This window comes from Dendrobates tinctorius, unplaced genomic scaffold, assembly GCF_039654945.1.
Source record: "Dendrobates tinctorius isolate UK_male_01 unplaced genomic scaffold, ASM3965494v1 ptg000007l, whole genome shotgun sequence".
Taxonomy (NCBI): Eukaryota; Metazoa; Chordata; class Amphibia; order Anura; family Dendrobatidae; genus Dendrobates; species Dendrobates tinctorius.
The window spans coordinates 27,583,724-27,645,837 of NW_027361675.1; the positions used below are offsets into that span (position 1 = coordinate 27,583,724).

General features: G+C 45.0%; 1 protein-coding gene across 1 annotated transcript; it reads left to right on the forward strand.

The window, feature by feature from the left end:
* The first annotated feature begins 16,152 nt into the window (after positions 1-16,152).
* Positions 16,153-60,404, forward strand: TRIT1 (tRNA isopentenyltransferase 1). The gene is made up of 11 exons (XM_073572945.1): positions 16,153-16,388; positions 34,636-34,775; positions 34,853-34,949; positions 35,044-35,210; positions 38,855-38,997; positions 39,122-39,233; positions 40,134-40,243; positions 51,005-51,082; positions 54,380-54,489; positions 59,670-59,787; positions 59,868-60,404. Exons 1-11 carry the CDS (start codon positions 16,254-16,256, stop codon positions 60,116-60,118), a joined length of 1,461 nt encoding a protein of 486 aa, XP_073429046.1. The 5' UTR covers positions 16,153-16,253; the 3' UTR covers positions 60,119-60,404.
* The last annotated feature ends 1,710 nt before the right edge of the window (positions 60,405-62,114 follow it).

Here is a 62,114-nt window from a genome sequence, read left to right on the forward strand (position 1 = left end):
TTGCCGGGGCCCAAGAGGCCATGGACCCATATTTCAATGGATTTTATCTCTGATATGCCTGTCTCTCAGAGAATGACCGTTATTTGGGTGATTTGTGATAGATTCTCTAAGTTGCCATCTTCCTCTGAGTTGGTGCCCTTGGTTTTGCAACAGGTAGTTCGCTTGCACGGGATTCCTGAGAACATTGTGTCTGACAGAGGAGTTCAGTTTGTGTCTAGATTTTGGAGGACTTTCTGTTCCAAGCTGGGAATTCAGTTGACCTTCTCCTCTGCGTTTCACCCTCAGACCAACGGGCAGACGGAGAGAACAAACCAGACTTTGGAGTCGTATTTGAGATGTTTTATTTCGGCTGATCAGGATGATTGGGTTTCATTTTTGCCCTTGGCCGAATTTGCTTTAAATAATAGAGCTAGTTCTGCCACTTTGATGTCACCTTTTTTTTGTAACTGGGTTTCATCCTCGATTTTCTTCAGGGCAGGTGGAGCCTTCTGCCTGTCCAGGTGTTGACACTGTGGTGGAGAGAATGCACCAGATCTGGGACCAAGTGGTGGATAAGTTGTCTCTCTTAAAGGAAAAGGCCCAGCGGTTTTCCAACCGACATAGGACCATTGGTCCCCAGTTTAAGGAGGGTGATATGGTTTGGTTGTCATCAAAAAATATCGCTATGAAGGTGGCTTCTCCTAAGTTTAAGCCTAGATTTATTGGACCTTACAAGATTTTGGAGATTATTAATCCGGTCTCTTTTCGGTTGGCTCTTCCTGTCACGTTTAAGATTCATAATGTGTTCCATAAGTCCTTGTTGAAGAGGTTTGTTGAACCAGTAGTTCCTGGGGTGGCACCTCCTGACCCTGTATTGGTTGAAGGTAACATGGAGTATGAGGTAGAGAAGATACTGGATTCCCGTCTGGCTAGACGGAGACTCCAGTATTTGGTTAAGTGGAAGGGTTATGGTCAGGAGGATAATTCCTGGGTTTCTGCCTCTGATATTCATGCTGAAAGATTGGTGCGTGCCTTTCATCGGGCTCACCCTGATCGCCCTGGTGGCATGGATGAGGGTTTGGTGACCCCTCCTCAAGGGGGAGGTATTGTTGTGAGTTCATTTTTCCCTTCACCAGTGAGGTCTGATGAACTCCCTCTTCTGGCGAAGGAAGGTAGTGAGGCTGATTACCAAACAGCTGAGCAGGTAGATGATGACTGGGTCACAGGAACTGATGACTGGATATAAGACAGCCGACGCCCTGCTGCCTTGCCGGTGATTTTCCTGCTGGATTCTTGGAGACCAGTCTGATTTCTGCTTCTCAAAGCTAAGTTTTGCTCTGCCTTTTGTACACTTTAGTTCTGGTTTTGTTTGCCTTGTTTTTTGGAGTTCAGCCATCCCCGGCCGGGGGTGAGCTGAATTCCATTTTGTCTCTGATCTTTTGATCTCTGGCTCTGTCTTCAGAATATACCTGAGTGCTGATATAGTCTTTTTGAAGCCTAGCGACTTCAGGGCCTGTTTTTCCTATCAGTCTGTTGGTTCATTTTTGGATAGGGTTTTTGCGGATTGCAGACAGCAGCTTTTCTATCCTGTCCTATTTAGTTAGCTTGGGCCCCATCATTTGCTCAACCTATCTTTCTATCCGTGTTAGTGTTTTTTCATCTTGCTTCACAGTCATTATATGTTGGGGGCTGCCTATTGCTTTGGGGTCTGCTCTGGGGCAGTTTAGATTTCCCCTTTCTGTCTTTAGGCTAATTTAGTTCTCCGGCTGTGATCGAGGGGTCTAGGGCACCGTAGGAACCCCCCACGGCTACTGCTAGTTGTTGTGGATAGGTTCAGGGGTCTGCAATCTGATAGCTTCCAACTTCTCTGGTTTTCTGGACTTAGCTATTATTTTGTTTTTTCCTCCTTCGGTGACTCATCCATAACAGTCCAGGTTGAAAACTATCCTCAGACATGGATTACAGCTTGGGACAAAATGATGGAGAGGTGAGGGATATCCATTGCCCCTTACCAGCCTGAGAGTACCAGCCCCCAGCTGTCTGCTTTAGCTTGGCTGATTGTCAAAAATGGGGATTGGTCCGGCGTGGGGTCCTTTCTATTCTATTCTTTCTATTCTTGATAACCGGCCTTGCTAAAGCTGACAGCTGAGGGTTGCAGCCCACAGCTGTCAATTTTGCCTGGCTGGTTATTAAAAATACAGGGGAACTCCACGTCATTTAAAAAAATATATACATGTATACATATATATTTTATACATATATACACTCACTGGCCACTTTATTAGGTACACCATGCTAGTAAGGGGTTGGACCCCCTTTTGCCTTCAGAACTGCCTCAATTCTTCGTGGCAGAGATTCAACAAGGTGCTGGAAGCATTCCTCAGAGATTTTGGACCATATTGACATGATGGCATCACACAGTTGGCGCAGATTTGTCGGCTGCACATCCCTGATGCGAATCTCCCGTTCCACCACATCCCAAAGATGCTCTATTGGATTGAGATCTGGTGACTGAGGAGGCCATTTGAGTACAGTAAACTCATTGTCATGTTCAAGAAACCAATCTGAGATGATTCGAGCTTTATGACATGGCGCATTATCCTGCTGAAAGTAGCCATCAGATGTTGGGTACATTGTGGTCATAAAGGGATGGACATGGTCAGCAACAATACTCAGGTAGGCTGTGGCGTTGCAACGATGCTCAATTGGTACCAAGGGGCCCAAAGAGTGCCCAGAAAAAATTCCCCACACCATGACACCACCACCACCAGCCTGAACCGTTGATACAAGGCAGGATGGATCCATGCTTTCATGTTGTTTACGCCAAATTCTGACCCTACCATCCGAATGTCGCAGCAGAAATCGAGACTCATCAGACCAGGCAACGTTTTTCCAATCTTCTACTGTCCAATTTCGATGAGCTTGTGCAAATTGTAGCCTCAGTTTCCTGTTCTTAGCTGAGAGGAGTGGTACCCAGTGTGGTCTTCTGCTGCTGTAGCCCATCTGCCTCAAAGTTCGACGCACTGTGCGTTCAGAGATGCTCTTCTGCCTACCTTGGTTGTAACGGGTGGCAATTTGAGTCACTGTTGCCTTTCTATCAGCTCGAACCAGTCTGCCCATTCTCCTCTGACCTCTGGCATCAACATGGCATTTCCGGCCACAGAACTGCCGCTCACTGGATTTTTTTTCTTTTTCGGACCATTCTCTGTAAACCCTAGAGATGGTTGTGCGTGAAAATCCCAGTAGATCAGCAGTTTCTGAAATTCTCAGACCAGCCCTTCTGGCACCAACAATCATGCCACGTTCAAAGGCACTCAAATCACCTTTCTTCCCCATACTGATGCTCGGTTTGAACTGCAGGAGATTGTCTTGACCATGTCTACATGCCTAAATGCACTGAGTTGCCGCCATGTGATTGGCTGATTAGAAATTAAGTCTTAACACACAGTTGGACAGGTGTACCTAATAAAGTGGCCAGTGAGTGTACATGTATACATTTATAGCGCTCTCACTGTTATCAGCGGAATACAATTCTCAATATTCTCCTCTGTAGGGGAGAATGATGAAAGCTGTCTTCAGCAGTATAGCTGATTCCCAGGTGCTGGTATGTGTCACACTGATAACACAGTCATTCGTGTGTCATCTGTCACGGTCATGCGTGGCTGGACACAGCGCCTCCAGCAGGGCGGATTTAGATGACACGCGTGACCCTGGATACACCGCCTCCAGTGGGGCGAATTTAAATAATAAAACGTGCAGCTGGATACGCCGCCTCTAACAGGCGAATTTAGGTAATACACGTTAGTCTGGAAACCCTGCCTCCAGTAAGGCGAATTTAAATAATAAGGGAAACCTGGGTAACAATAACAATGGAGGGCCCTGCGATAGGGAATGGGGACGTGGAGACCTCCTGCACTCCCCTGAGCCAGTGTCCCTGCACTCCTAACATTCCCTATGCCGGTTTCGCACTGGGCGACGCACAGGAACCTTAAAACCCTGACTCGCCCTGCACCTAAACCCTCACTAGGGAATGGGTAGGTGCGGAAACTTATCCCACCACTGCACTAAACACACATAAGGGAAAATGACAAAACAGGGGAACATCACTTAGCTTTGCTCTGTTGCTTACGCTCCCAGCAACAGAGCCCACCACCTGCGTGCATCTTCTCCAACCGGATCCATCACCATAACCGGATCCATCATCATAGTGCAGTATTGGAGCAGAGTCCACCACCAGTTGCAGCTGTCCAGTAAACAGAGTCCCAAAGATGAGTCCAGCTTCTGCCAAAAAGTCGAGCATGCTCGAGTCCAACTTTTCTGCCAATAAGTCAAGCATGCTTGAGTCCAGCTTTCAGCAACCAAGTCCAGCATGCTGAGTGCAACTCTCACCATAGTCGCCACTCCACCAAGGCATGCAAGCACTTCCTGCTGACACCATAAACTACGACTCCACCACGCCATGCCAGCCCTTCTTGCAGACCCCATCGTTGGACTCCACCAATCCATGCCAGCACTCCTTGCAAACTCCATAGCTGCCACTCGTCCCCTCTGGCTGGGCTGCCCAGGACTCTTGTTCAGCTCCATCTTTCACCCAGGCTTACTTGTGAATGACTAACTGAAGACCTATCACCAAAGTGATTGATACACCTGACACTCTTTTATAGAGCATTCACACCTGCATTATAATTACGTGCACAAACTAAGGTACTAGAGTGCAATACCGCTCACCACCACCGGGGCAACTTAGAACAAACGACACCACCGTGCAATAATCCTAATGGCCACCGGGGGCAAACACCACACTTTGGCACACAGCAAAAGGAAAAAAAAAGTTCACTTGTGCATTTAAAACTGTCAGATCAAACCTGGATCATGACATCATCAGATTGTACGTGTGTAATAACCTGCAGGTACTGAGGATGCCGCCACGGAACAGAGACAGACCAAGAGTTAAAGGATTTATTTACAGGGGATAAATTCTCCAAGCAGGGAGGAGCAGTAAAGGGATTAAATGAGTAAGAGTAACACTATAAACAGCAAAATAGACTAAGAAAACTACTAAACAGTTATGCAGAGTTGAGACGGTTCGGCTGGCATTAATATGACTTATCAGTCCGGGGAAGGCTTGATTGCAGGGTCTCTTTCTCCCATGTTGGCGCCATCAACAGCAGCGCTCTCAGTCTCTGTACATTAGTCTCCTCTGGATGTAGCTGGAACCTCAGGGGTTAAGTCTCTGCAGTCTCTTCCCAGGGTGAGGCTGGGACCTCAGGGGTTAAAGCAGGAAGCAGGGAGACAATGCGAACCTGAGTCTCCCCTGCTCTAAGTCTCTGTATGGTAAGCTGACAGTCTCTCTGCAGTAACGATGCTACGCACTCGGCCACACTCAGGGGTCCTGGTTTGTCACTGCGGTCCCCAAGTACTGCGTGCTCTGGTCACTGTCTTTGCACCGTCAGGGGGAAGGTCTCCTCTGGTCACGGAGGCTACCGAATCCAGTCCCAGAACTCTGACAGGGAGTTCTCTCTCTCTGGGAGCTTGGTGCTGCAGCCTGCTTTCTCTCTGGCGCGCTCTCCCCTGTCTCTGGCGCGCTCTGCTCCATGCCTGGCGCGCTCTGCTTTCGCGCCCTATGCCTGCACACCTTCCGGTCCACCGCCCCTTCCTCTTCCTCTCTACCCCTTGCAGTCACATGGTCCAGTCCGTGCAGGGCAGAAAGTTTTCCCCCTGGCAACCCTGCTGTCTGGCTAAGTGGTTTCAGATAAGGAGCAGGGAAGGTAACCTCGTTTGGGTTCTTCTTCCTCTTAACCCCTTACACATGTGCAAGACGTTTGGCAGACCTTGCTGCTATTAAAAAAATTAAAATGTCAGCGTGTTTGGCCCACAGACACGATCCGTAGAAACACACTGACACGTGCACAGACCCATTCACTTGAATGGGCCTGTCTAAGTGTCTCCGGTACGTGTGAAAACTGTCACCATACGTACTGGATACACTGATGTGGGAAAGAACCCCAACCAGAACTTTCCAGGAGGCTTCGGCATATTTGCCGATTGTTCCAAAAGTCAGAGAGGTCTCCTTTTTCTTAGACCTCTTTCATACTAGCGTATAATCGGTCACATAGCCACATTATAGCCAATGTTCATGGCCAAATTTCCATGAGGACCTATAGGGGTGGAAAAATTTCCAGCATTCAACATCTTGGTCTATTTCACGGACCAGACTAAGGCTGCTTTCACACTAGCGTTTTTTAGTGCTGCGCTTTGTGCGCGTCCATGCGCATGTGGGTCGCCCCTCACACCCAGGGCAGCGGGGTTCTCGGTACCGGGCCGGTGTCAGGGGGAATGTGTCACAGCAGCGGTGACCCGGTCTGTGGCCCTGGGCGCCCAATATCAATGGCGGTGATGTTAATGGTGTTAAAGTTTATTGGAATAGTTCGTGACGCCACCTGTGGTGCTCGGCAAGTGTGATGTCAGGCCGACGCTGCGGGCAGATCCTCTGGGACTGATGGTATGCGCAGCTTAGATGGTAAAGCTCCCCACAGGCGGAGCTGTAGTCCCAGGGCAGTGTAGATGAAGTAATGGCGGGGAGGTGCAGTTGGTGTAGGTGCAGGTACCCAGGTGTAGCGGTGCTGGAATAACTGGACGCTAGAGTATGCGGTTCCAAAGCTTTACTCACTGTTTGCAGTTCACACAACTGCCTGCCTCCGCACTGTGTTCTTCAGGTCAGGGCCCCAGTCAACCTCCAGGCAGGATAGGATTCTCCCCTCCACATTCCGCCAATATGTACCTCACTCAACGACTCCTCCAATGCGCCTTTAGGTGCGAAGCACTCCAGTACTTGGTTACCCTGCAATGCCTCTCTCTAGGTGTTCCTAGTCTCTACTTGTATGACAGACAGCTGTAGCCTGCTTCAGGGACTCCTCTCTGCGTCCCGGCTCACTATCCAGTTGCTGTTGTGTCCCAAGTCTATGATGGGAGTAAGGCGTTAGTGGCTCACTACTCCTCCGGTGTCTGTTGTCGGACATAAAGATCCAATCAACCTCGGGGACCGGGCCCCGGCCTTTGCGCTCTGGACTGGAAGGGTTCTCTCTCTTTCTCAACCTGCTTCCCACCGTCCTTCTATTCTCCTTCGTTCCGATCTGTTCTATCTCTCTTATGGAATCTGTAGTCTCCCGTCTGTGTCTCTTTCTCCTCTTCCTTCCCGTGCCAGCTGGCTCAGATCACTGAGGCAGCTGCAGCACTCTTTCTAAACTGAACTCAAACTGAACTCAAAACTAACTTCAGAACTGAACTCCTCTTGCCTGACCTCCCGTCAGACTGACCTTCTGTCAGCCTGCCCTCCTGTCAGACTGACCTGAAATCCTACACCTTCCCTCTCTTTTATAGCTAACTCCACCCGCCTCCCCAGCACCTCTCGTGTTACGAATCCAGGGACCACAAAAGGCACCCTATGACCTTTCCACCATAAAGCATGGATGGGTCCCTGCTGAACTATCCTGTGTGTGGGGTGCAGGTGTTGGAATGTGAAAGGGAGTTCCCACCCTACCTGGATGGTGGGGCACCACACCTTAGGAGAAGGTGCAGTACCTCTGAGGCGACTGAAGCCTCAGGGGCGTCACATACCCCCCCATTAAACACAGCACGTTCGCAGGCTGCAAGACAACAAAAGTACAATACAGGAACACACACAAATTTTAAATGCTGTTTAACAATACTTATCTAATCTTCCTAATGTAGGAGGCACATTTCCTAAATGTTACAAACAGGCTAACTTCCTTAGTATCAAAAATTTTCTTTAAGTGCAATTCCTAGTTCAAAGTGCAATTATTCTTTCTCTCTCTTTCCACTGGATGCAAGACACTGACCATCTGTACCTGGCCTGTCACCTGTCACTTTCAATTCTTTATTCAATTCTCACATTCTATCTCAAAACTTTTCTAATTTTCTGCATCAAACATGCTATAAAAGACATTTACTTTTCATAAGACACAACATTATCAAATACGTCATCATAAAACATTCAAAGATTCTTGCAAAGTGCTGAACACAGCCGGGATTTCTTGCAGTGTTCCTTGAGGTAGACATCATTCTTCGAAAAGTGTCCATTCAAAAATATCATCTTCGCAAAGTGTCTTTGTGTAACCATTATCTTCACAAAAGGGTCATATATGTAAAACCAAGAAAGGGAACCTAAAGAGGTGCAACTATTTACAATAAAAGTTTTTGGATCACTCCAAGTTCATGATCGCTAGTTCAAATTGTGAAAAACGCTGCCATTGCAAAAACTAGGCAACAAAAGTGCTACCAGAAAAACAAAACATGATAGCAAAAAAAAACAGAAAAAGGCACAACTGGTGCAAACAAACCCTTCTGGGTAGCGAGATTTATGAATCTTTACTTGTGTTCCCCTCCTGGGGTTCTGGAAGCTGAACTGGAACTGTCCTCATCCTGATTCTTGTTGCTTGACAGCTCTGGTGCTGCGGCGCCACCTTCAGGGGTTCCAGTGTTTCCCCCCCAGGGACTGATATCCCGGTCCCTGACCAGATCTAGCACGACCTGTCCAGCCGCTGCGACTGCGGTACACCCCAGGGCCTTCCCAGTTGTCGGGACATCAGACGTACCTGGGGCCTCCTGGCGGTGTGGTCTCTGCTCCGGTGCAGCGGCGGCAGATACCGGTGGCAAGGGTACCAAGTTCAGGGGCGCCGGTGGTGTAGGCCCCTCCGGGGCGTGCGGCCTGCTCAGTCTCCATAAGACCTCCTGCCTCAGTTGCAGGCGGCACGTCAGCTGGGCGATTCCGTCCTCCAGCTGCTGGCGGTTCATCGCAGAGACGGGGTCGGAGTCATCAGCCATGGCGCCGGGGATTTCCGACTCAACCTCCGCGCACTCTCCAGGCCTCCTCCCTTCACTCTCCAAAATGGCGTTCTGGCGTTCTTCTTCCTGCTCCGCCCTTCTGTTCGCCACTGGCTTCCTCTGCCCCTCCTTCCGGGGGCTGCGTCTTCTTCCAGCGACTCCATACCAAGCCAGTATACGAACCCCTCGGGGGGTGGGCCATGCATCTGTCACATAGTAATTCAGACAGGGAAGGCCCAATACTCTTTGCGGTCTTTTCTTAGGACCTCCCATCTCTTCACGCCCTTCTTCTCCGCGCAAGCGGCCATTTCTAATGTCCATTTTACAGTCTATTAAATCAGGTCTTCTGCACATCTTCAAAAGCACAAAGTCTCACAAATTTCAGGCGCACAGAACCCGGGTCTCGTTATCCTGTTTGTGACGCCAAAATTGGGTCGCCCCTCACACCCAGGGCAGCGGGGTACTCGGTACCGGGCCGGTGTCAGGGGGAATGTGTCACAGCAGCGGTGACCCGGTCCGTGGCCCTGGGCGCCCAATATCAATGGCGGTGATGTTAATGGTGTTAAAGTTTATTGGAATAGTTTGTGACGCCACCTGTGGTGCTCGGTAAGTGTGATGTCAGGCTGACGCTGCGGGCAGATCCTCTGGGACTGGTGGTATGCGCAGCTTAGATGGTAAAGCTCCCCACAGGCGGAGCTGTAGTCCCAGGGCAGTGTAGATGAAGTAATGGCGGGGAGGCGCAGTTGGTGTAGGTGAAGGTACCCAGGTGTAGCGGTGCTGGAATAACTGGTGGACGCTAGAGTATGTGGTTAATAATAATAATAATAATCTTTATTTTTATATAGCGCTAACATATTCCGCAGCCAAAGCTTTACTCACTGTTTGCAGTTCACACAACTGCCTGCCTCCGCACTGTGTTCTTCAGGTCAGGGCCCCAGTCAACCTCCAGGAAGGATAGGATTCTCCCCTCCACACTCTGCCAATATGTACCTCACTCAACGACTCCTCCAATGCGCCTTTAGGTGCGAAGCACTCCAGTACTTAGTTACCCTGGAATGCCTCTCTCTAGGTGTTCCTAGTCTCTACTTGTATGACAGACAGCTGTAGCCTGCTTCGGGGACTCCTCTCTGCATCCCGGCTCACTATCCAGTTGCTGTTGTGTCCCAAGTCTATGATGGGAGTAAGGCGTTAGTGGCTCACTACTCCTCCGGTGTCTGTTGCCGGACATAAAGATCCAATCAACCTCGGGGTCCGGGCCCCGGCCTTTGCGCTCTGGACTGGAAGGGTTCTCTCTCTTTCTCAACCTGCTTCCCACCGTCCTTCTATTCTCCTTCGTTCCGATCTGTTCTATCTCTCTTATGGAATCTGTAGTCTCCCGTCTGTGTCTCTTTCTCCTTCTCTTCCTTCCTGTGCCAGCTGGCTCAGATCACTGAGGCAGCTGCAGCACTCTTTCTAAACTGAACTCAAAAGGCACCCTATGACCTATCCAGCATAAAGCATGGATGGGTCCCTGCTGAACTATTCTGTGTGTGGGGTGCAGATGTTGGAATGTGAAAGGGAGTTCCCACCCTACCTGGATGGTGGGGCACCACACCTTAGGAGAAGGTGCAGTACCTCTGTGGCGACTGAAGCCTCAGGGGCGCCACATATGCGTCCTGCTCCCCTATCTTTAACATGGGGGCGCATGGTCTAGCGTATGCATGCGTTCGTATGCGTTTTCATGTGCATGTGTTTTTTGTAGTGTGCGCCTAGGCGCGCCGGACGCAACCTGTTGCATTTTTGGTCCGTCCGACCTGTCTCAAAAAAACGCATGTGCACGCTTGCGCAAAGAAAAAAATCACATTACAGTCTATGGGAACGCAGGCATGCGCATGTCCATGCGCACGCCTGCATATAAAGTCGCATGCGTTTTAAGAGTTAACATGACTAGAAACTGGTTAAAACGCATGCGCCTAAAAAAAGCAAACGCATACAAAATGCATGATGCATTTTTTGCATGCGATTCTATTGCGCACGAAGCGCAGCGCTTAGAAACGCTAGTGTGAAACTAGCCTAATGCATGCAATGAAAGGCAGGCTTTGCACTCGCCTGCAATGGAAAAAATGCACATACAGGTGCATCTCACAAAATTAGAATATCATCAAAAAAGTTAATTTATTTCAGTTCTTCACACCGCATTGATGTAGGAATTAATGCCAAAGGAGCCCCAACCAAGTATTGAGTGCATTTACTCAACATACATTTCAGTAGGCCAACATTTTGGATTTTAAAATCTTTTTCAAGCTGGTGTTATAAAGTATTCTAATTTACTGAGATAATGACTTTTGGGTTTTCATTGGCTGTAAGCCATAATCATTAACAGAAATAAACACTTAAAATAGATCACTCTGTTTGTAATGACTATATAATATGAGTTTCACTTTTTGCATTGAAGAACTGAAATAAATTAACTTTTTGATGATATTCTAATTTTGTGAGATGCACCTGTAGACCTGCACACAAAGCCACATCTACAATTAGCGGACATAACAAGCACATTTTCTAATACGGCCATCTGAACCCGGCCTTAAAGGGGTATTCCCATCTCGAATATCCTACCCCAATATGTAGTAGGTGTAATAATGCTAATAATATTAGCAAATACCTCCAATTAGAAATGTAGTATAGTTTTTCAGATTTGTTGTCTCTTTCCTCATGTGTTTGTGTTTTTTCTTTGTATTTTTGCATTCTGTGCAAGCTGACGTGTGGCCTCCCTCTCCTGAGCTGGAAATTGTATTTAAAGGCTTCTCCTGACTGGTGTCCAATGGTTGGGACCCGGTCCTTGTCTGCCCTTATTCACAAAGACGTCAACTTTGACACCTGATAAGGTTATTAATACTAGACAGTGTAGGACCGCCCCGACCACAGAGTCACCTTGTCGATGGTGGGACGGCTTTTATGCTATGTTTGATCAAATACAGTATTACTAAGAATTCTGTATGATTTAAATGCACTTTTGCTTTTTACTTATTTAATTATAGCAGGGTTTTTTTCATTTTGTCTTTTGTAGGTTTTGTATGCTTTTTGGCCATGTGAACATGCATTTATATGCTGCATGTGTACCAACTCAAACCAAGCTCAATTTTTGTGTTTTTTCTTTCCTCATGTGCAGCCATTGCAGGACCTTAGGTATCCATGGTTGTGACCACTGATATAGTGACCGTTAGTTACTAGTGGTTGCAACCATGGATACCTGAGGTCCTGCAATGCCTGCCCATAAGGACAGAGACATAGCGAATCAGAAAACTACTACATTTCTAATTGGAGGTATTTGCTTAATATTATTATTACACCTACCATATATTGGGATAGGACCATGGAGATGGGAATACCCCTTTACAGAGGTTGTCCACTACTTTTTACATTTATGGTCTATCCTTAGTATAGGTCATCAATGTCTGATCGGTTGGGACCACGCTGATTAGGCCTGTTTCACACAACAGTTTTTTTGGTCAGTCAAAATCCGCTAAAATGGCGGATAACGGATCCGTTCCTGTACTGACCACAACGTTTGGCACCGGACCGTTATTTTAACGGATCCGTCAAAGGAAGAATTTTAAAGGAACTGCTGCCTGGGGAAAGAGAGAGAGAGAATATGAATTTTTCAGCCGCCAAAACAGAGTTTAGGGTTAAATTTGCGGCTGAGTGAAATCTTTCGGGCATGCGCAGTGAGAAATGCGGATCCGGCCGCCCGAAAAAACGTTGCATGGTCCGTTCGGGCATGTCGGCGGACGTCAAAATTTTGGCGGATCCGCAAAAAAACGGATCCAACGGATGGCCATCCGTCAAGATTCGCTGTTAATGCAACTCAATGGGAAAAGAAACGGATCCGCCAAGAAAAATAGTGGATCCGCTTTTTTTGCAAAACGGCGGATTTTGACTGATGGACACAAACGGATGTGTGAAACAGGCCTTAGCTGATATCTGTAGGAGGTGGATGTGCAGTGCCAAGCTCCGACCACTACAGGTAGACGGCCAGCTCTGCAAGTACTTCTGGCCGGCAGACACCAATAACAGCTGATCGGCGTGATCCCAACTGATAAGACATTGATGACCTATCCTAAGGATAGGCCATAAATGTAATTGTGGACACTCTCTTTAAGGAGCCTCCGGGGTGAGTTCGGAGAATCGGCAGGACCAGTTGTCGGCTGTGATGGCTGTGATACCATTGTCACGCTGGTGTAAGGGGAGGCCAGGAAGATAGTCTTGACCAGAGACATTGAAGCATCTGTGTCCCGACCTTCCCTCACAGAAAATTGTGTTCCTCTTCTCACCGTATCTGCATCTCCACATTCAGGTCCCCCTGGGCACTTCCCAGGCGGCGACGGTCCCTCTTCCAGGCGATCCCCAGTAATGGAGACACAGTCCAGGATAACTTGAACATTCTCCTTACTTAATACTTCACATGTTACATCCACAGTTGGCACATCATGAAATTCACTTGTCTCATGTCTCCCTGCTTTGCTGTCGCTTCTGTGCGGCACATGTCAGGACCGGACTATCCTAGACTGCTCCCCAGTTCCTTCCTGGCCTAACCTCGCCATGATGACAGTTCCTTCTGCCTGTTTCACCCCAGACTCGAAATCATCAATCACCAGGTTTGGTTGCCTCTGGTAAAGCATCCGGCCCGTCTGTACCGTTCTCGTCGAAGCTCCATCTTCCTTCAACTCCTCACTGTCACGTCGCCGTCAGACTTGGGGCCTGCTGTTCCGGTCGCGGCAACTAGGAGACGCCGGACCGCCACTTCGCCGTCAAGACTCAGGGATGGCTGTTCCTGCCTCGGCCACTGGGAGGCGCCGTGGTTCTGTTACGTCGCCATCAGACTCAGGGCCTATTGTCCCGGCTTTTGCCACTAGGAGGCGACGGTCTGTCACGTCGCCGTTAGATTCGGGGCCTGCTGTTCCGGTCGCGGCCACTAGGAGGCGCCGGACTGCCACTTCACCGTCAGACTCGGGGACGGCTGTTCCTGCCTCAGCCACTGAGGTGCCGTGGTTCGCTCATGAGTTATGGTGGTGACAGAGAAGGGGCTCCTGCGCAGGCATCTGGTGGGTGCAGGCTCCGCCCCTCTGTCAGTCGTCAGGGGGTTACTGCATCACCATCTGGCCTGGTCCTGGGGGCGGTCCTAAATACATAATCAGTCCAGGAACCTGTGAGGGATGACCTGACCCCTCACATACCTTGGGACTGGTCTTGCAAGCCGCCGGATATATTCTTGGTTCCCCTGCGTGCTACTGTGTGAATTGCTATAGTTAACTTTGACCTCAGCCTGGATTTCTGACCATTCTATTGCCTGCCGTTTTTGTACTTCTGCCGCCCTCCTGGTTTATATCTCTGACCTTGGCCTGGATTTCTGACTCTGCTTCTGCCTAACGATTTTGTACCTCTGCCGCCCTCCTGGTTGATGACTCTGACCTTGGCCCGAATCTGACTCTGCTACTGTCTGCTGTTTTTGTACCGTTGCTGCACGACTGGTTTAGACTCGGATCCCACTACGTTTTTGGTCCCGTATTGGAACACCTCTCTGGCGACCACCCTGCTCTGGTTCACTGCTCTTATTCAGACAGCTACCTCCTGGGCTCTGCTATAAATGCAGATCCCTGTATAGGGGTAAAGGGTATCAGGGTTGCTTGGGGTGTTGTCTTTCTGCAGCCCAGACTCGCAGATGGACGTCACACTCACTCCACTGACTCCTGCCCTAAAGGCGTCCGCCCAAGGCGATAAGTCACCACATATTTCCTCTCCTGTACTGGCCCACTGCTATGATGCACAATGGCCGTGGATAAAGTGGCCTGCAGCTATTTAACTTTGCGTGGCTGCCGAGCTGTCCGGGCCTATAGCCCATGTGGACACCTCGGGCACCCTGGCCCCGTCTGAACTAACTTCCTAAAAACTCCTGTCTTACCACCCGGCAGCCCCTCCTACACTTAGCCCCCTATAACCATACTATAAACTATACCTACAGTGCACACTAGTATGCCCCTATCTAGTGGTTCCCACAAGTACTACAGTTACCCTTAGGCTACTTTTACACTTACCGCTTGTTTTGCAGCCTGTTATTGCGGGCCGTATCGTCGCAAAAAAGGCGGTCTGCCGCAATAACGGTCCGCAAAAAAACTTGTGGATCGCCGTTTTTCATTTTTCCAATACTATGGAAATAGTCCGCAAAAACGGAAGTCACGGTGCACCGCAAAAACTTCCGTTTGTTTTTGCGGCCCCATTGATTTACAATGGGGGCCGTGTCCGTACGCTGTGAAAAAGATTGACCTTTTATCATGGCCGCAAATATGGCTGTACGGCGCACCATGGAATTTTTGCGGGCCGATTTTGCGGCCCCATGGCAATGTATTGGGGGCCGCAAAATCGGCCCGCAAAAACACGGTAAGTGTAAAAGCAGCCTTAGTAATAAAGAATTGCAAACACCATAATGCCCCCCCTCTATTGTCCGAAGGGTACACCACTTTCCCTAAACCGTACATGAGCATTAGTAAACATTATTACATTATATTATATACAGTATTACACTATAGGAACACAACATCATATAGTTCTACAAAGAATGGTAACACATGTATGAATGTGGCAGAACCATAAAAGTGAGCGGTAATACATATCGCTATGTAGCAGTACCGCAAATATTAATCATAGACATTACCAACATTAGCACATGTAAACATCAACACGCTGAGAGCGATGAGGGGATTTGTGCACACGTCGCGGATTAGTCTGTGGAATTTTCTGCAGAGAATCTGCATCTCTTGGCAGAATCCGCAGGTTAAAACGCTCGCTTTCTCTCTTGTGATGAGAGAGAGTTTTTTTTATGTGCCAGAATGGAAACCGCAGCTGCGGATCCGCGCGGAATTTTCAGCAGCATGTGCACAGCGTTTTTGCATCCATTAACATTGTGTGTACGCTGCACTGCGGATTTCCGGCAATTCTGCTCGTCCAAAAACGCCTCAAAATCCGCAACATGTGCACATACTCTTAGAGGAAGGGAAGCAAGGAGGTAATCCTATCTCACCCCCTTACACTGGCTCTGGATGGAGCCCCCAGGACAAATGTCACTGCAGCCTTGTGCCCCCACCACAGCTTTGCCTCAGTCCCACCATGTTTCTGTAGCCTGATGCTCTCTTCCATCTACCGCCCTGTGCTGCTGAAAATGATCACTGGTTGTTGCCACTTTCAGGATCCAGTTTTGCCACCACAGAGCTAGGCACAGTATTTCTCTCTCTTAAAATCGTGTTTCCTGGGGACATCACAAGAGACATCGCCCCTGGATTGTCAGGACGGCTCATCTGGGCGCGAGCGCCTTTGTTAGGCTGCGTCGCTAGGGGACAGCTCGTTGTTAGGGGCGGGGTTTACTCTTGGCTGTGGGCTGGTGTGACGGCGGGAAGATGGCGGCGCACAGTGTGAGACGTTCACTGCCCCTCGTAGTAATTCTAGGGGCCACTGGAACCGGGAAGTCCAAGCTGGCTCTTCAGCTGGGCCGGAGCCTCGGAGGGGAGGTGATCAGCGCGGACTCCATGCAGGTGACAGGAGCCATGAGGCTGTGCACTGCCATGCATCTGTCTGTAGCCTCAGACTGTGTGCCGGCCATGCTGTGACACTGATGTAGGCAGCTGTAATGTCGGGGCAGGGTCACATGTTGCAGTAGTTGGCTCTGGCCTTCTCTTCACACACAGGTTTCATGTTTTCTAAGGCTTCCTGTTGGTGATTACTTTGGACGTTCAAGTATAGGATGGCTCAGCTGCTATTGGAGTGAATGAGCTCTGAGCCGCGGTACCTGAGCGCGACCACTATGTGGAGCAGTGTTCAGGCTTCCTACAGAGGCGACGTACCCCACTAAGCACCAGCTGATGTCAGACCCCGTACCCCACTAAGCACCAGCTGATGTCAGACCCCGTACCCCACTAAGCACCAGCTGATGTCAGACCCCGTACCCCACTAAGCACCAGCTGATGTCAGACCCCGTACCCCACTAAGCACCAGCTGATGTCAGACCCCGTACCCCACTAAGCACCAGCTGATGTCAGACCCCGTACCCCACTAAGCACCAGCTGATGTCAGACCCCGTACCCCACTAAGCACCAGCTGATGTCAGACCCCGTACCCCACTAAGCACCAGCTGATGTGTCAGACCCCGTACCCCACTAAGCACCAGCTGATGTGTCAGACCCCGTACCCCACTAAGCACCAGCTGATGTGTCAGACCCCGTACCCCACTAAGCACCAGCTGATGTGTCAGACCCCGTACCCCACTAAGCACCAGCTGATGTGTCAGACCCCGTACCCCACTAAGCACCAGCTGATGTGTCAGACCCCGTACCCCACTAAGCACCAGCTGATGTGTCAGACCCCGTACCCCACTAAGCACCAGCTGATGTCAGACCCCGTACCCCACTAAGCACCAGCTGATGTCAGACCCCGTACCCCACTAAGCACCAGCTGATGTCAGACCCCGTACCCCACTAAGCACCAGCTGATGTCAGACCCCGTACCCCACTAAGCACCAGCTGATGTCAGACCCCGTACCCCACTAAGCACCAGCTGATGTGTCAGACCCCGTACCCCACTAAGCACCAGCTGATGTCAGACCCCGTACCCCACTAAGCACCAGCTGATGTCAGACCCCGTACCCCACTAAGCACCAGCTGATGTCAGACCCCGTACCCCACTAAGCACCAGCTGATGTGTCAGACCCCACTGACTGGATGTGGTGACCTTGCACCCTGACCTGTACACTCATTTTTAATAGGAAGCTGCTGCCAGACACATGTCCTGGAGTAAAGAAAGGTTATTGTGTTTCAATATCTGGAATACAGCTTTTTTGCCCAGTGTCCTATGTAGGCAGAGAGTTTGGAGGCCGGCTCATACACATCACGTTCTTGGATGGTGCCGCTAACCACTTTAATGCATACTGAAGGCTTTAGGTTGCCAGACTCCAGTTTAGCCACAATATAATGCCGTTGCGTGGCCTGAAAATCGGAAGAAGTGCTAGTAGGTAGGAGGTTTGCAGGGCCGTGGTCTAGCAGCCAAGGGCTACCAACATGGCCACTGCGTTAGGGTCTTGGTAATATCTTAGCTCAGCCTTACTGTGGACCTTGGAGTCAAATTGCAGCAATTTTTTTCCTCACAGATACTGTCAGTGAGAAACATTAACCATCTGCACTGCCTCAGTGAGTAATAGGACAGCACTGCAGGCTTCCCCCCAGTGTACGCACTACTGCAGGGATTCACTAGCATTTGTAATAGGAATTACTTATTTAGGCTGGTTTCACATTAGCGCTTTTTCAGCGCACGCACGGCCGGGGGTAGCTCCGCCCCCGAGCCGGCTCTCTGCCCGGCGTGCCCGCCCCTTGCTTGTAGCGCTGCCTACTAGCGGACAGCGGCGCCTGCGATCGGCGCACCCTATCTTTAGCATAGGGTGCGCAGATCGTGCGCAGGCCGTGCGCTAGTTGCGCTTTGACCTGCGCTGCGCACTTTTGACGGTGCGCCGTGCGCGCCAAAATCGAACTTTTCGGATTTTGGCGCCGCTGTCCGCTAGGAGGCGGCGCTATAAGCAAGGGGCGGGCACGCCGGGCAGAGAGCCGGCTCGGGGGCGGAGCTACCCCCGGCCGTGCGTGCGCTTAAAAAGCGCTAATGTGAAACCGGCCTTACCGAGTGACTTTGGCTTGCTTGAAAATGTTTAACCCCTTCACCCCCAAGGGTGGTTTGCACGTTCATGACCGGGCCAATTTTTACAATTCTGACCACTGTACCTTTATGAGGTCATAACTCTGGAACGCTTCCATTGATCCCGGTGATTCTGACATTGTTTTCTCGTGACATATTGTACTTCATGTTAGTGGTAAAATTTCATTCAAATAACTTGCATTTATTTGTGAAAAAAATGGAAATTTGGCAAAAATGTTGAAAATTTCGCAATTTTCCAACTTTGAATTTTTATGCCCTTAAATCACAGAGATACGGCACACAAAAAACTTGATAACTAACATTTCCCACATGTTTACTTAACATCAGCACAATTTTGGAACCAAAATTTTTTTTTGTTAGGAAGTTATAAGGGTTAAAAGTTGAATAGCGATTTCTCATTTTTACAACACCATTTTATTTTTAGGACCACATCACATTTGAAGCCACTTTGAGGGGTCTATATGATAGAAAATACCCAAAAGTGACACCATTCTAAAAACTGAACCCCTTAAGGTGCTCAAAACCACATTCAAGAAGTTTATTAACCCATTAGGTGCGTCACAGGAATTTTTTTGAATATTTAAAAAGAAATGAACATCTAACTTTTTTTCACAAAAAAAATACTTCAGGTTCAATTTTTTTTATTTTACCAAGGGTAACAGGAGAAATTGGACTGCAAAAGTTATTGTGCAATTTGTCCTGAGTACGCTGATACCTGATTTGTGGGGGGGAACGACTGTTTCGGCGCATGGCAGAGCTCAGAATGGAAGGAGCGCCGTTTGACTTTTTCAATGCAAAATTGGCTGGAATTCAGATCGGACGCCATGTCACGTTTGGAGAGTCCCTGATGTACCTAAACAGTGGAAACCCCCTACAAGTTACCCCATTTTGGAAATTAGTCCCCCCAAGGAACTTATCTAGATATGTGGTGAGAACTTTGAACCCACAAGGGCTTTACAGAAGTTTATAACGTACAGCGGTACAATTAAAAAATCATATTTTTTCCACAAAAATGATCTTTTCACCCCAATTTTTATTTTCCCAAGGGTAACAGGACCCTAAAAGTTATTGTGCAATTTGTCCTGAGTACGCTGATACCCCACATGTGGGGGTAAACCACTATTTGGGCGCATGGCAGAGCTCGGAAGGGAAGCAGTGCCATTTGACGTTTTTGGCTGGAATTGAGATCGGACACCATGTCGCGTTTGGAAAACCCCTGATGTACCAAAACAGTGGAAACCCCCCACAAATGACACCATTTTGGAAACTAGACCCCCTAAGGAACTTATCTAGATGTGTGGTGAGCACTTTGACCCCCCCAGTGCTTCACAGAAGTTTATAATGCCCGGGCGTGAAAATAAATAATTCGTATTTTTTCCACAAACATGATCTTTTAGTCACCATTTTTTTATTTTCCCAAGGGTACCAGGAGAAATTGGACCCCAAAAGTTGTTGTCCAATTTGTCCTGAGTATGCTGATACCCCATATGTGGGAGAAAACTACTGTATGGGCACACGTCGGGGCTCGGAAGGGAAGTAGTGACGTTTTGGAATGCAGACTTTGATGGAATGGTCTGCGGGTGTCATGTTGCCTTTGGAGAGCCCCTAATGTACCTAAACAGTGGAAACCCCTCACAAATGACCCCATTTTGAAAACTAGACCCACTAAGGAACTTATCTAGATGTGAGGTGAGCACTTTGAACCCCCAAGTGTTTCACAGAAGTTTATAACACTCGGACGTGAAAATAAAAAAATCATTTTTTTCCACAAAAATGATATTTTTGCCCCCAATTTTTTATTTTCCTAAGGGTAACAGGAGAAATTGGACCCCAAAAATTGTTTTGCAATTTGTCCTGAGTAGGCTGATACCCTACATGTGGGGGTAAAACACTGTTTGGGCGCCTGGCAGAGCTTGGAAGGGAAGGAGCACCATTTGACTTTTTCAACTCAGAATTGGCTGGAATTGAGATCAGACGCCATGTTGCATTTGGAGAGTCCCTGATGTGCCCAAACGGTGGAAACCCCCAATTATAACTCCAACCCTAACCCCAACACACCCCTAACCCTAACCCTAACCCTAGCCCTAACCCTAAGGCTGTGTGCACACGCTGCAGATTTTGCTGCGGTTCCGCAGCGGTTTTGGCTGCTGCGGACCCGCAGCAGTTTCTGCTGCGGTGTACAGTACCATGATTCCCTATGGGAATCAAAAACCGCAGTGCAGACGGTGCGGAATTTTCCACGCGGATTATCTGCGGTTTTCAATCCTCAGAAAGAATTGACATGTCAATTCTTTCTGCGGATTCTCCTGCGGTTTGCCATCTCCTCTATTGAGGAGATGAAAAACCGCAGGACAAAACCGCAGAGCAATCCGCAGGTAAAACCGCAGGTCTTTTGACCTGCGGTTTCACCTGCGGATTTTACAAAATCCGCGCGGATGAATCCGCACCTAATCCGCAGCGTGTGCACACAGCCTTACCCTAACGGGAAAATGGAGCTAAATACTTTTTATTTAGTTTTATTATTTTTCCCTAACTAAGGGGGTGATAACGGGGGGTTTGACTTACTATTTATGGCGGTTTTTATGTTTGGCGGCTGTCACACGCCAAAAGACGCTTTTTATTGTAAAATAGTTTTTGCATCACCACATTTTGAGAGCTATAATTTTTCTGTATTTTGACCCACTGAGTCATGTGAGGTCTTATTTTTTGCGGGACGAGTTGACGTTTTTATTGGTACCATTTTCGGGCACGTGACATTTTTTGATCGCTTTTTATTCCTATTTTTGGGACGCAGAATGAACAAAAACCAGCGTTTCATGAATTTCTTTTGGGGGGGTGCGTTTACACCGTTCCGCGTGCGGTAAAATTGATAAAGCGGTTTTATTCTTCGGGTCAGTACGGTTACATCGATACCTCATTTAGGTAGTTTTTTTTATGTTTTTGTCGGTTTTATGCAATGAAAACTATTTTATATAAAAAATAATTATTTTTGCATCGCTTTATTCTGTGAGCTATAACTTTTTTATTTTTTCGCTGATGATGCTGTGTGGCGGCTCGTTTTTTGCGGGACAAGATGACGTTTTCAGCGGTACCATGGATATTTATATGCGTCTTTTTGATCGCGCGTTATTACACTTTTTGTTTGGCGGTATGATAATAAATCATTATTTTTTGCTTCGTTTTTTATTTTTATTTTTTAAGGGGTTCGCTAAAAGGGTTAACTAATGGGACAGTTTTATAGGGCGGGTCATTACGGACGCGGCGATACCTAATATGTGTACTTTTATTGTTTTTTTTTTTTTTATTATTTCCAAAAAATGGATTTATTGAGGGAATATTTTTTTTTTTTTTTTCTAATTTATTTGGCGATTTTTTTACATTTATTTTTACATTTTTTTTAAATTTTTTTTTTTACTTTATTACATAGTCCCAGGTGGGACATCACTGTCCTGTGACAGATCGCTGATTTGTCACATCACAGATCACTGTGACAGATCAGCAATCTGTCACAGGCATTGAAGAAGACTTCCTCTTGCCTGCGCTTTGCAGGCACTGAGGAAGCCAGCTTCCTCAGGTCCCCGAAGGCCCCCGTCGCCATCTTGGATTCGGGGGCCTGGAGGATAGGAGCCCCCCGCAGCAGCGCTGCACATTGCGCTGCCGTGGGGGGCTCAGGGAAGCACGGAGGGAGCCCCCTCCCTGCCGATGCTTCCCTTTAACTCCCGGTACACCGCGATCATGTTTGATCGTGGTGTGCAAGGGGTTAACGTGTCGGGGGCGGTCCGTGACCGCCCCTGACACATAGTGCCGGGTGTCAGCTGTGATAATCAGCTGACACCCGGCCGCGATCAGCGGCGCTCACCACGTGGGCGCCGCTGATCGCGGTAGACGTACTATCCCGTCCACGGTCATACGGGCCCGGGTACCGTGGACGGGATAGTACGTCGCATGTCAGGAAGGGGTTAAATCACAGAGATACAGCACACAAAAAACTTGATAACTAACATTTCCCACATGTTTACTTAACACCAGCACAATTTTGGAACCAAAATTTTTTTTTGTTAGGAAGTTATAAGGGTTAAAAGTTGACCAGCGATTTCTCATTTTTACAACACCATTTTATTTTTAGGGACCACATCACATTTGAGGTCACTTTGAGGGGTCTATATGATAGAAAATACCCAAAAGTGACACCATTCTAAAAACTGCACCCCTTAAGGTGCTCAAAACCAAATTCAAGAAGTTTATTAACCCTTTAGGTGCATCACAGGAATTTTTTTGAATATTTAAAAAAAAAAAATGAACATCTAACTTTTTTTCACAAAAAAAATACTTCAGGTTCATTTTTTTATTTTACCAAGGGTAACAGGAGAAATTGGACTGCAAAAGTTATTGTGCAATTTGTCCTGAGTACGCTGATACCTGATATGTGGGGGGGGGACGACTGTTTCGGCGCATGGCAGAGCTCAGAATGGAAGGAGCGCCGTTTGACTTTTTCAATGCAAAATTGGCTGGAATTCAGATCGGACGCCATGTCACGTTTGGAGAGTCCCTGATGTACCTAAACAGTGGAAACCCCCTACAAGTGACCCCATTTTGGAAACTAGACCCCCCAAGGAACTTATCTAGATATGTGGTGAGAACTTTGAACCCACAAGGGCTTTACAGAAGTTTATAACGTACAGCGGTACAATTAAAAAATCATATTTTTTCCACAAAAATGATCTTTTCACCCCAATTTTTATTTTCCCAAGGGTAACAGGACCCTAAAAGTTATTGTGCAATTTGTCCTGAGTACGCTGATACCCCACATGTGGGGGTAAACCACTATTTGGGCGCATGGCAGAGCTCGGAAGGGAAGCAGCGCCATTTGACGTTTTTGGCTGGAATTGAGATCGGACATCATGTCGCGATTGAAAAACCCCTGATGTACCAAAACAGTGGAAACCCCCCACAAATGACACCATTTTGGAAACCAGACCCCCTAAGCAGGGCTGTGGAGTCGGTAAGCCACAGTTGCGACTCTGACTCCTGGATTTTATCAGGCTCCGACTTCATAAATGGCCAATTCATAACAACAAATTTACTGTTGTAAAATATTAAACATCGTGCTTATTTAGTTTCTCACCATCATATAAGTAATCAGACCACTTAGAGCAAAAACTACATTTATTAGAATACAATTAGAATATAGCAAATAACTTTTATAAACTTTTCTAAACTGTAAGTAAATATGCAATAAACACTTTTATGCAGTTAATAAAAAGAAATCTATAAATTTGTCCTCAGAAAAAGTATTGCCTCTGTCAGATCCTCCTTCATGGATGCCCTCAAATCTGATCTAATTATTTTGAGAGCAGAGAACAACCTCTCTACACTAACTTGTGTTGGTGGCAAAGCAGTAACCACTCGGGCAACATCTCTGACAATGTCAGGATACAGAGGAATCGCTTGTTGCACTGTTATTTTTGATAAACGGTCAAATTTCTCAATTTCTTTTAGTGCACATGAAAAATTCTGCTGAAATGTACTGGCTGTGTTCCTTGATGGGGATGACTCTTCTTCTATGCGGGAACGCTTTGCACGGTCCTTGTGATCCAAATATTTTTCGAAATTAAATTCTTCATCAGTTGATGATGAGGGTGAAGATGTGGCAGGACGACCAAATTCTTCTTGTTCCTCCTGACTGTTCTGCAACCCTTTCATCCTTACTGCTATTTCAAACAGAGCTTCTTTTCCTTTACTTAGCTGTTGATCATCTAGAAGAATCCGATGCATTGGGTCTACATAAACAGCTGCCAAAAGAATGTTATTTTGTAATAGTAGCTACTCTCTCAGTTTCATTGATGTAGCAATGCCACTTGCAATTAACCCTCCTCTTTGGGACAGGCGAAACATCAGGTTCTTCCACTCCTTTGAGAAAATACCTGGAGTTAAGTCCTCTGCTTGTAATTTTTTAGTCACTGTAAATGGGTGCTCTAGCAATTTTTCCAGCTCAGTCACCTGATTCCACTGACTTTCATTTAGCGTCAGTTGAGGGTTAGCCATGTCTGCAAGAAAGGTTTTCAGTTCAACCAAGCGCTGAATCATTAAGTAAGTACTGCCCCATCGTGTGGCTTGATCAATAATTGCCCCTTTTCCAGCACGTCTCTTCAAAATTGAGTCAACTTTAGGGGTTCTGGCAACAGTAGCCAATTTTCTCACCTTGCCAATCAGTGCAGCAGCATGTCCTTCTTGCAGACTGTCTCTTATAGCCAGCTGTAGCGTATGCACAACACAGCGCATGTGATGAATGAAAGAACATTGACACAGTTTCAACAAGATCATCTAAACTATCATGTTGCTGTTCATCTGAAGCAACTTCAGTTTGCTCATCAGTTACAATACTTTGTTCCTCTATTTCAAACATTTCTGTGTCTGTGGACCCAGAATGTTCTTCTAGCTGCTGGTCATCATCATTACTCTCATTCATTAGCTTAATAGTACTTATCATATTTGAAGCATTGTCAGTTACGACAGAAAGAACTTGCTCTTTTTTAAGTTCATAGTCTTGCAGAACCTTTTCCACCAAGACCTGGAGAAACTCACTGGTGTGATGAGCTTTGGTGTCTTTTACTGCCAATGTCTTGGTAACTATTTCATTTTTGTCACAAACAAATCGGACATTGATGGCAAAATAGTTCACTCTGTGACGTGTGCAGGCATCCATTTTAATAAACAGAAAGCGTCCCCTGAGAGTTTTTTTAAGATCTTCCTTTTGTTTAAAAGCTTCTTCGATTACTAATTTTCTAATACTCTCTCTCTCCAGAGAAACACCAAGCTTGCGGGCCATTTCCCCATTCAGACACATAAAAGCTGGTCGTGAAAATAATGAAATAGGCACACTATCCTTTACAACAAGCTCTATGATGTTTTTTAAATGTATCTACTGTCATTGTCACAGTAACTTTGTCACTGACAAAATATCTTGCAACTGATGGCTGCAAAGTTCTCTGCTCCTTTGTTTGGCTGGAAGAGCTGGGCACAGGTTCATTGGTTTGGATGCAGTCTTTCTCATCCACTGCTTTCAGTACTTCTGGATGAAAGCGCTGTAAATGTCTCTTTAGATTAGAAGCTCTGGTAGGAGCATTTTTATCTTTGCCTGAATATGCACTCATCTTGGCTTCACAGCATTTGTTTTCGTCTGGATCATTTGTCATACACTGACAGACATAATGTTTTCTATCTTGAGTGATGGTGAAATGTTCAAATACAGCTGATTTAATGTGATGCTTCTTTGACATTCTCAGGTTTTTAATTCTGCATTCACAATCTAAATGACAATTGTTTTTCCTAAAAACAATTGTACAAAATTATTGCCAGGTCGTACAACTGATATAGTGGTCAGTAATACTGTTATTATTCCTCATATACTCACAGTTAACTGATGCAAAGTTTGTTGAAAGGATAATACTTCTTACAGTCTTCCTCTTCTGAGTAGCAGGCAGCTGTGAGATGCTTGGAAGACGCACACCTAGTATGATCTAGTCTAGAGGAGGAGCTTTACTACTAAGAATTTGCAACACATTTTCACTTTCAGTTTCATACATTGTAAGTAGGGGGGTTGGGGCAGCATGAGGTTAACCAAGTATAAGATTAGATAAGGGCAGTGGAGAACAGTGACACAAAAGAAGTAAGAAATGTCTCTATCTCCAGCAGAACTGCTTATCACTGTTGTTCATAGTTTGATAGAACATATATATTTGAGTAACATTTATAAAATTCATATGAAAGTTCAATTATGAAATATTAATACATTTTTTTTAAAGCTGGAGTCGGTACATTTCTACCGACTCCGACTCCAACCAAAACTAACTCCGACTCCACGAATCCGACTCCGACTCCACAACCCTGCCCCTAAGGAACTTACCTAGATGTGTGGTGAGAACTTTGAACCCCCAAGGGCTTCACAGAAGTTTATAACATAAAGCTGTACAATTAAAAAATCATATTTTTTCCACAAAAATGATCTTTTCACCCTCAATTCTTATTTTTCCAAGGGTAGCAGGACCCTAAAAGTTATTGTGCAATTTGTCCTGAGTACGCTGATACCCCACATGTGGGGGTAAACCACTATTTGGGCGCATGGCAGAGCTCGGAAGGGAAGCAGCGCCATTTGACGTTTTTGGCTGGAATTGAGATCGGACACCATGTCGCGATTGGAAAACCCCTGATGTATCTAAACAGTGGAAACTCCCCACAAATGACACCATTTTGTAAACTAGACCCCCCAAGGAACTTATCTAGATGTGTGGTGAGCACTTTGAACCCCCCAGTGCTTCACAGAAGTTTATAACGCCCGGGCGTGAAAATAAAAAAATCGTATTTTTTCCACAAACATGATCAATTAGTCCCCAATTTTTTTATTTTCCCAAGGGTAACAGGAGAAATTGAACCCCAAAAGTTGTTGTCCAATTTGTCCTGAGTACGCTGACACCCCATATGTGGGAGAAAACTACTGTATGGACACACGTCAGGGCTCGGAAGGGAAGTAGTGACGTTTTGGAATGCAGACTTTGATGGAATGGTCTGCGGGTGTCATGTTGCCTTTGGAGAGCCCCTAATGTACCTAAACAGTGGAAACCCCCACATATGACCCCATTTTGGAAACGAGACCCCCTAAGGAACTTATCTAGATGTGTGGTGAGCACTTTGAACCCCCAAGGGCTTCACAGAAGTTTATAATGCCCGGGCATGAAAATAAAAAAATCGTATTTTTTCCACAAACATGATCAATTAGTCCCCAATTTTTTTTTATTTTCCCAAGGGTAACAGGAGAAATTGGACCCCAAAAGTTGTTGTCCAATTTGTCATGAGTACGCTGACACCCCATATGTAGGAGAAAACTACTGTATGGACACACGTCGGGGCTCGGAAGGGAAGCAGTGACATTTTGGAATGCAGACTTTGATGGAATGGTCTGCGGGTGTCATGTGCGTTTGGAGAGCCCCTGATGTACCTAAACTATTGAAACTCCCCACAAGTGACCCCATTTTGGACACTAGGCCCCCCACGGAACTTATCTAGATGTGTGGTGAGCACTTTCAACCCCTAAGTGCTTCACAGAAGTTTATAACGCTCGGACGTGAAAATAAAAAAATCATTTTTTTCCACAAAAATGATATTTTTGCCCCCAATTTTTTATTTTCCTAAGGGTAACAGGAGAAATTGGACCCCAAAAATTGTTTTGCAATTTGACCTGAGTAGGCTGAAACCCTACATGTGGGGGTAAAACACTGTTTGGGCGCATGGCAGAGCTTGGAAGGGAAGGAGCACCATTTGACTTTTTCAGCGCAGAATTGGCTGGAATTGAGATCAGACGCAATGTTGCATTTGGAGAGCCCCTGATGTGCCCAAACAGTGGAAACCCCCCAATTCTAACTCCAACCCGAACCCCAACACACCCCTAACCCTAATCTCAGCCCTCTCCCTAACCCTAGCCCTCTCCCTAACCCTAGCCCTCTCCCTAACCCTAGCCCTCTCCCTAACCCTAATGGAAAAATGGAAATAAATACATTTTTTTTATTTTATTATTTTTCCCTAACTAAGGGGGTGATAACGGGGGGTTTGATTTACTATTTATGGCGGTTTTTATGTTTGGCAGCTGTCACACGCTAAAAGACGCTTTTTATTGTAAAAATAGTTTTTGCATCACCACATATTGAGAGCTCTAATTTTTCCGTATTTTGACCCACCGAGTCATGTGAGGTCTTATTTTTTGCGGGACAAATTGACGTTTTTATTGGTACCATTTTCGGGCACGTGACATTTTTTGAACAAAAACCAGCGTTTCATGAATTTCTTTTGGGGGGGTGCGTTTACACTGTTCCGCGTGCGATAAAATTGATAAAGCGGTTTTATGCTTCGGGTCAGTACGGTTACAGCGATACCTTATTTAGGTCGTTTTTTTATGTTTTGTCTGTTTTATGCAATGAAAACTTTTATATAAAAAATAATTATTTTTGCATCGCTTTATTCTGCGAGCTATAACTTTTTTATTTTTTCGCTGATGATGCTGTGTTGCGGCTCGTTTTTTGCGGGACAAGATGACGTTTTCAGCGGTACCATGGATATTTATATGCGTCTTTTTGATCGCGCGTTATTACACTTTTTGTTTGGCGGTATGATAATAAATCATTATTTTTTGCTTCGTTTTTTATTTTTTTCAAGGGGTTCGCTAAAGGGGTTAACTAATGGGACAGTTTTATAGGGCGGGTCGTTACGGACGCGGAGATACCTAATATGTGTACTTTTATTGGTTTTTTTTTTTTTTTTTTCTCTAAAAAATGGATTTATTTGGGGGAATATTTTTTTTTTCTTCTAATTTATTTGGCGATTTTTTTTAAAATTTATTTTAACACTTTTTTTTATTTTTTTTTTACTTTATTAAATAGTCCCAGGTGGGACATCACTGTCCTGTGACAGATCGCTGATCTGTCACATCACAGATCACTGTGACAGATCAGCAATCTGTCACAGGCACTGCAGAAGGCTTCCTCATGCCTGCGCTTTGCAGGCACTGAGGAAGCCAGCTTCCTGCAGGCCCCCGTCGCCATCTTGGATTCGGGGGCCTGCAGGAAAGGAGCCCCCCGCAGCAGCGCTGCACATTGCGCTGCCGTGGGGGGCTCAGGGAAGCAAGGAGGGAGCCCCCTCCCTGCCGATGCTTCCCTTTAACCCCCGGTACACCGCGATCATGTTTGATCACGGTGTGCAAGGGGTTAACGTGTCGGGGGCGGTCAGTGACCGCCCCTGACACATTGTGCCGGGTGTCAGCTGTGATAATCATCTGACACCCGGCCGCGATCAGCGGCGCTCACCACGTGGGCACCGCTGATCGCGGTAGCCGTACTATCCCGTCCATGGGCATAGGGGCCCGGGTCCCATGGACGGGATAGTACTTCTCATGTCAGGAAGGGGTTAAGGTACCGTTACACTTAGCGATGGACCAGCGATCCCGACAACAATATGGATCGCTGGTGCATCGCTAAGTGGTCGCTAGTGAGCTGCCACACAGGCAGATCTCACCAGCGACATCGCTGGGGTCGGGGGTCACTACTTACCTGTCACACTTGGCGATCCTGACGTCCTCCCTCCCGCCCGCGTCCACGCATGTGTGAACATGCTCTGTTTCGTAGGTATCCATTTACATCATTGGCAATTTGTCCATATTGTTTTAATAACCTTAGACTATTGCTATGCGTTATATATCATTAAGGCAAAATAGTTTCGTGAACCCATAATTAAATAGCTAATTTTTGTTTTCCAGGAGTTTGTTTATTTTTGAAAAAATGACTTCATAATTATATTATCTTTACACAGACGGTTTGGAGTCGTTATGGATTTTCTTAAAGGGAATCTGTCACCTCATTTTGGCGTGGTATTTAAATGACTTGGGTCCGGTCCGATAGGCGGTGTTTTGGGTCTTTTCCTCCACCCCTCCTTGGCCACTGTCCGCAATATTTCAGGGAATTTCCGTACTTGACCTCCATATTACGCGTGTGCGCATTGCAATCTGGATCTGCGCACGCGCAGTATGCTTTGCCCAAATGCGGGCAAAGGAGGGGTGGAGGAAAGGACCTGAAACATCGCCCATCGGACCGGACCCAAGTCATTTAAATACCGCGCCAAAATGAGGTGACAGATTCCCTTTAATGCGAGATAGCAAGAGAATACAACGTTATATGTAATATTCCCACATGCAGTGTTTTAAACATGTTTTTCCGTTGGCTATACGAATGTGCAGTAAAAGTCATCAAACTGCCGTGTATAAAGAGTATAATGTCATGTATTTTTACATATTCTTGAAGTCACATTTGGGAGCTACGTTTGATCTGAATATTGCATTTTGATTTATCATATAGCTTTAAGGATATCCTCATAGATGAAAACAGGTGTATTGTGTTTGTTAATTCTATCATTCTGTCATAAGAAGCTATGCCTTTCCCTATATATAACTTCTGTTGTTGTAACACTGCTATATTTTGTTTATATACATGTGTATGTATATGTAGTGTATATACATTGGTATGTGCAGTGTGTATGTATATGTAGTGTATATACATTGGTATGTGCAGTGTGTATGTACACTCACTGGCCACTTTATTAGGTACACCTGTCCAACTGTGTGTTAAGACTTAATTTCTAATCAGCCAATCACATGGCGGCAACTCAGTGCATTTAGGCATGTAGACATGGTCAAGACAATCTCCTGCAGTTCAAACCGAGCATCAGTATGGGGAAGAAAGGTGATTTGAGTGCCTTTGAACGTGGCATGATTGTTGGTGCCAGAAGGGCTGGTCTGAGTATTTCAGAAACTGCTGATCTACTGGGATTTTCACGCACAACCATCTCTAGGGTTTACAGAGAATGGTCCGAAAAAGAAAAAAAATCCAGTGAGCGGCAGTTCTGTGGCCGGAAATGCCTTGTTGATGCCAGAGGTCAGAGGAGAATGGGCATACTGGTTCGAGCTGATAGAAAGGCAACAGTGACTCAAATTGCCACCCGTTACAACCAAGGTAGGCAGAAGAGCATCTCTGAACGCACAGTGCGTCGAACTTTGAGGCAGATGGGCTACAGCAGCAGAAGACCACACTGGGTACCACTCCTCTCAGCTAAGAACAGGAAACTGAGGCTACAATTTGCACAAGCTCATCGAAATTGGACAGTAGAAGATTGGAAAAACGTTGCCTGGTCTGATGAGTCTCGATTTCTGCTGCGACATTCGGATGGTAGGGTCAGAATTTGGCGTAAACAACATGAAAGCATGGATCCATCCAGCCTTGTATCAACGGTTCAGGCTGGTGGTGGTGGTGTCATGGTGTGGGGAATTTTTTCTTGGCACTCTTTGGGCCCCTTGGTACCAATTGAGCATCGTTGCAACGCCACAGCCTACCTGAGTATTGTTGCTGACCATGTCCATCCCTTTATGACCACAATGTACCCAACATCTGATGGCTACTTTCAGCAGGATAATGCGCCATGTCATAAAGCTCGAATCATCTCAGATTGGTTTCTTGAACATGACAATGAGTTCACTGTACTCAAATGGCCTCCTCAGTCACCAGATCTCAATCCAATAGAGCATCTTTGGGATGTGGTGGAACGGGAGATTCGCATCAGGGATGTGCAGCCGACAAATCTGCGCCAACTGTGTGATGCCATCATGTCAATATGGTCCAAAATCTCTGAGGAATGCTTCCAGCACCTTGTTGAATCTCTGCCACGAAGAATTGAGGCAGTTCTGAAGGCAAAAGGGGGTCCAACCCGTTACTAGCATGGTGTACCTAATAAAGTGGCCAGTGAGTGTATATGTAGTGTATATACATTGGTATGTGCAGTGTGTATGTATATGTAGTGTATATACATTGGTATGTGCAGTGTGTATGTATATGTAGTGTATATACATTGGTATGTGCAGTGTGTATGTATATGTAGTGTATATACATTGGTATGTGCAGTGTGTATGTATATGTAGTGTATATACCGTATTTTTCGCTTTATAAGACGCTCCGGATTATAAGACGCACCCCAAATTTTGAGGAGAAAAATAGGAAAAAAACTTTATTTTTAATAAAATGGTGGTGCATCTTATAATCCATGCGTCTTATTGCTTACCAGGGGTGGTGATGGAGGAGGCCGGAGTGGAACATTGCTGCTGGGATGAGGGGGTGTTTTGATGTGCAGCGTGCCGCTGCCGGTGTCTGTTACTGCCGCCGCCCTCTGTCCCCTGATGCTTGCCACCACCGCCACGCTCTGTCCCCCGGTGCCTGCTTGCCACCACCGCCGCACTCTGTCCCCCAGTGCTTGCCACCACCGCCACGCTATCCCCCGGTGCCTGCTTGCCACCACCGCCGCGCTCTACCCCGGTTCTTACCGCCACCACCACGCTCTGTCCCCCGGTTCTTACCGCCACGCTCCTATCCCCCGGTGTTTGCCGCCATCGCCGCGCTCTGTCCCGTTCTGAGGGTACTTGCCGTGGCACTCTGTGCCCTGATGCTGCCGCTGCGCTGTCCGCCACCGCCGCGCTCCTGTCCCCCGGTGGTTTCTTCCGCCGCGCTCCTGTCCCCCGGTGGTTTCTTCCGCCCCACCGCCGCCGCCGCGCTCTGTCCCGTTCAGCGTGGGGGGGTCTCTGTCAGCGCTGAAATCTCATCTCCCGAGATTTCAGTGCCGAGATGTCCGTCTGCGCATGCGCGGCGGCCATTTTCCAGGAAGAAAGCAGGCATGGAGCGACAGAGACCCCCCCACGCTGAACGGGACAGAGCGAGGCGGCGGCGGTGGGGCGGAAGAAACCACCGGGGGACAGGAGCGCGGCGGTGGCGGACAGCGCAGCGGCAGCATCAGGGCACAGAGTGCCGCGGCAAGTACCCTCAGTGGCAGCGCAAATGTATATCCTCTTTGTAAGACGCACCCCCTTTTTCCCCTCAATTTTGGGGGAAAAAAAGTGCGTCTTACAAAGCGGAAAATACGGTACATTGGTATGTGCAGTGTGTATGTATATGTAGTGTATATACATTGGTATGTGCAGTGCGAGTGTGTGATGACTAGAGATGAGCGAATATTTCAATGTTCGGTTCGGATTACGATCACCGAATTTGCAATTAATTCGTCAAATATTCGCTGAACATAACCGAATGCCATTCAGCTCAATGGGAGGCAAAAACAAACGCATGCAACTGCCTTTGTCCGTGAACCTCAGTAATGGCCCAAAAAATAAAAATTCCGGAAGGTAAATTTTCCAGCCACACTGGACCCTAGCTTCACTATCTGACTGCTATAAACCCCCTAATTGACTAGCTAAAATCTCGCTGTTAACAGTGGCAGCATCAGGAGCAGCCTCTCTGCGCTGTTAGTGTCAAAATGGGAAACAAGATGTCCGCTATTTATATGGAGAGGGATGTGATTTCAGCAGCCAATGACACAAGCCGTTGTGTCAGGACATTTTGGATGTTTCCTGCGCTCTGATTGGCTAGCTGCAATGTGCACACATAAAGTTAGGAAAATAAAAAGACTGCTGTTCTTACAAGATCGCCGCGCCTCTGAGCTCTGCAAACGGGCCCTCCCCTCATCAAACACATGCCAAACGCTCATGATACACCACCATTATTGCTGAAGTGCTGGAAATATTATTGTGGCAACGCAAATGTTTTCCCGCACTTTCACCGAATGTTACCGATTTTTACCAATTTTATAGAATTTTGCTTGCATTTCCAGTCATGAATCTGAATGTGGCATATTCGTGCCGAATTTGTTTGGCGATCGTTTTCCGAACAAATTCACGCATCACTAGTGATGACATGATTATATTTAAATAAATATTGATTTTTTTTTTTTTTTTTTTTTATGAATAATTGTGGATTGTGGAAAATAAAGACATCCACTGAAAATGAGCCCTTACCCATCTTTTTGAGCAAAAATAGTATAAAACTCTGATTTATTTTTGGGAAAAGGTATATATGATGTTTTCTAGTTAAAGCTCAGGGTTTTGTGTTTTTTATGTTGGGTCATAGAACTCTCCAAGTTTTGTCATTCGAAGAAACATCTGGTTATTAAAACTATCCAGCCATGTGAAAGTATATGGTTTTTGCAGGCAAATATTTTCAATTTTGTTACGTAAAATTTTTAGGAACGTGTATGGATTGGTTATTGCTAGAGTTGAGCGACTTTGGTCGGATCGGGTTTCATGAAACAAAATTTGTTTCAGATGAAACTGGTCCGACTAGGGCAAAAAAAGTCGGAGTTTCGTCTGAAACCCGACCCCAATGCAAGTCAATGGGGAATAAAAGTCGGCATTGAGCTGATGACATTCATCCACTCAATGCCGACTTTTATTTCCCATTGACTTGCATTGGGGTCGGGTTTCGGATGAAACTCCGACTTTTTTTTTGCCCTAATCAGACCAGTTTCATCTGAAACAAATTTTGTTTCATGAAACCCGATCCGACCAAAGTCGCTCAACTCTAGTTATTGCTATGGTAAGTCACATTCAATTATGTTTAGAATAATAAATGATGACAGTGATACGGCCTTTATGTTGTGACGTCTTTTTAGGTGTACCAGGGTTTGGATATTATCACTAATAAAGTGACGGTGGAGGAACAGCAGCTCTGCAAGCATCACATGATCAGCTGTGTGGATCCACTTATCACAAATTTTACAGTAGTTGACTTCCGAAATAAAGCTGTGGCCCTCATATCCTTTCATTGTATGGCGAGTGTGATAGTATAGTTGTAACCATTGCTAACCATTTATACTCCTTAATTATCAACATTGAAGATATATTTTCTAGAGATAAAATTCCAATTGTGGTCGGAGGGACAAATTACTACATTGAGTCACTGCTGTGGAAAGTTCTAGTCGACACGGTATGTATGCTTTTATCTGTAGGCCTCTTTTTGATACTTATTGACCGCTCTTTTACACGCAGCTTAATGAAGTCTAAAATGATATAAACTACAGGGATCTCCACCTGGAGAGAAGACCTCTGCACATGGAGACCACGTCTCGGCTGATAGAAAAACTGAATTGGAGAAATTAGACTTTTTGGAGCTTCATGCTCGCTTGAAAAATGTGGACCCAGAGATGGCCGCAAAATTGCATCCACATGATAAACGTAAAGTGGCAAGGTGGGCAACGTGTATTGTGATAATAGATCTGGCCATATTGCAGAGGATCTTATAGGGAACCTGTCAAGTGAAAAAAAAATGGTGTTAATCTGCAGGATAATAGGATTCTGAACCTGCCTGGTCCTTGCACTTAGAGCCTCGCTGTCAGGATGAAATAACTTTATTCCTCCATTTGGATTTCAGTCACGGGGGCCACGCCGGAGTGGGTTCAGTCACCACTCTGTGTATAGAGAGTGGCCTCTGCAACCGTACCCCCGGCACTGACTGACAGCTGCTATCAGTCAGTGTCGGGAGCGTGGTTACTGCTGCGCCTCTCTATACAGAGAGCGGTTACTGAACTTGCACAGGCACTGCCCTGTAACTGAAACCTGAATGCTGCCAGGAGGTATGAAGCTGATTTACTTTCGGCAGCGGGGTCTAAGTGACAGCATCGGGCAGGTTCAGAATGCTATTAACCTGCATATTAACCCCATATCTGCAGGTTAATAGCGTTTTATCATGTGACTGCTTCCCTTTAAACATTGTTTAGACACATTGTGCAATCAAAGAAATGGGATTCACTTTACCATCAATCAGGTGAATGAAGAGGCCTCAGCAGTCCCAGTCCTGTCTTACAGAAAAGTAGGTACAAGTTAGCCAGTAAGTGGAGTAAACACAAGTGTAACATTTTTAAAATTTTCAGTGTGTTTTGCTCGAGAAAGTCTTATAGTCTTGAACTGTTGAATGTCAGATTTATAGGAGTTGAATCAAGTTTATATTCATGACCGATTACTTCAGATACTAAACTTATATTTTGCAATATAGATATTTTTTTCTTTTGTATAGACAATGTAAAAATAAGCTTTGGTCACACACCGTAGGTTCAGCACTGCCTCTCATCCGTTGCCCCTATTCTTTGTTGACAGGCTGCAGCCAATCACTGGTCTCAAGGGCCTTATGCGTCCTGCATCAGCATCACCTCTGTGCGCAGTGATTGGCTGCACCTGACAACAAAGACTATATGGGTAGCAAAGAGATGGCGCTGGAATGGCGGTAGATTTGGAAAGCCTGGTTCATATGATTGTATGAAAAATCCTCTGATTTTCATCCGCATTTTCATGTCTGTTTTTTTTTTTTTTACGTCTATGTGGTATTCATATTTTTTACACCAACAGTTTAAAATGTGAATGATCAAATACAGTTTCCTCAGCTAATAATGGTAATGTATCTGCAAAAATCTGATGCATTACAGATGATCCGTATGGGATCCATTTATTTAATTTTTTTATGCCCCCATAAACTTGAGAAAATGAGTCATATCTGAAACACTGAGGAGAATAGTGCATGCTTTTTTTTTTTTTTTTTTTTACCCCCACTGGTGTGTGAAAAGCTATCATCTACAACGTCCTTTTGATTTACATTTCTACATGGACAAGAAATGCCCTTATAGTACCTTCGTCTGAATTAGTTCTTAAGTTTGTTATTAGTGGGCAAACTGTGCATTTAAGAAAAATAATAATAATCTTTGCCCTCGGACACGTACTGCTGTAGATCTCTAGGTAAATGGTTGATCATGAGCTCTTTCCAAAGATGCTCAATAGGATTTAGGTCAGGTCTCATAGAAGGCCAGTTCAGAATAGTCCAATGTTTTCCTCTTGAGCATTCTTGGGTGTTTTTAGCTGTGTGTTTTGGGTCATTATCCTGTTGCACGACCCCTGACCTGCGACTGAGACCAAGCTTTCTGACACTGGGCAGTGCATTTCTCTTTAGAATGTCTTGATAGTCTTGAGATTTCATTGTTCCCTACACAGATTCTAGGCACCCTGTGTCAGATGCAGCAAAGCAGCCCCAGAACATAACAGAGCCTCCTCCATGTTTCACAGTAGGGACAGTGTTCTTTTCTTGATATGCTTCATTTTTCCGTTTGTGAACATAGAGCTAATGTGCCTTGCCAAAAAGTTCCATTTTTGACTCATCTGTCCATCCATAGGACATTCTCCCAGAAGCTTTGTGGCTTGTCAACATGTACTCGTAGTTTGGCAAATTCCAGTCCGGCTTTTTTATGATTTTTTTTTTTTTTTTCAACAATGGTGTCCTCCTTGGTCGTCTCCCATGAAATCCACTTTGGCTCCTACAACGACTGATGGTGTGATCTGACACTGATGTTCCTTGAGCTTGACCTTCACCTTTAATCTGTTTAGAACTTTTTCTGGGCTCTTTTATTACCATTCCTATTATCCATCTCTTTGATTTGTCATCGATTTTCCTCCTGCGGCGACATCCAGGGAGGTTGACTATAGTCCCATGGAGCTTAAATTTCTGAATAATATGTACAACTGTAGTCACAGGAACATCAAGCTGCTTGGAGATGGTCTTATAACTTTGACCCTTAACATGTTTGTCTATAATTTTCTTTCTAATCTCCTGAGAGAACTCTTTCCTTTGCTTCCTCTGGTCCATGTTGTGGAGTATCTGTAGCCCTCTATACAGGCCCACTCACTGATTCCAACATTGTAGACACCTGTGATGCTAATTAGTGGACACACTGCGATTTAACATGTCCCTTTTGTCACATTATTTTCAGGGGTACCATCATTTCTGTCCAGGCCTATTTCATGACTTTTGTTTTTTAAAAAAAAACTGTGGAAGCATGGTTGAAAAGCAATGTGTGACTTTAATTTGTTCATTTTCATAGATTTTTTTATTTATCATTACTTTTGTCAGATTCAAGTTTTATTTCTGTCACCATTGTCGATTTTTCTGTCAGTAAACTAGGGGTACCAACAATTTTACCACGTGTGTAGTTTCCATTTGTCATTTTCTTGAAAATTGAGTAGCAGTAGCTTTCATTTTCAAATGTCCTGTTTCATGTTACTGGTGGGTTCCCCAAATTGCACCCCAGGGTTATTTTCCTCACTTCTGTTGGCATAGGAGATCAGAGAGTGGGTAAATGTAATGATATCCGTGGGGCCGAGTCTTTGTGTTTGTTCCACAACCTTTATAATATGTGCTAGGAATATTACTATTACTGCAGGTTACGCCTTGTATAACTAGAATCTGTCAAGTCTCAGTATGTCTTAGTGTTGCCTAAACAAGAAATATCAATGGCATATCCGCAGGTCACGTAGCTGCTTTTAGAGCTAACAGAGCTCCTCTTTTTGGCTACTACCTGGTTCAGATGACTTCATAAGTTGGCGTCCTAGAAATAAGACACCTAACTTGGCAAAAACTTTTAGCTCATCCTTTAGATGTGCTATAAATGTCTTTTGTCAATTAGGCTAAAAAATGTTCTTTTTGCCCTCGTCATTTCAGTTAATTTTTCTAGCTATGTGCAGTGGAGCCTGTAAAGATAAACCGCCATTCTGAACTGAAGAGCACACAACTCGGCAGCACCCATTGTTTCATGTTGATCTTTGTATGAACAGCAGGTGAATAGTTGCTAAGCCTGTCTAGTGACATAGCTCTCAGCGAGATCTGACTTGCTGTAACCCATTTAGGAAATCTAGAAAGTTTGCACTTCTCCCTGCCCTAAGGCCTCCAGGAGATGCATCTGCAGTTTGTTTAAAGTGATGCTGAGTGGGACCTTTGTGACTTTTGGGTGAAGAATTCTGGCATGTCCTGAACACAATTCCTGATGACCCAGTGACAGTGTATCTGTTACCCAGGAGCCTGCAGGTATATGAAGAGTCAGGTATCTCCCATACCGAACATCTAAGACGACAGCAAGAAGAAGATGGAGGTGGTCCCTTAGGAGGGTCCTTGAGATATCAGCACCATTGCATCTTATGGCTACACTCAAACCAGGAAGGTAAGGAGCAGTGATGCAGGACACTGAAAGGTACTTTGATCTATAGTGTCAAATGTTTTCTTATGTTATATCCATGTGTGTAATTGGTAGTATCTGAATCCCTTTCTCAAAATTTGTTTTTCAGTTCTTAATGCCAGACTGAATGCTAGGGTGGATGAAATGCTGGAGATGGGATTGATTCAGGAGCTCCAAGACTTCCATAAACGCTATAATGAGAAGATCATTGCTCAATCAGGGTGGGTTTTTTTGCTTGAAGAATGAGTTCTTCTGGGAGTTAGGTGTTGCTAAGGTTACTCATAGGGAAAGTTAATATGATGTGGTTAATGGAAATGATTCAGTTTTTAGGCTAGGTAATGATGCAGTTTAAAAAGTGTCTAAACTTTCATTTTTAATAATGCCCAGCATGGAAAATGATTAAACTTTGCCAATAACTTTTTTAGGGAATTAATCTTAATTTCTGTAAAATACAATAAAAATGCATGTGAGTGGCTTCCAGACCTTTCCTTTTCCACAGTCTATTTGTCTGCCTTCAGCAGCATTGATATGAGAGTACAGATGACGACAGTGAAAGACTAGTGATGAGCGACTATGCTTGGAGCATACTCTGGTGTTATCCAAGTATCTTGGGCGTGCTCGAATAATATGTTTGAGTACCCCGGCTGCATGTTTTACGTCTGTTGGACAGCCACAACACGTGCGGGGATTGCCTAACAAACAGCCGTGAATCATGCAGCCACGGGAACTCGAACATATTATTCGAGCACGCCAAAGATACTCAGAAATCATCCAAGCATGCTCAGATAACACGTTATCCGAGCACGTTCGCTCATCACTAGTACTGACCCTTTCTCTGTCCTCATCAGTACTACAAACTAGTACATTCTGATATCAGTGCACCTAAAATAGGCAAATAGACTGAGGAAAAGCAAGAATGTGGAAGTCATTTTCATGCACTTGTTTTTTTTTTTTACGGGAATGAAGACATGCCTTAATAAAATAATTGGCAAAGTTTCATAATTTCCCTTGTTGAACAAAATTATTATTAAAAAAAAAAAAAGTTCCTTTATAAAAGTAATTAATGCTTTTTGGTTAGCTATGGTAGCCTAACGTGTACATCCTACCTAACTTCTTCCTAGCCAGGATTATCAACATGGCATTTTCCAATCTATTGGCTTTAAGGAATTCCATGAATACTTGGTGACAAAGGATATTACTCCGGATCAGGCGAATATTCTTCTACAGAAAGGTGACTAATATCAGCAGTATTTTTTTTATACATAAAATATTTAATACACATTTTAGATTTTTAATATATATTTTTTTAAGCAAGTAAAGCTTATTCATTGAGTAATTAAAGATATGTCATCTTTTTAACACTTAAAGTGAAGCTGTTGTCAGGATTTTGCTGCAGGCATTGTTAGGTTGGCACCGTTACACTGATTAATATGATACCTGGGGTGATGAAATCCATCTTGTGGTTGTTGTTAAATCTTTGTTTGCATTTTTCGGTTAATGAGATTCTCGTGCTTCGGGGGCGGCTTGTGGACGGTGTTTTATTTGGTGCTCTGGCCTCATGGTCAGTCTTGTGGGCTTAAATGACAGGTCACTGAACCTTCAATGACCTGCCTCCTATTTTAACCCCTTAACGACCGCCGATACGCCTTTTAACGGCGGTAGTTAAGGGTACTAAAACCACAGCGCCGTTAATTCACGGCGCTGTGATTTAAGTGAATAGCGCCCCCCAGTGTCGGATTTTCTCCGGTGTCTCGGCTGCCAGGGTAGCCGAGACCCCAGAGAACATGAATCGGTCGGTTTTTACCGACCCCTGCTTTTGCGATCGCCGTTATTAACCCTATAACGGCGACCGCAAAAAAAAAAAAGCCGCAATTTTACATTTAATTTCTCTCTCCTCTGATGTGATCGCACATCAGAGGAGAGAGAAATAGGGTCCCCGATCCCCCCCGGTACCTCTTCGTGGCCCTCCGTCCCCTCCCGGTGGTCCCACGTCCCGCCAGCATCCTCTGATGGGCGCCGCCATCTTGAAAATGGCGGGCGCATGTGCAGTGCGCCCGCCGGGAATCTGCCGGCTCCGGCTGGCAGATTCCATTCATTATTTTGATCACTATGATAAACGATCATAGTGATCAAAATAAAAAAAATAGTACATAACCCCCCCGTTTATCACCCCCTTATATAGGCAAATATAATGAAATAAAGAAAATATTTTTTTTTTTTCAGTTTTCCGTTAGGGTTAGGCTTGGGGTAGGGTTAGGCTTGGGGTAGGGTTAGGCTTGGGGTAGGGTTAGGCTTGGGGTAGGGTTAGGCTTGGGGTAGGGTTAGGCTTGGGGTAGGGTTAGGCTTGGGGTAGGGTTAGGCTTGGGGTAGGGTTAGGCTTGGGGTAGGGTTAGGGTTGGGCTAGGGTTAGGGTTAGAGTTGGGCTAGGGTTAGGGTTAGGCTAGGGTTAGGGCTAGGGTTAGGGTCACGGCTAGGGTTAGAATTAGGGTTAGGGCGAACTAGGATTAGGGTTAGAATTGGGATTAGGGTTGGGATTAGAGTTAGGGTTGGAGCAAGAATTGAGGGGTTTCCACTATTTACCAACTTTGGGGGTCTAAAAATTGGGGTCTAAAAAATCACTTTTATGGAAATAAAAAAGACTTTATTTTCACGGCTCTGCGTTTATAAACTTTTGTGAAGCGCTTGGGGGTTCAAAGTGCTCACCACACATCTAGATAAGTTCCTTAGGGGGTCTAATTTCCAAAATGGGGTCACTTGTGGGGGGTTTCCACTGTTTAGGCCCATCAGGGGCTCTGCAAGCGCAACATGATGCCCGCAGACCATTCCATCAATGTCTGCATTCCAAAATGGCACTCCTTCCCTTCCGAGCTCTCCCATGCGCACAAACAGTGGTTCCCCACCACATATGGGGTATCGGCGTACTCAGGACAAATCGCATAACAACTGTGCGGGTATGATTTCTCCTGTTACCCTTGTAAAAATAAAAATTTGGGGGCGAAAAGATCATTTTTGTGGAAAAAAATAGATTTCTTATTTTCACGGCTCTACGTTATAAACTTCTGTGAAGCACTTGATGGTTCAAAGTGCTCACCACACATCTAGATAAGTTCCTTAATGGGTCTAGTTTCCAAAATGGGGTCACTTGTTGGAGGTTTCCACTGTTTAGGCACATTAAGGGCTCTCCGAACGCAACATGGCATCCGATCTCAATTCCAGCCAAATCTGCGTTGAAAAAGTCAAACGGCGCTCCATCCCTTGTGAGCTCTGCCGTGTGCTGAAAAAGTGGTTTACCCCCACATATGGGGTATCGGCGTATTCAGGAGAAATTGTACAACAAATTTTGTGGTTGATTTTCTCTTTTAACACTTGTGAAAATAAAAAAAAAATTGGTTCTGAAGTAATTTTTTTGCAAAAAAAAGTTAAATGTTAATTGTTTCCTTCCACATTGCTTTAGTTCATGTGAAGCACTTAAAGGGTTAATAAACTTCTTGAATGTGGTTTTGAGCACCTTGAGGGGTCTAGTGTTTAGAATGGTGCCACTTTTGGGTATTTTCTGTCATGTACACCCCTCAAAATGACTTTAAATATGATGTGGTCCCTAAAAAAAATGGTTTTGTAAATTTTGTTGTAAAAATGAGAAATCGCTGGTCAACTTTTAACCCTTATAACTTCCTAACAAAAAAAAATTTTGCTTCCAAAATTGTGCTGATGTAAAGTAGACATGTGGGAAATGTTATTTATTAAGAAATTTGTGTGACACATCTCTCTGATTTAAGGGCATAAAAGTTTAAAGTTTTAAAATTGCAAAATTTTCTAAATTTTCGCCATATTTCCATTTTTTTCATAAATAAACACAAGACTTATCGAAGAAATTTTACCACTAACATGAAGTACAATATGTCACGAAAAAACAATCTTAGAATCAGCGGGATCCATTAAAGCGTTCCAGAGTTATAACCTCATAAAGGGACAGTGGTCAGAATTGCAAAAATTGGCCTGGTAATTAAGCTGCAAACTGGCTCTGTCGCTAAGGGGTTAAATACTGCACTTGCACAATTAATATTGTGATATCTTTACTAAAAAAAATTTACTCCGGCAAAATGATGCCTGCACAGTAGCATCAATCGCTAATTTTTTTTTTTTCTTTCCTTTCTTGCTCCACCTATATGGTGCCGGTGGCCCATGCGCAGTAGCAAGTATCTGCAAGCGATGCTCTCACTCTGCGCAAGCGCCGCCCTCCTGTTTCTACTGGCTTTCAAAGCAGATTGTTTCTTTATATTGTAGTTCATGGCCAAATTCTAGCACATGGTAATAAGATGATACATGCTTCAAAAGTGACATTGCAATATCAAGAAGGAAAAGTCGTGGTATTATGAAAATCACAGTATCGATAAGACAGGTTATTGATTTGTAAATTATAAAAAATGGAAATAAAATTTTCAAAACATCTCGGATTTATTAAGTATAGAGTATGCAGTTGGGCATGCAAATCACCAAGATCTGCTGCTGGCACCTATTTTTGCAATTGACAACCAATGACATCTTAAATGTGCTCAATGGTATAAAAGTTTGATGACACTGCAGACCATCGTAGCATGTTTAGGGCATGCAGTAATACGATTGGCCTGGCATTGTTGTGTTGAAAAACGGCTCTTTGAACACTTTGGAGAAATGGTTGTGTTTCTACCAAAAATATCAGTGTATCGCTAAGATGTTAGTGTACCTGGAATGAAGACCAAAGGGGTCCACCCAACGTACATTATTCCACCTGTGGGGAATAGACAGCTCAGCTGGGATCTTTGCTTTGGCGCAAGCGTGTGGCTATGAAGTCACTTCAGCAGACTAGCAAGTTCCACATGAATATGGACACGGCATATTTATTGTGCACACTTGTTATTCAATGTTACACATGCCAAACATTAAATAAAACATCTAAGGCGGTCTGGCCACTAAATAACAATAGCAGGCTAACTACAAAATAAACCTATATAACAGCAAACAAGTCCATGTAATCTTACTGTGTCAGCTCCCAGCTCAGCAGACGAGATAGACTGAGAGATCCGAGCTCCTCCTGATTATATCAGCTGGACCAGTCAGGAAACCAAAACCTGGATTGAATAAATGGAGGGGAACTACCAGTCCTTTCCATGCTGATCACTAAGGAAACCAGGGCTGGATTACAGTGAAATAAACTGGCTTCATCATCAGTACAGGGAGACATATGAAATGAAACGGGGAGAAATATACCTGTTTTCTAGTACCTCTCCCCTTGGCACCTCACACACCCCCCTCCTCTGTTCGAGCCCGTGGGGTCGGACACGACGAGTCACCAAGCAGTGCGTTCTAGACAACGCATCTGCATTTCTGTGCGCTGTGCCCGCCCTGTGCTCAACGGAAAATTTAAACCCTTGTAATGCTAAGAACCAGCGTGTCACTCGCGCATTGCCGCCTTTTGCCCGGGACATCCACGTTAGGGGCGAATGGTCCGTCACTAGTCTAAACTGGCGACCTAGTAAATAATAGCGCAAGGTGCACAGGGCCCATTTCACAGCCAGGGCTTCCCGCTCAACTACACTGTAGTTCTTTTCTGCTCTCGTAAGCTTTCTGCTTAGATAGGCCACTGGGTGTTCCTCGCCATTTACTTCTTGAGACAAAACCGCGCCGAGGCCCACCCCAGAGGCGTCCGTTTGGACAATAAACTCCCGTTTAAAGTCTGGTGCAACCAACACTGGTTGGTCACAGAGGACTGTTTTCAATCGCTGAAAGGCCTCCTCTGCTTCTGCGTTCCACTTTATTGTGACAGATTTCGACCCCTTAGTAAGATCTGTGAGAGGAGCTGCGATGGTCGCAAAGTGTTTGATGAACCGCCTATAATAACCAACGATCCCTAAAAAAGCTACAACCTGTTTTTTGGTTACCGGTCGTGGCCAATTTTGAATAGCGTCCACTTTATTGGCTTGAGGCTTCACGACGCCTCTCCCTATGCTATATCCCAGATAGCGAGCCTCTTCCAATCCCAACGTACATTTCTTGGGATTGGCAGTCAACCCAGCTGTTTTTAGGGAGTCTAAGACGGCTTGTACTTTTGACAAATGCGTGTCCCAGTCATCGCTAAAGATAATGATGTCGTCCAAGTACGCGGATGCATACTGGCCATGGGGTTTTAGGACAATATCCATTAGACGTTGGAAGGTGGCTGCGGCACCATGCAACCCAAATGGCATATCTCGGTACTGGAATAATCCCTGGGGCGTAACAAAGGCAGTTTTCTCTTTGGCTGATTCCGTGAGGGGAATCTGCCAATAACCTTTTGTTAAGTCAATAGTGGATATGTACCTGGCCGAACCCAGTCTCTCTATCAGTTCATCGACTCTTGGCATCGAATTTCGATACTTCATTTACTTTCCGAAAATCGTTACAAAATCGGATAGTCCCATCGGGTTTGGGCACCAGTACGATAGGGCTAGCCCAATCACTCCGGGACTCCTCAATGACCCCGAGCTCCAACATCATCTTCACTTCCTGGGCAATGGCTTGTCTCCGAGCCTCCGGAATTCAATATGGTTTTAGCCGTACCCGCGTCTGTGGATCAGTAACAATGTCATGTTTAATTAGGTGAGTCCGGCCAGGAAGTTCCGAGAAAATATATGCGTTCCTCTGTATCAACTCCCTGGTCTCTCGTTTTTGGCTTTCGGATAGCGTGTCTGCAATACCCACTTCTGGCGGAGCTACCTGGGGGTCCTTTACCTTAGAAGGTGGTGCCCCTCGAGGCCCATCCTCAAGGGCAGCTCCTGCCACCAGACTCTCCCTGTCCCGCCAGGCCTTAAGCAAGTTTATGTGGTATATTTCTTCGGGCTTTCTCTTGTCTGGTTGGTGTATCTTATAATTTACTTCACCTATTCGTTCCAGCACTTCGTATGGTCCGTGCCATTTCGCAAGAGATTTATTTTCTACGGTAGGCACCAATACCAACACCCTGTTTCCGGGTTGAAAGACTCGTGTTTTTGCCGCTCGGTTGTATACCGTGCTTTGGGCATGTTGTGCGCGCTCTAAACACTCTTTAACTATTGGCATAACTGCTGCAATTCGGTCCTGCATAAGTGTTATGTGTTCAATTACACTGCGATAAGGAGTCACCTCTTGTTCCCAAGTCTCCTTGGCAATATCTAACAGGCCTCTAGGACACCGCCCATAAACCAACTCAAAAGGTGAAAAGCCTGTGGAGGATTGGGGTACCTCACGTATAGCGAACAGGAAGTATGGTAGTAGGGCATCCCAATCTCTCCCGTCCTTATCCACCACCCTTTTCAACATTCCCTTTAAGGTTTTGTTAAAGCGCTCCACCAAACCGTTAGTCTGAGGGTGATATACTGAGGTACGCAAATGGGAGATTTTTAGTAGTTTACATAAATCCTTAAGTATACGAGACATAAAGGGGGTCCCTTGATCCGTAAGTATCTCTTTCGGAATGGCGGTGCGGGAAAACATATTAACCAGCTCCTTTGAAATTGATTTCGCATTGACATTCCGCAAGGGCACTGCTTCGGGATAACGGGTGGCGTAATCCAATACTACCAAAATGTACTGATGACCCCCGGCAGATTTAACTAATGGACCGACTATATCCATTGCTATCCTCTCCAAGGGCACCTCTGTTATTGGTAAGGGCACTAAGGGGCTTCTAAAATGTGACATAGGTGCGGTCAATTGACACGTAGGACATGACCGACAGTACTGGGTCACGTTTCCCACTAGACCCGGCCAAAAGAAATGTTGCAGAATACGGTGTTTTGTCTTTTCTACCGCCAGGTGTCCTCCCAAGGGATGTTTATGTGCCAACTCCAAAACTACCTGGCGAAAGGACTTAGGTACCACTAGTTGTTCTACCACCACCCCTCGCACCTTGTCTATGTGATACAACATATCCTGCTGCACCGCCACATGTGGGAACTCGTTTTGAGCCCCTGGGTACAATGGTCTTCCCTCGGAGACCTTTATGTTTTCCCACACCCTTGCTAGAGTAGGATCCTGGTGCTGAGCGGTCCCGAACTTACCACGGGCCACCTCAAGATCAGGCATTTCTAAAACATCCTCTAGCTGGTCTGGCTCGCCTGCATACACAGCCAGAGGAGAGTCCGCAGATTCTAGTACTTCCTCTGAGATGGGTTCTCCGTCGTCTTGCTGCAATGGTTCAGGGGCTAGCTCCGGAGTACCGTCTTCAACTAGAGGGTTCATGCCACTTTTGAAGTTCCATAAGTCCCAAAATAAGGGAAAGTCTCTCCCCAGGATTACACTGTGTCCCATAGACTTTAAGACTGCCGCCTGATGTCTTTTGGTCCCTACTGGCGTGGCAAGAGTAACCCAGGCAGTGGGGCAGTTCTTAGTATCCCCATGGATGCCACTAATGCCCACGGTTAAGTTCGTTAGGGCGCTAGAGTCCACCAAACTGGCATGTACCAAAGTTACTTGACTGCCGGAATCCAAGACGGCATTCACACTATAACCGTCAACCTCGACGTGGCACACGTGTTGTTCATTTCCCGTGAGGGTCTCCGCCACAAAGACTGACTGCACATATAACGAAAGACGCCTCATAGCGTTACAGTCCATTGGCTCTGTAGTCATTGGGCAGTTAGCTGCTACATGGCCAAGCCCGCGACATCGCCAACATTGTATAGGCCCTTGTCTCCTCGATGGAGATCCCAGACGAGGTCTGCTGGCTTGATGTGAGCCCGTACCACCTACATAGTCCTTTGTAGGTCTGCTACCCTTCATTGTGACGTTCTCTTCTTTTGAAGATGAAGTAGGTTTCGCAGGACTCTCCAGCGACTTAGGTTTCGCAGGACTCTCCAGCGACTTCTTGGGGAGCCAGTGGGGTGCTAACGTCCCTTGGAGTAGGCTTTCAGAAGCATTGTAGCGTTCGACCATATTCACCAACTGGTCAGCGGTAGTTGGGTCACCCTGTCCAACCCACTTCTGGATCTTAGCGGGTAAGGACCGCAGGTACTTGTCTAGAACAACACGCTCCACCATCTGTGCGGACGTCAAAGCCTCTGGTTGCAGCCATTTTTTTACTAGATGGATGAGATCATGCATTTGTGAGCGGGCTGGCTGATGCTCCACAAAAGTCCATAAATGCACCCTCTGTGCCCGTACATACGTGTTTACTCCCAGCCTTGCCAGGATTTCGCCTTTGAGTTTGATATAGTCCATATCATCCGCTCCACTCAGATCGTAATAGGCCTTTTGTGGATCTCCGCTCAGAAATGGAGCAACTACCTCAGCCCATCTGTCCAGCGGTAAGTGCTCACGTTCTGCAATACGTTCGAACACGGTGAGGTATGCTTCCACATCATCGTCTGCGGTCATTTTAAGCAAAGTCTTCTGTACAGCTTTCTGCGCACTAGCAGCGCTTTGTGAACGGTCTCCCTCATCTCGGGGTTGCCGAACCAAGGCCTGTTTTATTGCCTCCATCTGCTCTTTCTGCATCTGATGTTGCTGCTCCAGAGCCTTCTGGAAGCAAGTATTAGTCTGCTGTTGTTGCACATTTGCTTGCAATAACTGCTTCACTAGTTCCTCCATATTACTGGACTCTTGGCTCTTCAAAAGCGCAGAAGCTTTCAGCCAGGACATACACAGCGTTTTCTCTGCAGTCACAGTCCAGCAGCCACAAGTGCCTGCATTCTCCACCATTTGTGGGGAATAGACAGCTCAGCTGGGATCTTTGCTTTGGCGCAAGCGTGTGGCTATGAAGTCACCTCAGCAGACTAGCAAGTTCCACATGAATATGGACACGGCATATTTATTGTGCGCACTTGTTATTCAATGTTACACATGCCAAACATGAAATAAAACATCTAAGGCCGTCTGGCCACTAACTAACAATAGCAGGCTAACTACAAAATAAACCTATATAACAGCAAACAAGTCCATGTAATCTTACTGTGTCAGCTCCCAGCTCAGCAGACGAGATAGACTGAGAGATCCCAGCTCCTCCTGATTATATCAGCTGGACCAGTCAGGAAACCAAAACCTGGATTGAATAAATGGAGGGGAACTACCACTCCTTTCCATGCTGATCACTAAGGAAACCAGGGCTGGATTACAGTGAAATAAACTGGCTTCATCATCAGTACAGGGAGACATATGAAATGAAACGGGGAGAAATATACCTGTTTTCTAGTACCTCTCCCCTTGGCACCTCACACCATAATCCTAGAAGTAGGAATAATGTGATGTTCCCTTTTGAAGGCTGCTTCGTGGCATTGCCCACACTGTCTACAGATCAGTCTCTTACTATCATTGCGTCCGAGACAAAAGCAGATATTATCACTGAAGAGGACAGACCTACATTGCTCCATACCAGCCTTCGGTCTCCATCTGGAGACCAAGTGGGCAATGTCATAAAGAGTCTTTCATGAGGGAAAATTACACCAGTCCTCCTCCTGGGTTTATGGTCTTTATGTTCTTGAATGGCAATCTGTGTGGTAGCTGAAACCTTCTAGTCTTATTTCCAGGTATACTAACAGCTCAGCCTTACATTGATGATCATGGAACCAGTGATAACAGCCATTTCTCCAAAGTTTCCTAGGAGCAGATTTTTCACCATGACGTTACAAGGCCTGTATGTTCCTCATATTACTATGAGCAGCCTACATGGCCTAAATGTACTAACATGGTCTGCGGTGATTCTGGACTTGTCTAACATCGAGCACATCTGAGACGTCATGGATCGGCAATTGCAAAGGGAGCTGCCAGAACATTTGCATATTGAAGTGCATTCAGCATGGCAGAAGGTTCCTATTAATAACCTCAGTGATGGCATGCCAAGGCATGTAAGTACATGCATTTCTGCACATGGCGCTCATACTTAGAGTTAGAGGTGGGCGAACCCAAACAGTAAAGTTCGGCATCCTGTACCAATACTGTTCGGGCACAGACACCAAACAAGGACATCACCAGGAAGTCCGTGTTACTATTTGGGTTTGTCGCACTGTCATGTGCATGACAGCACTGCAAACACTGCTTCTGATTGGCAGTAAAATCATTACCGCCGGTCAGAGAGCCGCAGTTCCCACGCTTTGAAATGACAGCGTGATCCTGCAGATGTGATCAGTGGTAAAATGTTTATCTCCGGTCACTGGCGTCGGCTGATCGGGCTACTGCTCCCATCAGCCTATGCATGCTGCCGCTAATGACAGCGAGAGCAGGAGTGGCTGATTTGAAGTATTCATCAGCCAGCAGCTGCTCTCTAAATAAATAATAAAAAAGGCATGTTTTCTCCTGTATTTTTTATAATCCAACAAACAAAACTGACAGCTGGGGCTGCAAACCTCAGCTGTCAGAGCTAGCAAGGATGGTTATTAAGAATAGAGGGGTCCCCACGCTGTTTATTTAAATTATTTTAATAAATAATTTAAAAAAACGGCGTGGGGTCACCCTCATTTTTGACAACCAGCATTGCTAAAGCAGACAGCTGGGGGCTGTATTTGAAGGCTTGTAAGGGGCCATGGATACATGGATATTGTCTCCCCCCCTCCCCCCTTCCCCCAGTCTAAAAATAGCAACCCGCAGCAGTCCCAGAAAAGGCACAACTATTAGTTGCGCCAATCCTGGCGCTTTGCACGGCTCTTCCCACTTTCCGTGTATTCGTGGTGAATGAGATGCTGCGAGCGCAGCATCATTGTGCAGCGGTGACCTCATCGAGGTTACTGCGGGCCAGTGAATTGCGGTGACCTCTCTCAGGTGAGATCACCACTAGCACAAGTCTCACGGTGCAGAGATGAGTTCACCGCAGTGAAACTCTACTCCTACTCAATACTAAACATATCAAAATGTTTTGAAAATGCTTCCATTTTTTTCATTATTTGCAAATCATTAACATGTCTGTAGATCCTGTGATTTCTATGATTCCATGACATTTCCTTCTGTTTACGAGTTTATGAATATATGTTCCGATACTGCTAACTAAAATAGTCGACTTATTTTACAGGTATCGAAGGTTTGAAGCAGCGAACCCAAAAATATGCCAAAAAACAAAATAAGTGGGTGCAAAACAGATTCTTGAAACGTATGTAGCTTCATCGAACCTTTACTTTTGCACTGTTGCAGGTAGCAGCTTCTTTTAATGTGCATGATCAGTAATTTAGGATTTATTTCTTGAGTTTTTGGAATGAAAAGTTGCACATGCCGCATCTTTATATAAACTTTCTTACATGGCTCAGATATGATCAGGTATGTTCTGTGACAGGTGCCTACAATATTTTGGCCTTGGAAAAATGTATATCCAAATAACTGCATAAATTAATTCCCAGATACCAATATTTAGGATCTCTGAATATATGCTTTCCATTTAAGTAGCTTTTTTTTACTGCACTATTTCTGTGATTTTTTTTTTTTTTTTCTTCATATCCCTTGTCTTTTTAGTTTGTTTCCCCCCACCCTTTCACTTCTGGATTGTAGCCAATGTCAGCAGCTGCTGTTCGCATGCTGTGGCACAAAGCAGGCATGGAGCAGGTGCTCCTCCAAAGTTTCATATTTAAAGAAGAGCAGATGGAAGGCAGGTCCTGTTCCTGCCATATTCATAACAGAAGGCACAATTTACTGCACATTTTCTGTGTTGCTATGTAGAAAAGGCTCTTATTAGCTGTGTTCGGAAATAGAAACATTGAATATAATGCTTGCTTGTTGTGTCTGTACAAGCGGATTTGGCTTTGGTAAAATAACACCTTGTAAATGGTATATTGCCTCCAGTGGAATGGTTTTAATAGAAATAAATGACTTTTGTGTCAACGCATTATGTTTCCTATGCCAGTGTTGATGAAGTCTGCGTTGGAGTAAGATGCATCAAATTCATTTAGCGGTGTGGCGCATCTTTCAAATGCCATGTGCCACCGCTACAAATGTACAGCAGTAAGGGGATGGCAACTTTCCTCATTTTTGTGGCATATGTTACTATTCATTTTTTGGGACTGCTTGGCCATGTCCTGTCCCGCTTGAGCTCTCCCCTTTTTTCAAAAGTTAGGTGGAGCCTGCGAGGACTGGCATGAAAATGACAAATCACACAATTTTTATCCAATTGTGAGTTTCTCAAAAGTGAGCAATAAAATTGATTGACAATTCTGGCTGGAGATATATATATATATATATATATATATATATATATATATATAAAAATATATATATATATATATATACACTGTATATACTCATGTATAAGCCAACCCCCCCTAATTTTGCCACAAAAAAACGGGAAAGCAGCTTATTGACTCGCGTATAAGCCTAGAGTGGAAAATGCAGCAGCTACTTGTAAATTTCAAAAATAAAAATAGATACCAATAAAAGTAAAATTAATTGAGGCATCAGTAGGTTAAATGTTTTTGAATATCCATATTGAGTCAGGAGCCCCATGTAATGCTTCATACAGTTCTTGATGGCCCCAGTAGGTGCTCCATACAAAATACGCCCCATATAATGCTGAACAAAGGTTAATAATGGCCCCATAAGATGCTCCATAGAATAATATGCCCCATATGCTGCTTCATAAAGGTTATGGCCCCATAAAATGCTCCATAGATTATGCCCCATATGCTGCCCCATAAGATGATCCATAGATTATGCCCCCATAAGATGCTCCATAGATTATGCCCTCATAAGATGCTCCATAGATTATGCCCCCATATGCTGCCCCATAAAATGCTTCATACATTATGCCCCCATATGCTGCTGCTGCTGCAAATAAAAAAAAAAAATGACATACTCACCTCTCGTTGCTGGGGGCCAGGTGCCGGTGTCCTGAACAGGCGGCTCAGGGCCCCGGCACCTGCGATATTCACCTGTCCCCGGTCCATCGCTGCGCCTGCTCTGTCCTCCGGGTCCTCTGTCAGTGACGTTCAGGCAGCAGAGGGCACGGCGCGCACTAACTACGTCATCGCGCCCTCTGCTGCCTGAACGACACTGACAGAGGACCCGGAGGACAGAGCGGGTGCAGCGATGGACCGAGGACAGGTGAATATCGCATATACTTACCTCCTCCTGGCGCGGTGTCTGCAGCCCTTGCGTCTCCGACAGCTCTTCCTTCAGCGGTCACGTGGTACCGCTCATTAAAGTCATGAATATGCGCATATTCATGACGTTAATGAGCGGTACCACGTGACCACTGGAGGAAGGTGTGGGAGAAGCAGGGGGTGTTCAGAGACATGCCAGGGAGGTTAAATATGATCTCTGACACCCCGACTCCCCTGGTATATGACTCGCGTATTAGCCAAGAGGGGGACTTTCAGCCCAAAAAATTGGGCTGAAAATCTCGGCTTATACGCAAGTATATACGGTAAATTCTGTATTTTTCGGGCAATAACAAACCTCTTTTTTAGGAGGAAAATGTAAAAAAAAAAAATTTGACGCAATAAATGTGATAAAATAGTTAATAACATGTCTGCTGATACTGTTATGGGGCAGACCTGCTGGAAGACAACTGATTGTGCAACACTCCTGTATGGGGACAGCAGTTTTGGACAACCTGTGTGGCTCTGCAGCTGTTGCCAAACTACAGTTCCCAACATCCCATCCTGTCCAATCCTTGCTGTGGGCGTCACTTGCGCACATTCATATCCTGGCATTCTCCAGCAAAATGGCACAAGGGGCAGCGCATGCTCAGATTAACCTCCAATGGTCTCCAGCACTGTGGCGCTAGTGGCTGCGCATGCGCAGAATGGGATTTTGACTCGATGGCGAGACAAGATCTCAATCTGCGCATGTGCCGCCCGCGGCGCCATTTTGCTGGAGACTGCCACCATCTTCCTGCAGTGGCGACCCTGCTCCTGCCCCCCACACCTGCCTAAACATTTTGCACAGCACTGTGTTTATACTGTAGATATTTTTCTAGTTTATTTTAATAAATATCAGCTATTTCAATATTTTTTCCAATAGAAAGCCCCCACACTTTTTGCTCCCAGTTCTGTATAACAGGGCAGGCCTCGTTAATAGGAGTGTTGCTCATACTCCAAATTAAAGACTGCAGATATAACATTCCACAGAAAGAAGTGACACTCATCAATGTTTCAATGATTTATTGGGTAGACATTCGGTATACTAATGAGTAATTCAATGAGTCAGGAGGTGCAGAAAGATTGGGAAGGCCGTTTCACCTTGTATAACGCTTCTTCTAGCTTCTGACCAGGTTACAGGAAGTGTTACACAATGCGTGACAGACCTCGCCATCTTCATGCACCTCCTGCCTCATTGAATTGTACATTCGTTTGCTGAATATCTATTGATGAAAGCTTTGAAACATTGTTGAGTTCCTCTTGTTTCTTTGAGATGTAAAATTTGTCTTTGCAATTAACAGTAAGTTTAACTTTATTTGTAGGGCCTGGACCAAATGTGCCACGTGTGTATGGACTGGATGTGACTGATATTTTAGCTTGGGACAAAAATGTTCTGTCACCCGCTATACAGATTGTCAGCAGCTTGTTACAGGTTTGCATATTTGTCTTTTTCCTATATTTTAAGTTTGTTGCCCCTAACATAATGCAATGGTACCTACTAATACTACCTATTGTTTAATTCCAACTCTTTGTGTTGAATTTTGGATGCTGCTGTATGTCTGCTTCTATATGTATCAGTGGGGCTGACAATGGATGAAGCAGGGATACGATAACTACAATATGACACAGCTACACCATTAAGCCTGCACAGTGTACATGCTACTTATACCATCACCCACCCCTCCTCCATGCACACACATGCACGCACACCCACCCATCTGGACTTAAAGAAAAGGGATGTACTATACTATACTATACGTCCGTCTGATGTCTGTATGCAAAACGGACTAAGAAGACTGTATTGGTCTTGTACAAAATTTTTAATTGTTGATATATAGAAACGGATGCCAAATGGATCTCATCAAGTTGTACAAAAATAGATTTATAGATGGTATTAAAACACAATACGCATGTAAAAAAAAAAAAAAGCAGCTATTTTTTCTGGTTAAAGTACGATCTTACATTTTCTTGTCTGAACCTTGCCTTAACCCCTTCACACCCAAGGGTGGTTTGCACGTTCATGACCGGGCCAATTTTTACAATTCTGACCACTGTACCTTTATGAGGTCATAACTCTGGAACGCTTCCATGGATCCCGGTGATTCTGACATTGTTTTCTCGTGACATATTGTACTTCATGTTAGTGGTAAAATTTCATTCAAATAACTTGCGTTTATTTGTGAAAAAAAATGGAAACTTGGCAAAAGTTTTGAAAATTTCGCAATTTTCCAACTTTGAATTTTTATGCCCTTAAATCACAGAGATACGGCACACAAAAAACTTGATAACTAACATTTCCCACATGTTTACTTTACATCAGCACAATTTTGGAACCAAAATTTTTTTTTGTTAGGAAGTTATAAGGGTTAAAAGTTGACCAGCGATTTCTCATTTTTACAACACCATTGTATTTTTAGGACCACATCACATTTGAAGCCACTTTGAGGGGTCTATATGATAGAAAATACCCAAAAGTGACACCATTCTAAAAACTGCACCCCTTAAGGTGCTCAAAACCACATTCAAGAAGTTTATTAACCCTTTAGGTGCGTCACAGGAATTTTTTTGAATATTTAAAAAAAATGAACATCTAACTTTTTTTCAAAAAAAAAAATACTTCAGGTTCAATTTTTTTTATTTTACCAAGGGTAACAGGAGAAATTGGACTGCAAAAGTTATTGTGCAATTTGTCCTGAGTACACTGATACCTGACTTGTGGGGAGGAACGACTGTTTCGGCGCATGGCAGAGCTCAGAATGGAAGGAGCGCCGTTTGACTTTTTCAATGCAAAATTGGCTGGAATTCAGATCAGACGCCATGTCACGTTTGGAGAGTCCCTGATGTACCTAAACAGTGGAAACCCCCTACAAGTGACCCCATTTTGGAAACTAGACCCCCCCAAGGAACTTATCTAGATATGTGGTGAGAACTTTGAACCCACAAGGGCTTTACAGAAGTTTATAACATACAGCGGTACAATTAAAAAATCATATTTTTTCCACAAAAATGATCTTTTCACCCCAATTTTTATTTTCCCAAGGGTAACAGGACCCTAAAAGTTATTGTGCAATTTGTCCTGAGTATGCTGATACCCCACATGTGGGGGTAAACCACTATTTGGGCGCATGGCAGAGCTTGGAAGGGAAGTAGCGCCATTTGACGTTTTTGGCTGGAATTGAGATCAGACACCATGTCGCGATTGGAAAACCCCTGATGTACCAAAACAGTGGAAACCCCCCACAAATGACACCATTTTAGAAACTAGACCCCCTAAGGAACTTATCTAGATGTGTGGTGAGCACTTTGAACCCCCCAGTGCTTCACAGAAGTTTATAACGCCCAGGCGTGAAAATAAAAAATTCGTATTTTTTCCACAAACATGATCTTTTAGTCACCATTTTTTTATTTTCCCAAGGGTAACAGGAGAAATTGAACCCCAAAAGTTGTTGTCCAATTTGTCCTGAGTACGCTGACAACCCCATATGTGGGAGAAAACTACTGTATGGACACACGTCAGGGCTCGGAAGGGAATTAGTGACGTTTTGGAATGCAGACATTGATGGAATGGTCTGCGGGTGTCATGTTGCCTTTGGAGAGCCCCTAATGTACCTAAACAGTGGAAACCCCCCACAAATGACCCCATTTTGAAAACTAGACCCCCTAAGGAACTTATCTAGATGTGTGGTGAGCACTTTGAACCCCCAAGTGCTTCACAGAAGTTTATAACGCAGAGCTGTGAAAATTAAAAAATCATATTTCTTTCCACAAAAATTATCTTTTTTTTTTTTTTTTTAAACCAGCTTTTTATTGATTTTGTTACATAAAATATACAAATTATAGAATAGAAAGGATAAGTATTAGCATACAAAAATATATCAAACGTTGTAATAGTTATAATTTTTCCATATTCTGGCCGACAGAGTCATGTGTGGGCTTGATTTTTGCGGGACGAGCTGACAATACCAGAGATTACATCGCGGGGACGCCTACCTGAGGCAGAGGGAGCCCCCAACCTCTGCCCCCCCCCCCCGAATGCAGCAGTGAGGGGGTTAACAGCCAGGGGCGGCGGGGGCGGCGCTCCTAGCTGTCAGTGCAGGATGCTCAGCCACTGCAGCGCTGAGCTCCTGCACTGATCAGGCAGGAGACGCTGAAATTTCAGCCTCTCCTGCCTGATCGCTGCTGTGTTTGGTTGGTCAGATTGACTGACCAATCACAGCGCTTGGGGTGCAGGGACCGACTGCAAGGGTCCCTGCCCCCCTTGCTGTGTCTCTCAACTGTCTATGACAGCTGTCGGCACTGAACTACCACTGTGTGTTTAAACGCAGTGGTAGTTCAAAGGCATGGCGGGGATAGTCCATCATGCTGCGGGAAGTTACTTCCTGCCATGTCGGGCTATCCCCGTCATTGGACGTTAAGGGGTTAAATTCATTTATAGGAAAGTGGTCAATGCCTAAATTCTCAATGACCCTTTGAGACTTACAGGTGCTTCTCACAAAATTAGAATATCATAAAGTTATTTTTTTTCTGTTCTTCAATACAAAAAGTGAAACTCTATGTAATATATGAGTCATTACAAACAGAGTGATCTATTTCAAGTGTTTATTTCTGTTAATGTTGATGATTATGGCTTACAGCCAATGAAAACCCAAAAGTCATTATCTCAGTAAATTGGAATAATTAACAAAAAATGCCTGCAAAGGCTTCCTAAGCTTTTAGAAAGGTCCCTTAGTCTGTTTCAGTAGGCTCCACAATCATGGGGAAGACTGCTGACTGGACAGATGTCCAGAAGGCAGTCATTGACACACTCCACAAGGAGGGTAAGCCACAAAAGGTCATTCCTAAAGAAGCTGTATGTTCACGGAGTGCCGTATCCAAGCATATTAATGGAAACTTGAGTGGAAGGAAAAAGTGTGGTAGAAAAAGGTGCACAAGCAACTGGGATAACCGCAGCCTTGAAATGATTGTTAAGAAAAGGCCATTCAAAAATATGGGGGAGAATCACAAGGAGTGGCCTGTTGCTGGAGTCATTGCTTCAAGAGCCACCGCACACAGACGTATCCAGGACATAGACTACAAGTGTTGCATTTCTTGTGTCAAGCCACTCATGACCAATAGACAACGCCAGAAGAGTCTTACCTGGGCAAAGGAGAAAAAGAACTGGACTGTTGCTCAGTGGTCCAAGGTGTTGTTTTCAGATGAAAGTAAATTTTGCATATCATTTGGAAATCAAGGTCCCAGAGTCTGGAGGAAGAGTGGAGAGGCACACAATCCAAGCTGCTTGAGGTCTAGTGTGAAGTTTCCATAATCAGTGATGGTTTGGGGAGCCATGTCACATCTGCTGGCGTAGGTCCACTGTGTTTTATCAAGACCAAAGTCAGCGCAGCTGTCTACCAGTAAATTTTAGAGCACTTCATGCTTCCCTCTGCTGACATGCTTTTTGGAGATGGAAATTTAATTCTCGGCACCTGTCCACACTGTCAAAAGTACCAATTCCTGGTTTAAAAGCAACAGTATCACTGTGCTTAATTGGCCAGCAAACTTGCCTGACCTTAACCCCATAGAGAATCTATAGGGTATTGTCAAGAGGAAGAACCAACAATGCAGACGAGCTGAAAGCTACTATCAAAGCAACCTGGACTTCCATAACACCTCAGTAGTGCCACAGGCTGATCACCTCCATGCCACGCCGCATTGATGCAGTAACTGATGCCAAAGGAGCCCAAACCAAGTATTGAGTGCATTTACTGAACATACATTTCAGTAGGCCAACATTTTGGATTTTCAAATAATTTTTCAAGCTGGTGTTCTAATATACTGAGATAATGACTTTTGGGTTTTCATTGGCTGTAAGCCATAATCATCAACATTAACAGAAATAAACACTTACAATAGATCACTGTCTGTAATGACTCTATAGAATATAGGACTTTCACTTTTTTGTGTTGAAGAACTGAAATAAATTAACTTTTTGATGATATACTAATTTTGTGAGAAGCATCTGTATAATTTTGTATAATATAAAAGTCCCATCCTGTAAGTATTTCCGGAAACATTTTGCCTACGGTTAAACTTGCCATAGACGATGGCTGTTTCCTGAATGCTCGACTACACTGACGTCACCAAAGACAGGTACATTTCGTCATGCCAGATGTGCATGTTGCTTCAATGAGGAGACAAACACAATTTTGTCAGGATCCAAATCAAGCTCGTCTGGTCATTGATACTCCTGAAATCTGAAGATTGGCAAATCTGTGCTGAGTTGCTGTACTCCTCAATGACCACAAACATTTGGTGGAGCTGTGCTGTTTTAAGCTATGTAGTGGTTTCCATCCAGCTGCCAGAGCTGTAACAGCTGACCAGTGGGGTGTTGGGCTCCAACTGCAACTATGGTTTTCTGTGGTCAGCTCGGTCTCTTGCTGTAAAACAAAGTTTTTGTTGGTGATAGACAGATGCCTAGGAGACTGAAGGTGCCAGCAGAGGGCAGAACTTGAGATTACACTAAGTGATGGCAAAATGAGATCTAAAAGTAAATGCATGAGCATAGCCATTATATGTAATGTAATTCTAACCGGATGTACACTTTCGTTTGACTTTGTTGTTTTTTACGTGTAGGACCAGCTTCCAGACATGAAGCCAATGGACCTTGTTTCTGACAGTAGTGAAAGCAAGAGAACTAGTCGACTGTGCGATTTCTGTGATCGAATTATCATTGGTGATCGTGAGTGGGCAGGTAGGTGGCAAACAATAAATCCTACAATTTTTTTTTAACTTCTTTTAGCTTAATTTTTTTTTGGTTTGTTTTATATTTAGCACATACAAAATCCAAATCACATCTTCATCATGTGAAAAAAAGGAGAAACCAAGGAGAAGAATTGAGAAATGTAGAGAAGAGGAAGATGAGCTCTAGCTTTAATCCAGAAAGTCATCTACCGGAGGTAGAGGAAACTTCTCATACACAGGGTGTACATGATGTGCAGGAAAAGAGGATGTGCACCCATCATGCGGATAGGCAGGACTCAGAATCTCCAAAGCAGCCTGCTGTTGAATCTAAAGATTTATAATTGGACACTAGGACACTACGTCTCTTTTTAGTTAATGAAAATCAGTCTAGATTATGTTAATCTGTACAACAGCAATGAAATGTCCTTCTATAATTTTGGTTTTAGTTGCTCAGCTCCTATGTTCTTGGCATTCTTGCTTTATTTCAAGGAGCCTATTTCCTCTTACGACATACTTTCATTAAGTAAATATACATAAATAGGGATGCAAATTTGTGCTTGGAGAACATGTATGTGTGGAAATAGTGTTCACTATAGCAAACTAATAAACTAAACTACATGGCTTACATTTATGAAGCCTTTTTTTTAGCTTTAACTGCAATCCAAAATTCAGAAGTCGAACATGCAATCTTTTTTAGCATTTATCAGGTTTTCAGAACAGATACAAAAATTTGCCTTCAGAGATTAAGAAAAAAATTGGTGCAAATTTTCGCCATGCATAGGTTTGATTTCTTTTTTTTTTCCTTCTGATTTTACAAGTTAAAATGCCCCGTGGCAAAGGCTTTTAAACAAAGGCCTAAAAACGCTGCTGCCTTAGTAAATCTAGACCTGTGCTTTTAAAGGGCAGTTATCACAAGCCACAGCTCCCCAACAGCGCTGTGTGTTTGCATAGAGTGGGTTCATAGATGACTTATGTCCTTATAGATCTGTTTGCATACCTTGTCTGAAATGTGCTACTTGTGGCCATTAACCCATTAGTGACCACCAATACGACTTAAATACGACTTAAAACTGACCTGATTTATAAGGGAATAGCATGCCCAATAGGTCAAAATGCAGCCGCTATGCACTATAGCTGACACCCTGCTGCCTCAGTCACGATCGGCGTTGGCTCAGACCATGGCTGCTTTTAGCCCCTTAGATGCTGTCAATAGTGACTACAGCATTTACAGTGGCTTTTTTGAAAGTATTCACCCCCTTGGCGTTTTACCTATTTTGTCACATTACAGCCTGTGTTTAAATATTTTTGTATTCCGATTTGTGTGTGATGCATCAGCACTAAATAGTCTAAGTTGGTGAAGTGACAAATTATGGGTATAAATGAAATTTATGGGTTCAAGTAAAAATTGTCTTGTGCATATGTATTCACCCTTTTTGCTATGAAGCCCCGAAAAAGTTCTGGTGCAAGCAATTACCTTCATAAGTCACATGCTTAGTGAAAGGAAGTCCACCTGTGTGCAATCTAAAGGCCCTTTTACATTTAGCGATGCACCAGCGATCCGACCAGCGATACGACCCGGTCAGGATCGCTGGTGCATCGCTAAATGATCGCTAGTGAGCTTTCATACAGAAAGATCTCACAGCGATGCAGCAGCGACGCAGCGCACGATACTTACCATTCACACACAGCGATCCTGACGTCCTCCCGCCCGCCTCCAGCGTCGCTCGTCGTCACAGCAGGAAGCCCCAGCAGGAAGCAGACGACGAGAAATGGAGCCGGACATTCTCGCGCGATCAGCGATGGACAGCGGGGGAGCCGGTCGCTGGTAAGTATCACACATAGCGATATCGCTAGCAATATCGCTATAACGTCACAAAACCAGTGACGTTTTAGCGATATTGCTAGCGATATCGCTTAGTGTAAAACCCCCTTAAGTGTCACATTTGTTAGTATCTACACTTTACCTTTTCTGAAAGGCCACAGAGGCTGCAACACTATTATGAGGCACCATTAACCAAACAACACCAAGAAGACCAAGCAGATCTCCAAACATGTCAGGGACAAAGCTGTTGAGAAGTACAAGTCAGGGTTGGGTTATAAAAAATATCCCATTCTCTGATGATCCCCCAGAGCACCATCATGTCCATTATCATCCTATGGAAAGAACAGGGTAAAGCAACAAAGCTGCTAAGAAAGGGCCGCCCACCAAAACTCTCAGCCCGTGTGGTGAATACTTTTGCAAGTCACTGTATATGGGTGACAGAGTGTGGGGGGCTCCCTATTTAAACTCATCGGCACCTTGAGAATCCTGATTGTGCGGTCCTGATGCTTCCCTTG

Coding starts and splice junctions, on each gene's coding strand:
- TRIT1 (XM_073572945.1), top strand. CDS start 16,254: ATGGCGGCGCACAGTGTGAGACGTTCACTGCCCCTCGTAGTAATTCTA. Junction 39,234..40,133: donor AAGATCATTGCTCAATCAGG/GTGGGTTTTTTT, acceptor ACTTCTTCCTAG/CCAGGATTATCAACATGGCA. Junction 40,244..51,004: donor GAATATTCTTCTACAGAAAG/GTGACTAATATC, acceptor CTTATTTTACAG/GTATCGAAGGTTTGAAGCAG.